At 43.1% G+C, this 72,089-nt stretch overlaps 2 protein-coding genes across 9 annotated transcripts in view; both read right to left on the bottom strand.

Annotated features, from left to right (window-relative positions):
• Nucleotides 1–6,256: 6,256 nt before the first annotated feature.
• Nucleotides 6,257–57,822, bottom strand: flncb (filamin C, gamma b (actin binding protein 280)). Of its 8 annotated transcripts, XM_041963497.1 has the most exons (49): nt 57,395–57,822; nt 44,929–45,177; nt 43,500–43,597; nt 40,965–41,115; nt 40,534–40,652; nt 40,374–40,451; nt 39,785–39,947; nt 39,222–39,422; nt 37,838–37,960; nt 35,231–35,368; nt 35,020–35,146; nt 34,251–34,387; nt 33,876–34,069; nt 33,681–33,794; nt 33,112–33,255; nt 32,629–32,752; nt 32,349–32,509; nt 32,175–32,265; nt 31,763–31,932; nt 31,557–31,674; nt 30,863–31,125; nt 30,079–30,676; nt 28,807–28,980; nt 26,880–27,042; nt 26,577–26,737; nt 26,287–26,454; nt 25,887–26,010; nt 25,647–25,803; nt 21,526–21,715; nt 21,408–21,431; nt 20,235–20,482; nt 19,073–19,165; nt 18,343–18,442; nt 17,511–17,651; nt 17,187–17,315; nt 16,170–16,343; nt 15,091–15,252; nt 14,595–14,798; nt 13,960–14,112; nt 13,447–13,569; nt 13,066–13,323; nt 11,626–11,895; nt 11,193–11,330; nt 10,609–10,724; nt 9,868–10,000; nt 9,233–9,409; nt 8,911–9,129; nt 7,904–8,110; nt 6,257–7,793 (listed from the first exon to the last, which is right to left on the bottom strand). In XM_041963497.1, exons 1-49 carry the CDS (start codon nt 57,774–57,776, stop codon nt 7,606–7,608), a joined length of 8,337 nt encoding a protein of 2,778 aa, XP_041819431.1. In that variant the 5' UTR covers nt 57,777–57,822; the 3' UTR covers nt 6,257–7,605. The 8 variants fall into 8 exon arrangements, with proteins under 8 accessions (XP_041819431.1, XP_041819433.1, XP_041819432.1 ...); XM_041963499.1 differs by lacking the exon at nt 37,838–37,960; XM_041963498.1 differs by lacking the exon at nt 19,073–19,165.
• A 9,443-nt stretch (nt 57,823–67,265) lies between these two features.
• Nucleotides 67,266–72,089, bottom strand: part of LOC121626110 (coiled-coil domain-containing protein 136-like) — a 16,699-nt gene continuing 11,875 nt past the window's right edge. Inside the window, exons 7-10 of the mRNA XM_041964469.1 lie at nt 71,627–71,741; nt 71,166–71,400; nt 70,023–70,157; nt 67,266–67,370 (exon numbers count right to left, since the gene is read on the bottom strand). Of these exons, the coding sequence (XP_041820403.1) occupies nt 67,266–67,370; nt 70,023–70,157; nt 71,166–71,400; nt 71,627–71,741 (590 nt within the window). The remainder of the gene's footprint in view (nt 67,371–70,022; nt 70,158–71,165; nt 71,401–71,626; nt 71,742–72,089) is intronic.

Genomic DNA, 72,089 nt, shown 5'->3' on the forward strand with positions numbered 1-72,089 from the left:
CATCTGTTTCATTTAGACAGAAACATCAAGAATCAGAAACTCTGAAAGTAAAATAGAAAGGAGGTGCATTAGGCTAGACTTTACATCTTTTTATATTGATGCTAATTCAACAACAAAACGAGTGGTAACCTAGGCTAAAAGCTAGCTTAGCATCATCTATGTAGCTACATTGTTTTGTGGTTTACAGTTTACATTAGAAAAAGACTTGTTCAGCATGGGCCATGCACTGTATATCAGAATTCAGGCTAACGTTAGCGGCTCTGTCCTGCTCTTTATGGGAAAGTTTAGTGAAGAAACTCTCAGTAAATTTTTTTGTGTGCTTTTAGCTATGCTAGTAACGCTGAAATATCTCAACAGCTGTTGGATGATTGTGATCAAATGTGGTTCGGACACTCACGTTCCCCTCAGGATGAACTGTCACAACTTCATTGATCTTTAAACTTTTCATTTCACGCCATCATCAGGTATCATGATCTGTTAGCTTTAACCTCAGTCTGTTAGCATGATAGCATGAAGTGGGCCCTGTTAGCTTTAGCCTCAGTCTGTTAGCATGCTAGCATGAAATGGGGCCTGTTAGCTTTAGCCTCAGTCTGTTAGCATGATAATTGGGATTATTTATCTTAAGCCAAGGTCTTTTTGTGCAATAACATGACCTGGAATCTGTTGGCTTTAGCCTCAGTCTGTTAGCATGTGTAGTCATTACATTATATCCATATATGTATGTGGATATTTGTTTATTAATTTGGATCCGTGAAACAGCTCCTCCTCCTGGAGTCCATAAATTACACAAAGACCCTTTCAGGAAGTTTTCATTTTAGCTGCAAAGAATAAAAAGTCACCTGGAGATTTGTGGAACTAATGTTAGCTCACTTAGCTAGCTAGCTACAGCTGATACAGTTCTGGTGACAGTTGTCATTTTAACAAAAGCAACGTTCATCAAACTCCTTCTGTCTACTTTCCAGCTAACGCGAGAGGCTTGTCAGTACTTCCTGTTTCCTGCTGCGAGCTGTCAGTGTGTTTTCTTTATGTTCCTTCAGTCTTCAGGTGACGGCACCTGTTTAATTTCTTTACTCAATATAACAACGTCTGTGATTTGGTTGAGTTTGAGGCGTTTCAGCTGCTGTCAGATCAGTTCTCCTGACATCATACACACACACACACGCACAGCTAATGTGTTTCTGTGATCTCAGAGGAAATTAAAGTGTTTACCTGATCACAGCGTCCAATCAAAGCTCGACAGGCTGCGTAATTAACAATTACTTCATCTCTGTCTGATTACTGAGACGTTAATTGGACTGAGGTCCTCGACTGATGAGAACAAAGACGTTAATTGGTAACAGGCGGCAGTGAAAGGACCCGAAGTGACTGTCAGCAGATAACAGGGTGTGTGAGTGTGTGTCAGCTGACTGGATATCAGCTTTAAAAATATGATTAAATCGGGAAACCATGAGACTGAAACCTCCCGTCTGGTGTGTCACACCTTAAAGTGAATGTGTGTGCTTGTTTTTCTATATATGTGGGGTCCCAACAGCAGAAGGCCACTCACAGTTTAACAGCTTTATGGGGACCAAAATGATGGACCTCATAACATACATTGTTAAACTTTAGGGTGAAGACTTGAATGAATGTAAGTTTATGTAATAACTCCAAAAAACATAAAAAATGTGTGTGTGTGTGTGTGTGTGTGCGCTTGTTGCTGTGAGAGAAAACAGTTTTCATAAAAGCAAAACAAACCTTTTCCTCTTCTTTCAGCAGCAGTTCACCTGGCCTCAGCCTGTCAGGTGTGCACAGGTACGTACTGAGCGCGTGCAGATAACAGAATGGTGAGGTCACGACCTGCCGTCGGACACACTGATTGGTTCAGAAACACCCCACTGCTATCACCACTAAAACCACACACACACACACACACACACACACAATATTCTGCTCCTTCTTTCACCCCAATTTTCCAGCTCTCAGTCAGGAGCCATGTGATTGGCCGAGGGAGGGGGGAGGGGAGGGGCCTGAGGGACCCTACATCGCAGACTGAACATGGCTGACTGGTTCTCTCCTCGTCTCAGCTCCCAGAATCCACTGGGAGCTGTGTTAATGGATAATGAAATGATAATCAACTCGTTTGCTCCTGTTGTGGCCGTTTAAATGTTTTAATTCAAAGTAAATCTGACACAGTGGAATGTAACTAAGTACATTTACTTAAATATCCCACTTTTGTACAAATGTGAGGTACTTGTACTTTATTTCAGTCTTTTGTTTTCATGCCAGTCTCTACTTCCAGTCCTCTAACTCTCAGAAGGAAACACTGAAAGAGGACTGCAGGTAACAAACATTACCTGATGAAAATGAAGTAATCAATTACAAACTGATGTGACTGATTTAAAGCTGATTTGATTAAAACTGTCATGTTTTATCATCTTCACCATCTTACCTTCATCATTTATCACTCACAACTGATCGTTTACAGGAAGCAGTTTCTGTTACTTCCTCCCGAACTGTCAATCAAAAACTCTGTGAGTCGTCACCAGTTCAACAAATTTAACCTCTCAATAACTGATCAAATGATCAATATTTCACCAAAGATCAAAGATTGGATTAAAGTCCAGAAACTGAAAAAGGGTTTGTGTTTCAGAACTTTGTTTTTTCTTCTTCAAACATCTGACAACCCCTCAGATGTATCAGGTGACCCTTCAGAGGGGCCCAGCCCCCAGGTTGAGCCCCACTGGACTAAACTAGCTAACGGTGTGGGCTACCACATGTGATCTATCTAACTATCCATGCACTTGCACTTTAACAACTGGCACTTTACACCCGGCACTTTATGTTTGTGGGTATTTTAATGTGAACTCCTTGTGTACTGTTATTATTATCTTCCCTCTTTTCTTTTCTCGTCTACCTCCTGTGTGTCTGTCTTACCTCCTGTGTGTCTGTCTGTCTGTTACCTGCCGAGGGACTACGGATGTAAATTAGCAGGCTTGCTAACTCCGACACATGTACACATGTACTCACATACTGATGTTCGTTAATGTGCACTGTCCCTTTCAAATGAATAAATAAAAACGGTATGTGACGTAGGGTAGAAGACATTTTACTGCACAGCCAGTACTTTTACTACATGTCCTTGTGTCCTCGTATTCATGTAGGTTTTGAATAGGTTCTCATAATGGAGTATTTTTATATTGTGGTAGTGGTACTTTTAGCCCAATACAGGATCTGAGTACTTCATCCTGTGTTGTTTCCTCCCTCTGACGCAACAGTGATGAGAATAAAAGAGGAGGAGGAGGGACTCAGCGTCTCCTGGATTAGAAATCCGGCTGGTTAAATTAGGAGGAGGTATTTTTAGCTTCAGCTGCCCCGTCAACCCCCCCCCACCACCACCCCTCCAGAGGCATTAATTACAGCCGTCCGCTCAGACTAATAATACCCTCACTAATGCTGCTGGAGGAGGAGGAGGAGGAGGAGGAGGAGGAGGGGGCATCCTGAGACAACATGAACACGTATCATCGTCATCATCATCATCTTCACTACCATCATCATCATCATCATATCATTGTTACCATCATCATCTTCACTACCATCATCATCAGTATTGGAATGTGACTAAGTACATTTTCTCAAGTATTGTGCTTAAGTACAAATTAGAGGTACTTGTGCTTAACTTGAGTATTTCCATTTTATTTAAATACTAAGTGTTTTACTCCACAACATTTATCTTCAGTTTTAGTTACTCTTCAGATTCCTTCCTGTCCAGTGAAAAGCTCGTATCTCCAGATGTGTTGCTGTTGAATGTTTGTGATAAACTGAAGGATGAAGTTTTCCTTCACGTCTTCTTCGGCTAAATAAACTGTTTAAAAGCCTCTTGGATCAGCTGAAAACAGGCTGTTTTTCTGAGATACGAGGTTCTCACAGGACAAACATATGATGATCTAATAGAATGTGATGCATTGCTGCAACATGAGGACTTGTACTTGAAGTACTTTGATAACACTTACATACTTTTACTTCAGTGAGGTTTTTTTGTCAGACCTGTTTTTGGTTCTCGGTTTCTCGGGAAGAGATAAAAACAGGAAACTAGAAAACCAAGAAGCAGATAAAGAAAAGTCTCAGGTGATAAAACCTCTGTCCATCAGTCCGAACAGGTGTTTAAATCTGAGACTCACCTGAAGTTCAGCGTTTCTCTCTCTGTTGTTTTCATCGCTCAGCTGTTCGTTCGTCCTGCTGATGGTTTTCATTCAGTCTCTTTTTTCTTCGTCTGCTCTCAGAACCTGTTTTCATCTTCTGTGATGTTTTCATGGTAAATTCTGGTGGTGTTTTCTGATTCTGAACTCTTCATCATGTTGTGCCGCTGAGCTTCAGCCTGTCAGTTTGATGAATCTCTGCTGCCACCTGCTGGTCTCCTGCAGCACCTCACAGCTTCACACAGTCAGGAAAATGTTTCGTTTCAGCTGAAGCATCTCTGTCTTCTGAGTTTGATTCGTCTTATTTTGTTTAATAAATGAAGATCATGTGATCCTTATACAACACGCTGCTTCCTCCATAAAACATCAGTTTATCATTTCACAGCTGCTCTTTCATTGAATTATTTTAATAGAAAACTTTATTCTTTTTTCTAAACTATTTTTTACGGTCTTGAACTTTCATGATTTCACACTGTTTAAATCTGTTTTGCCAATTTGAAAAAAAAAAAAAGCCATCTAACATGTTTGATATTAGATTAAATCTGTTCTCTGTACTGGATCTACTTTCTGTTATTGTGGCAGATTATGTTCATTAGACTAAAACTAAACTATATCAGTGTTTTGTTTGATGTGAAATTAGGTTTTGTATTTTGTTTTTTAGTTTCCCTCGTCTGTTTGTCATATCTTATGAGGGATGTTACCTTTTTGTGAATTTTCTCATTTTAACAAGCTGACCTCCTTTTTAAACTTTTTGTTAAGTCCAAACTTGAGCGGAGCTGCAGTTTTTACTGCCTTCTAGCTGTTGTTTCGATGAAACTTTAAAGATCCCTGTGGGGGAAAACTCAGACTGAGACTCAAACACATCTGAGAAAAACAGACAAATCCAGAGAGAGAAGCTGCCGCTGAGTCGGTCCGGCCTTTAAGAACCTGCAGACGATGAAATTTTAATCAGTGAAGTCCACTTCCTGTTGGAGCCTGAAGCTGAGAGGGTTGGTATCAAAAGATGCTCTCACTTTGTCTGAGTGCCTCTATGATCTGCTTCATTCTGACTTCACCTCACGGATGAGAGCAAAATATTACTAGAAAACCAGAAAAATAACAGAACAAAGACCAAAAATCTGAGACACGTAGTAAAAACGTTGACTAATTTTGAATAAAAAAGAACAATCAACAGATGTGTTGACAGCTACGTCTACCAGCAAGCTGAAACAACTGCTGAAATAATTGTAATGTGTTAAAGACTCAAGACAGGGATGAAGAGTTTGACCCTGATCATGAAGTTTACTGTTAGGAACCACATGCACATGTGATTATTGCAGATATCTATGTACAGATGTAAATGTAACAAAAAGAGTGAATATATCCCAAATGTCCACACATATATAAGATGGACATATATAAGATTTTCGCAACGTTACGTAAAAACAGAAACGCAACGCATGAAGAGTGTAAATAACATGTAAAAAATGTTTTTAACTTTGTGTATATAATTTTACATGCGTACGTAGCTGCAGCTAAAAGAAAGCATAAATCACCATTTTAGATGCTGTAAATTTCTATTCATACGTAACCACAACTCAAAGCCTGCAGCTCAAACTGGAGTCCATCAAGAATGAATACTGTAAATTTAAACACGTAGCTGACACTAAAGGACAGCATATAGAACAAACTTCACAAATCTACATCATTCATCACTGATCTGCAAACCAACAGTCACGTAATCATTAAACGTCCTGATCTCATTTCTGCTCACCAGAAGACGACTCCATGACCTTTCCTGCAGCGCCACCGTGAGGACAAATTGTACATATTCTTATATACCAATCGTCTGGCCTTCACTGCTCTCTGCAGGCGGACGGTGGAGGCATTTGAGGTGTGGATGGTTGGTCGGTTCCTCTCAGATCACATCTTTGTGACCCAGGAACCGACACTGTGTGGACCGGCAGCAGGTCACGGGCCGGTCATTGAGAATCCCTGCTCTGGAGAACGATAACTGTTTCATTAAAATCAGTGAAACAAACATCAGACAATCAGCAGCCGTTCTTTGTGGCAAGTTAGCGAATAAACTTTTATTATGCCTGCACAATCTTGCCAGAATGAAGGTTAACATATCAGACAGTTAAATTTGTGTCATTCATTCATTTTTGATACATACAAAATCACTATAAAATATCACTCTGTAGTATTGTGTCATTGCAACATCACTGTGTGTTTCCACCATTCACAAAATAAAAGGATTGTTTAACTGCGCTTTTTCCTGTGGTAAAAAAAAAATCATCACATCTGAACTAATCATTCAGGCCAGAACGTCAACCTCATCACCTGCTCTCTCAACAATAAGACCATTTTCTGTCAAAGAAAATCAAAACGAGGGAAAAAAGAGAATAAATAAAACTAATAAAGTCAGAGCACAGCTTGTCCTGAACCTCCATTATAGCCTCAGCTCTGTGAGAAAACACCATCACAACACACGTTTGACCAGTTCTAGATGTCATATAAAACAAGTTGCTTCTGTTCCAGGTTGAACAATCCTAAACCTGTTTTTCCAAAACCCTGAAACACCCTGAAGAATCTCAAGAGTGAAAAGCTGCTGAGTGGTTTTGTCCAAATGATTGAATTCATCACGATCATCATCATTGTGAAGGGAAGATTGTCTTTCACTTAATCTGAATCTGAATCAGTGAAACTAGTCCAAGGTTTGGATTTCATGTGTTGAGTTCATTTCAGCTAGTCCCTGAAGTCCTCCAGGTGATTTATTTTTATCCTCGGCTCTGATGTCTGCAAAGTAGTTTAACTTTGGTTGGACGAGATTCTGACTTCAGTTAGATATTGTTCAAACAAGATCCAACTTAGATTTTATATTTTGTGCAGGAGTTAATATCTGGTTTGCATTCAGCAGCTAATGTGCTAACAGGACAATATCATGCTAATATCTTCTGGTATTGACACATGTTTGGCTAGCACTGTCAAGGCTGTTGGCAATTGATCAACAGCACAAATTTGCACAGTTCAAAGTTGACCTGTTATAAAAGCCGGTGTGATGTGACTCTTACATCATGCTAACTAGTTTAGAAACAGGCTACGTAGATTGTGTTCATGTTCAACATGTTAGCACTTTATATTTCAAACTGCTTCTTCTCAAAGCGTCGTCTGCACCATTATTCTGACGAACACCAGAGAAACTCGGTGTCCCGTCTACGACTGAAGCTATGCTGTAATTTTCAGAAATGGCAACAAATATACTGCTGGTGATGCGGGCGGCGAGTGTCTCCAAGACACACAAAGAAGAGAATGAAATGAAAGAAAAATTTGGTGCAGACGGTGAAACACTTGAACAGGAAGTGAAGAGTCTCTGTGCCTTCAGTGCATGAGGATGGGGAGGACGAGGAGCTTCAGCGGAGAAACAGACATAGAGATGAAGTGTTCAGTTTTAAGGGACGGTGACGTGGAAGGGACTCCCGGGGACGTTCTCGTCCCCCCATTTGACAATAAGGATGTAGCTGCCTTGTTCTTTGACAGTGTATGTGACGTTGTACATCCTGTTGCCCATGTGTTTGACGTACACCTCCTCGCAGGGCGTCTTCGGCCCGTGAACACCCACCATCAACATGTTGGTGCCTGCAGAGTCATGAACAAAGACATCAGTCCACGGTGAACAATGATCCATTTTTATGTTGCAGATAGAGAACAAATCATTCCTGTCTGTGATCTGAAGTGTTCTTCCTCACCTGCTTTGCTGCAGTCGACTGTGAACGTGTTCTTCTGACCTACGAAGGCCTTCGACAGGCCGGCGCCTCTGGAGATGACTTTACTAGCATCTGAGGAGAATTTGGGTAAGGAGGCAAAAGCCCCTCCCATCGCTGATGACTTGCTGACAGTTTCCACGAGAACAGACGATGTCTCATGCAGACTGTGGCCACCAGAAAGACGAGGTCCTGTACAGAGATCCAAAGACACATTAGCTAAGCTAATTCACGTACACTGTATCTCTGAAGGGGCATGGACATCCCTTCAAATGACTGGGTTCAGATCTGGAGCTCCATTAGCCTGAATGAACTGTCACATCTTCTATTGCTCAGGGCATCCGGTTGTCATGACGCCGGAGTATAAAATCCATGAGCCGTCTCTATTGACAAACATATGCAACAGAATGGATGCTAAAGAACTTTCAATGCGGTACCATCAGCATTTCCATTTGTCAGCTCGTCGTCACTTTTCTGTTCTGTCCGACGAGAAACCGAAAGGTTCTTAGGTGTGTGTTGAATATGCACAGACTGGCATTAGAGGAATGCAGTGCGATTCGGCTGCAATGTGGATTAAAGCCGTATGATGCGAATTCGCGACAATAGGCGTTAAGGGGTTAATGTAAAGTTGAGGTGTCGAGGAGAAACAACATAAAATGGTCAGCCACACTACAGCCAAACACTGAAGTCGCTATCCAGATCCAAACTGCCTCGTGGGGCAACTTTGGCATTTGCCTTTGGACTCTGAAGGGAGCAGAGGAAACAGGCTGTCTGGACTGGTAAACCATGCTTCATTATCTGGATTAGGTGGGTGCCAGGAGAAGACTTTCTGCCTGAGGCAAAGTGAGAAGGAATAATGGTCTGGGTCTTTTTTTCCCAGTCTGGGTTATCCCCTTTAGGGCCAATGAAGGGAAACTCCAGAGAACGCCAGTGAGTACTGGCCTAATTCAAACACTGAGCACAAAAATAGGCTCTGTGATCCACTGACCCACCTGAGACTTTGGCCTTGAAGGGGCTACCTACGATGTGCTGGGGTCCCCCATACTTGATTGAGATCAGGTAGTTTCCAGGAGCCATGGGTGTGTAAGAAACCTTGTAGCCCTCAGGACAGTCCTGACAGTCCATCTTCACCTTCGACGGTCCATCAATGGTCACAGACAAAGCTCCTGAGCCAGCATTACACGTGTTCACAATAAACTCTGACGCCACACCTGAAGGAGGACACAGACACAACAAATGGCCATTAAAATCAGCTTAATTCATTCATTAGGGGCTGTGAAATCAAGCTGTTTTTAAGGACTTTTTTATGTATACCGGTGGTTCCGCCCTCCAGTCCTGGTCCAAAGGCAGAAACCATGCCAGGATCTCCGACCTGTCCGGGTTCCCCCACTCGGATCTTGAAGGGACTGCCAGGAACGTGACTTCCATTGAAACGAACATCGATAGAATGAACTCCATTTTCCCTCGGGATGAATCTGATAGCATGTTGGTCTGTCGAAACACATGGATGAAAAATGATATGACTCATCATGGGTTCTGACTTTCTATGACTGTTGATCTGTGATGGCAGATTTTCTGAAGCAGTGTAATGTGTAGTGTTGAGTGTGCAGGCGCAGTATAAGTAGATACAGTTACTCTTACTCTTTGTTTTGTCTTGATTTAGTTGAAGGGTCACATGGAGTTTTTAATTTTCACACCAGTACATAATGCTTTGATCATTACAATCAACTCTACAAGTTGAGTTCCATCTGCCTAAAGATGCACATTCTTAATGATGACATAGAAACATAGTGAACCCGGACTCAAACCTTGTGGTACTCCATGTGAAATGTTGACACTCATTTATTATTAAGTCCATCTTTTTATTGCAGTTGGTATTACTGCTGTGTTTTACAATAAATCCTTCCACTAGACAGGTTTAACACCCATTGATAAAACAAGGGTCTTACCGCTGTCCAGCTCAGTGATGTAACACTCCTCTATGGCTCCTGATGGTGTGTGGATCTTAGCATCTATCAGCCCTCTGGCTCCATTCAGCTGTACAGCAAAGGAAGCCTCCTGCCCAACTTTCAGACCCATTTCCTGATAAAGAACAGATGAAGAAAGAGGGGTTTTCTCTTTTAGTGTTACTGTCTGCTGTAAATGTCACTAATAAAGAAATGTTTAGATCATGTTCAGTGAACTCAAAAAACTGTGACTGGGTGAGTGTAAAATAGGCATTTGATCAATGGTTAACCACAGCTAACAGTACATTATTTATCAAATTGCTATTTTTGTTTTTGTCTGGAAGCACGAACATAAATATTGCAAATACAATGAATAAATAAAATAAATAATACGAAAATAAATAATATAAGAGCATTTCTGACCATCTGTTTTCACAGGTGTAAAATACAGGCTCAGATGGAAATGTTACATGAGGTGATGAGAGTTAAGCTTCACTCTTATCCACAAAGGTCAGAGGCCAAATATATTGAGCTATAGTTAAAAGAAGAACATAGCAGAGATACATTTCTACTCATATGAACCCAGAAATAAACTCTATCAGTATAGAGCACTTAGTCAGATACTAATAATAAGTGTGTTCATAGCGAATCAAAATGTCACCTGTGAGATGAGACTTTATATATCAGTGACCTCAGGTGGCTCCATAGAACTGTTTTATGAATATTTTGATGCAGTGTTCTCACCTGCAGGCTGGTGATAGTGAGGCGGCGAGCATCATCAGACAGAGTGGCGATGGGCACGATGAACGGAGAGTCTGGGATGTGCTCATCATTGAACTTAATGGAAACCTCATAGTCACCTAGACAGAAGGAATATGATGAGAATATTATGGATTGTATATCGTTATTCTGCCGTGTTTGTAGTCTCCTGTTCCTCTGTATGCGTCCCTATGTCTTCTACCATAACATGATAATGTTTTATTCACTAATTTCATTTTTAAGTGCTGTGAAAAATGCAAAAATCTAGCTAGATATCAGTTTCAGTTTTCAGGGCTATAGCAGGATTAAATCATCAGGCTCAGCTGCTACATACAGTTGAGTGTCATCGGCATATTGACGAACAGTAGTTTTGTGGTAACAGTACATAATAATGATGAGCATGGGTTCCAGAGTTAAGCCTTGTGGTACCCCGCTTGCAATGTTCAGTGGGACACTTTTGTCTTGTGGAGGTCCAGCTTGTGACTAGTTTTACATAAACTGTGGACTTTGGCCACTCATTATGTCTATTAGGGATCAAATCTGATCTAGAGTCTGTATTAGAGGCTCACCAGGCTCCTGAACCACATAGGCGACTCCACAGGATCCATCCTTCCTGTCTTCAAAAGTGATCTCGGCCTTGCTCGGTCCCTCCACAGCAATGGACAGACCTCCAGCACCGGCCTCTCGGGTCCAGATACTGAACTCAGCTGAAAACCAAAAACACTTGTCACGTTTATCACCATCAGTTCTGCCAACATGTGGCGGATGAGTAGCATCAACAAATAACATGCTGCTTTTGATTTTAACAAACATAAGTATAAAATTGAAAGAAAGGAAGGAAAGAAGAAAATGAGGAAGAGGAGAAGGAAGCAGCAAGAAGTAGGAAGAAAAGGGAGAAGGGAACGAGGACATAGAAAAAGAAGAGGAAGGAATACAGAGGAACAAAAGGAGAGAGGAAGAGGGAGGAAAGAAGGAAAAGAAAGAAATCATTTTCTAGCCCACCTGGGATGCCTGCCACCCCTCGGTCCAGGCCGGTTCCTCCCGCTCGGACCTTGTGGGCCCCTCCTTCTCCCAGGGGCCCCACAGTGAACTGGAAGGGGCTCCCGGGGACATGTTGGCCCCGATATTTAACGTTAACTGTGTGAGCTCCCATCTCCTGAGGGATGAAGCGGACGCTGTAGGTGCTGTCCTCTCCTTTAATGATCTCTGCGTCCTCTGTCTTTCCTCCAGGACTCGTCACCTGAGCGGTCATCTCCTGGTTACCTGCCTCACCTGAGAGGGAGGAGGAGGATGGAGGGAAAGATGGACATGATCAGATGATTTCTCCTGCTGGTTCTACTGACAGAGTCAAGAGTCTGTGAGTGTTTTCAGAGTAGTTTGTGATCAGTTAAGATTTTATCTGATTGTAGTGAGTTTGGTACAACATGCTTCTCGACTCAGTTTTTAAGGTGTCTGATGCTTCAGAAACCCAAAGACATGAGCTAAAATTCTCTTTTCAAATTAAAAAATATCTGCTGTGGATAAGATGTATGCCGGTATCAAACCATAAAAAAGGTCTTTGTAAGATCCTACCAGACGTTTAGGCTTTAACTAAAATATAAAACTAAAAACTAATAATAAAGTGTATAAATACAAAAATAGAATATAGTAAAAATATAATCTATATAAATATATACAAATCTGATTCATATGAGCAGGAAATAAATCATATTTGGACCACTTTTACAATGTGAACATAAACAAGCTAAAATAAACATCAGTGTAACATGCCCTAAACTCCGAAAGCTAAACCCACCATTACCCAAGATAGCTCAACTGACAATAAAAAAAGGAAGTTGAAACCAATTACTAATTAATGAAAATCCTTGTTATTGAGATGGAAAATGCTTCGTCACAAAGCTGAAAACAGGCTGTTTTTCTGAGATACGAGGTTCTCACAGGACAGCCAGGCTACAAACACATGATGATCTTATAGAATATGATGCATCGCTGCAGATTAAACCAGCCGACAGGATATAAAGTAGTTCAGATGAGCTCAACCTGAAACATCTGCAGCAGGAATATTAATCCACAAACATCAGAGATGATGAGAAACACTGACAGCAACATTTACTGCTACTGTCCAGCACACTTTGAAGCAGAGCTTTGACTTGTTGTGCAGTACTTTCACAGTGTGGTAATAGTAGTTTTACTGAAGTAAAAGATCTAAGTACTTCTTCCACCACTGCTGAAATGTAGAGATTTAAATTCAAGCATGTTTTGAGCCTGCAGGAACCTTCAGTGCATCATAACCACAGTGCTAACATGCAGAATCAGGTTAGAAGTAACAGACACTGCAGTCTGTCACAGCACACAGTTTATTAGCAGTCACACACACACACTGAAAACGCGCCTCAGTATCAATAAAGTTAGACACTAGAACACACGCTCGTCCACACACACCGTCCTGCAGCGGCGGCCGGCTACCGGCCGGCATGCCGTTGAATCCGCTCAGGCTCTCTCGTCCCAGGAAGTCTCCGAAGACGTCTCTGAAGGGCTCTCCTCCCACCTGCGTGCTCTCCTCCACACGGACCTCCCTCTTCGTCTCTCCTGCTCGAGTCTTGCTGATCTCCGTCCGCTCGGTCCGGGTGTAGGTGTGACTGCTGCGCGTGAAGGTCCGGGTCAGACGCTCCTGAGCCGAAACCATGTGAAACCAGTTCCCTGAAAGCAGCACAGAGGAACAGGGAGGAAGGAGGAAAAGGGGGCACAAAGACAAGGAGGTGAAGAGGAGGAAGCAGAGAAGCAGAGAGGGAAGGCGGAGGAGACAGTGATGGCACAGCTCACCTGGTATCTTGAGGTTGAGGTCACAGGTGCTGCCCACAGTGGCGATGGAGGGAGCCTGACGCTTCCTGGTGATGCTCTCCTTCATCCTGCCCTCTCCGAACACCTTCACTGTGAACGGACTTCCTGTTCAGACGGAAATATCATGATGTTAAAGAAACATGAATGCAGAACCAGTATGAGAGCAGTGCTGTTATCGAAGAGGGGGGGCGCAAACCCCTAACACTTTAAAACACAATGTGGCCTCCCTGGATCTGCATTTCTTGTGTTAAATCTTTGGTCCATTGTTGCTCTCCAGTAGCTTCACTAATGTTTTTCTTTAACGTCTAAGGACACGAAGGTCAGAGATGAACATGCAGCAGAAAGTCGAGTCCGTTTGTCATCTGTTAGTTTTCACTGTTTTATGATATTAATTGATCAACTGAAGAAGCAGGAAGTCAAAAGGTCTAGTTGCTTTTCAGAAATCATCCATCAAACCAAACATAATCGTCACTAATCAGAGCCGATGGTTCGTACCCGGGACGTGTTGGTCTGCGAACTTGATGTTGATTATGTAGTTTCCAGGTTCAGTTGGACAGTAGGTGACTTTACACGTCCCGTCCTCCACGTCCTCACAGTTAATGTCCACTTTACTGGGACCCTCGATGGACAGACCAAGTCCTCCGTAACCTGAGAGCAGAGAGGAAGATGAGGAGGTGGCCGGTTCACATAAAAATCAACAGCAACACAAACAGCTGCTGTTTCAGTGGAAAAAACCATCCAATCAAAAAGGTGTTTTATTTACTGTTAAATGACACTAATGAGTGTTTTATTCTGACTTATTGCCATAAATACTCAAACTAATGTTCCAGTATTTTTCCTCATTGGGAAAAGTCAAGAGTCTCATTCTAGTCTCCAAGAACTAACTTCATCTGGAGGAATCTGAATAAATTATCCACTGCGTGTGGTGATCATCTATCACGTTTTTTCAGTCTCAATTGAGGCCAAACGTTCTCGTCAGTTTGTGATTGATTTGCCAGCTGCCGTTTCTAAAAATAAAAACTCAAGAGGCGAGCTCAAAATGGACAAAATGTCCTTAAAGTGCAATTTGAACATCTCCAACATATGAACAAGTACTGAACTTCTTGTTGAAATGAAGATGTTAATCTTACCTGCGTTCCTCGTGTCAACAATGAACTCTGCCACCTCGAAGGTCTGCCCCTCCACCAGCCCCTGGCCATAAACCTTCACCTTACTGGCGTCTCCAATCTCCGACTGACCCACCATGATCTTAAATGGACTGTTGGTCACATGTTTACCATTCTTCTTCACGCTCACCACGTGTTCGCCTACTTCCTTTGGTGTGAACGAGATCCCTGCAGGCAGGAGGAACCATTTCAGAAACATGAACTGGAACTTATTTTGCTGTTACACTGATGCTTGAAGGCTTTACTCCAAAATGTACTTAAGATTACCTTTAATGACGCAGAGCAGCCAGTAGTAGGATTAAGTCATTGTTTTACAAGTCACAAGTCAGTCTCAAGTCAAGTCTATGTCCCGTTTCTATATTTTTTATCTGGTGTCAGTATGTCATACAGTATCTACCTCCTACAAACTCCTACAAATAAAATGTTTTAAAAGAAGAATTTATGAGCCGTAGAAACCGACCGATGTGTCTGTTGGGCAGCCTCTTCAGCAGACACGGCTCCTCGTTTCCAGACGGCGCTCTGATGCTCGCAGTCAGGCTGCTCAGGTCCGTCTCCGTGATCTTTAAGGAAACATCTGTTGCTGTGCCGACATTAAGCTGAGACGTCCTCATGGAGTCGTCACCTGAAGATCAGATTACATTATAAAATTATAAAGTAATATAATGACATTACAAAACAGGAAACCGATTAAACCGTTGGGAATAGAGAGAACCAAAACATGCAAAAATGAGTGAAAATAAGTAGAGTGAAAGTCAAGATTAAATTTTCTCAAATCTAAAATGATGCTTTCACAGTTTAATTTAAGCAGCAACACAGTCGGCTCAATGAATGAAGGAAAATGGTGCACTTCCTTTTTAGGCATCACAGGAAGATGTGGGGTGTGGGGTATCGTCTACATAACGTGAAACTTAATGTCGTGACCGTGTACAAACTGACGGAGGAGATGCTCTTATTAAGAAAACAAAAGTGGCCCCTCCTACTAAAGTATGGATGCTGTAATCCAGTAGTGACCGAACTGAACCAATCAGGTATTGGCCCAACGTGATCAATTCCCATCATACCAGCTTTCTGGTATGTGGTACCTTTCATTTCCTGCAGTAAATTTATTTATTGCGCTGAGCTAAAACCGACTTTCATCATTTTCACAGTCAATGTGTTTCAATGTGAAGGCAGTGGGGGCTTTTACTGTAAAGTGCTAACAATGACATATGCGGTTAGCTCACGTTTACGCCAAGTACAGTAGTCTTCCTAAACTGTACAGAGCACTTTTTGTCCCGTGGTTGTTTTGAAACTTTACATGGATAAAATAAAGTTTGATTTTTATGTTTTTAGAAAGTTTGTAAAAGAGAAAAAAAAATGTTTTTAGCAGGTCAGCTTATAGAAAATAAGGAATGAAGAGCTGGATTTTTTGTAATTAAGCTGAATGACAAAAAGGTTATGGATAGGGGTTGGCTAACCACTGAAACAAAGACCTCTACAAGTTTGTAGAGGTACTGAAATTCCTATCTGACCTTCCATACACACACAGAGTTTTAGTACCAGTGATCTTGGCAGTGAAGGGGCTGCCGGGGATGTGTTTGTCATCAAACTTCACAATGATGTTGTAATCTCCAGGTGCGGTAGGCAGGTAGGACACAGTACAAGTCCCATCTTTGTTGTCTTTACAGCTGATCTCTGCTTTAGAGGGACCCTCAACAGCCAGAGAGAGACCACCTGTAGACAGAGACAAACAAATAAAGGCCTGTCTCTGATAAGGAGGAGCTATGGGCAGGGGCTACATGACCTGTGCTATATCTCACACAGGAAATTCAGTATAATGTCACAGCACTAATTCAATCAGTGCATGTCTGCTTGAAACACTTTAACACTTATTCACAATTACCTTTCAATCACTTTTCACATTTTTAACACTGTAATCACTTCATGAAATTTGAAACATGCCATTTTTTTTTTTACCATTTAATCAACTATTAATTATAAACTGCTAATTATGTCAAAATGAATCTGCCCGGCAGGAAAAGGCGTCACTGAGATACTTTGCCTCTAAATCTAGAAAATGGATGATATGATGCTGACAAACAGGTTCAACTCTGAGAGAACAAAACAGAAAATAAAATGTACTTTGGTCTGACCAAAAAAATGATGCGGTCTTCCAACACAAGTTTTCGGTTTGCCTAAACCTTTAGTTGGAAGACTCAAAATAATGAAAAACACATCTTACTTTCATTTTGTTTGTGAACATGTGGAGTTTGTGGTTTGCAGCCATGATTTGTTTTTCTTTGGAAAATGAATGTCAGCTGTTCAAAGTCTTTCCTTACAACTGAAAACAGGGAGCCAGATATGTGCAAATATAAATTAATAGTAATAGGAATGGAGTCCTGTTTTAAATCAAGACCTGGTTCTCGCTGCAGTTAAATAATATGTAATGTGTATAAACCTGAATACGCTTTTATCAAAAACATCATTCTAATAAAGCTTCACTGAACGGAGCTGAGGAGAAACAAAACTCCCATCACTTAGAAACCTTTAACATTTGATATGTTGTGGTACTCATACCTTCTCCAGCATCTTTAGTAACAATAGTGAAGGTGGCCGGTCTGTTCACCGTGCCGTGACTCAGACCAGGACCGTACGCTGTCACATGACCACTGTTAATGGCATCAACGTAGAACTGGAGCGGACTTCCTGTAACACAAAACGCATAAAAGTGCAGCCAGAGTTTAGGACATGGTCTGATTCATCCTAAAGTCAAGATGCTTGTTGATGATACTCTACTAATTGTTTCCAAAGAGTGAGGCCTCTGATTGAATTAATCGTTGCTGCTCCAGCCTGAAAAACAAAAAGTATATGAAGTAAATAAAGCACATGCTGGGGTGTTACCTGGGATATGGTTTCCATCATACTTGATGTCCATCTCGTGCAGGCCTCGTTCTGTCGGGGAGTATTTCACGGTGACGGTGCCGTCCTTGTTGTCGGTGATATGAGGACAGGCGGTTCGACCAGACGGCATCCGTACTTCACCTGGAGTAAAAATACAAAAACAATATGGCTCCCACTGTTTCGATCGATTCTGACACTTCATAAATAAGAGATTTTGTAGTTTATTTGAGTCTCACAAACACCATCCTGCTGCCTCAAATACTCACTGAGGCTTTTAGGACAGAAGATGGTGAATGTTGAACAGATTCTAAAGCCCCTTTGGGCAAATTAGTGATACTGATACTAAATAATTGTGATACTAAATAAATTAAACTGACTTGACTGTAATCCTCACAATTCAATGCTGTCATGACATTACAGTCAGTATAAATATGAAGGCAAATAAAGCTTCAAAACTCAGATATGAACTGGTGAACTTTTGCTGCACAAAATGCAAAATATGTCTGATTGCTGATGAACCACAAACTTTATTTTAAAACACAAAGAAAGCTTTAAATTACCAACAAAGTATTTTTCAGTTTGCTTCATGCTCTGCTTTGTCCAGCTGATTCCACCATGTGTGCACAGTCACATGAACTATTGTCTACAAGCCATTCATCATTAGGAATAAACACGCATGCTCACCTCCTCTCAGCAAACAAGAAATTCTGCATCGGTGTAAATGCTGAGCAGCTCCCACTGACACATGATAAGATTTTAAATGCCTTCTCTCTTTTCTCAGAAAACTGAAATTTGCCTCTCAAAGAGCAACAAGTAAACAGAGCAGCCTCACCTGTGATCTCTCCTTTCTGCACAGTGAAGGGAATGACCAGACTGAAGGGGCGGAGCATGGGCTCCATCCCATCCACAGGGCTGATGGGATCATCGGTGGCCTAAACCAGAGCCAGAGGGGAGGGCTGTTAGTGTCACCATACTGGGAACTCTGGGATGTCATCCAGAGAGAGGAAGAGGAGGAGGAGGAGGAGGAGGAGGAGGAGGAAGCACAGCAGGATGATAGAGAGGCTGAGAGAGCATCAGGGACTGGGTGCACCAAGATTTAGACTGATCCAAAAGCAGCTAGACAAGACAACCTTTTTTCTACAGTATGTGTCTCAGGTGAAGAGCGACACAAACAGATGTTTTATACTGTACCAGGTCCCTAATGAAATAAAACACATGAGCTGATCGATGTCTTCACTTTAAAGACATCACACGAGTCGTACTGCAGCTTCTCTGCTGCGATGAACTTCAGCACAATCTGGAATCTGCCTGATAGCTGACGGAGGTCAGTCTGTGTGAAACCAGCCCCCCAGCAGACAACAGATGATCATGCAGATGAAACATGCGGCACCATGCTGAGCCAACACAAAATCTATGAGTGAATCTGGGTTGTTATTGACTCTGTGGGTCTCGAACAGCTGCAGGGATCCAACAGAGACTGTAAAGAGGACAGTTTGTATGACAGGGGGTCTGAAGAGCAGTTTTCTGCAGGTGAACAGCAGGTAGGTAAGAACACTGAGTACCCATTGGGGGGAGAAGCCCACAAAGGGAGTGAAGGGCTGCTGTAACTGAAGCTTGTCACATGGTTCCTCTATTATTGGGATGGAATCACTCGCCTAACAGGGAACAAGGTAGAACCTTTAGAGAACACACACACACACACTCATACACGCACACACACACACACACACACACACACACACACACACACACACACACACACACACACACACACACACACACACACCTCCATGCACAGACAGAAATGTCTCAGTATTGCTGTATTAAAGTTTTTCAGGTCTAACAGAAGGAACAACATCATGATGTGTTCCAGGACACTTTTACACTGCAGGACTTTTGTCGTATCATCATGCTAACATTTAGCATGTTAGCATTGTAGTAAAAAGTATGTTTCTTCAAATCTCTTCAAATATACCCACCATCATCCCAACCTCCTAATTAAACAATCAAACGTCCTGTTCTGTAAGCCAGCCTCTGTTCCTGGCTTTCCATCCAAATGTACCTCAAATTTTACACAGATTTCAGGAAAACTGTCAAAAGAAACCGTGAATACTTCCATCCAGTACGGTTATATGATTATTAGGAGTTCATCCAGATGAGCAGTAGATGGGGCCAATTCTTCAGTCAGAAACCGTTTTAATGTTGAAAAAGTTTTTGGGAATTTTCCATCAACCTTTTTTAATGTGATACTTCAGAAAAACACATCGATGGAAACACAACTACTACGAGTTTCTTTCATACTGAGAAATGTTCCTGGTGTTTTTCTGTCCATATTCTGAGACAAATCTTCTCCTGTACGAGTCGACGTGAGCTCCATTATGACCACTTCTTTTAACAGTAATTCATTGTTTACTCTTCTACAAACTGAGCTGCCAGTGAACACATCACAAACAGAGAATCGTGTCATGTCTGTACTTTGTACTGCAGACTGCTTGTTGAGACTCACAACTGGCAAACGAGAACACACTTTGTTAAACAACAGACACAACATGCAACACAGCATCTGTGTAAAAACTCTGATGTTGGTGCATATTTGTGGTGGTTCTGCTCGTTCCTCCCTTGCAGACCTGTGACCTTTGAACATGACACAGCGTTTTCTCGTGAACCATCGTCACCATTGACAGGTCGACCCAAAGCTCTCAGGTCTGCAGTGGGGTTACTCACCACCACGTGGAAGGGGCTGTTGGGAATGTTCTCCCCTCCAAACCGGATGGTGATGACGTACTTCCCGGGCTCCGGAGCCGTGTAGTAAATATCAAAGGTTCCGTCGGCGTTCTCCACCACGTCCACGTCCAACTCCGCTCCATCAGGAGTCGACACCTTACAAGTGACTTTACCTTTCCCAGCAGCCTTTGCGTCCACCGTGATGACCGTCTCCTCTCCGATCTGGATGGTTGGGCCGATACCTGATCCTGACAAGTTGGATGACCAATCAGCAGTCAGTTGGGGTGAATCATCTTAACTGTATCTCTTTATTAATTGACAAACAGAAGGAAACTGTTGCAGATCTAAACTGATCTGATCACAGTTAGAAACCTCTGCGGTAACGTTTCCACCGTTTGATGAACCTGGAGACGTGAACTTTATGAACTGTGTGAGGTTATGAGGTTCTTCTTGTGCTCCTTCTGTATGTTTCAGACATATGTCACCATATGTAGGAGAGTCAAGTCACCAGTTCTGGGACAGACAACAATGTAGAAGAAGTAAAGCTGACATCGTTGTTGATTGATAAAGTTATTGATTGATAGACTGATTGTTGGGTCCAGATGTTGTTCGATGTGGGTAGAGAAACAGATTTTCTACAGGTTCATAATTTCCCAATAAACTGTGTAGTTTCATACCAATTATGGGAAAAATGTGAAACAACTTCAGGTTCTGCTAGTTTAACAAGTAATTCACTGGAAGTGAAGTCTATCAAACGAACACTGTCTCCATCTGCCACATGATTCGTACAATATTACATAGTCCTTTCCAGAAAACCCACATTTGATATCATATTGATATATACACTGCTGCACTCATCGTCAGTGAATGTTTGAGCGCCAACAAACATGGTTCCTTCCTCGCTAAACATCTACAAAGACGTTTTTTTGAACATTTTAAATCCTGCATTGATTGCATCCAAGTTCACTAATAGTCTTCTTACTCTCTACCTTTGTTGCTGCGTATCAGCGTATTACTGCCACCTGTGGATCAGTGGAACAGTGTGACACCAGTGGGGGACTGTGTGTCATGACACAAACAAAACGACTCTACAAAAACTTCTCCATCGCTTCACTAGACATCTAAAACTCGGTGAAACACCCAGTTAATATCATCAGGCTACAGTTTACTCACCCAGTCCGTGTCCCCCGATTGACACTGTAGGAAAGCAACGACAAGATCAGTGACGCTGTGACACATTCAGGTGATGAAATCTGATTGGTTCACAGATCAGTGATGGGCGGAGTCTGACCTGTGACCAGACACTTGCTAGCGTCTCCGGTGGGCAGCGCGTGGATGCGGTACGGAGAATACGGGATCTCGTCTCCTCCGTATTTGATGGTGATGGTGTAGCGTCCCGTCATGTCCGGTACGTAGGACACCGTGTACGTCCCGTCTCGGTTGTCTCGGATGTTCGCCTTTTTGGGTTTTCCCTCCGGATCCTGGAGGCACACGGACAGGAAGTCAGTGTCGTGTAAATACACTTAAAGTTCTTTGCTGTGTAAAAGTACTGGCCATCAGTGGTCTCCTGCAGTACCATGTGCCACTGATAGTAACAGCTACGATCCACTGAATCGTGACTCGTTTGGTTGAATGATCTGATTCCAGATCAGTCTTTGGATCAGTGCCTTTTGTCTGCTGTGGTTACTCACAGTTCAGGGGGTTCAGGGGGGACAAATTTTCAAAGCAACAAGATTTAAACAGTGCTGTTTGACATGTGGAATAAAACCAAATTTAAGTTCATAGCATCAATTCAAACAGCGTTCTGGTCCCACCACATGCCGCTGGTGCCCTTTGTGTTCTCCAAACCCCTCAGAGTCCAGCACTGTATGAAGTCATGGCTTCCAGGAGGCAGGACTGTGACATGGCTTCAGCCTGACTGTGAATGTGCAGGACCAGCAGACAGCAGGCACGAGACTGAAGCTCTGTCAAACCTCCAGTTTCAGTCAAACCAAACTCACATCCAGAGGTCGGTTAGAATAAAGACTCTGGATGGCTCCTGATGGTTTGAGACCAGTGGTGTTCACAGTACTCACATGTACTGTTTACTGTTCAACATCACACAGGAGCTACTTCTACTGAATGCAGCAGGAAGGGTGCATGGATGGATGGATGGAGGCAGGTTTACGAAGCACTCCGGTTAGTGGAGAACTGAACACCGCATGTGTCTGTTAGATCATTAGACAAACTGTATGGAGGTCAGTTCACAGGTAGACCACAGAGGGGGGAGGGGGGGCGGGGGCATTATCTATGGACAGATTTATAAACTAAACTAAATGTACATAGTTACTTTCCACCAGCATTTATTGACAGCATAAAAAACACGTTTGTTTTTCCAGAGATTATTTTGGCCATGCACCGTGAACATTCAGCTACCAACACATTTAAAGCCTGAAAAAAGCAGGTTTTATTTATTTTAATGTGTTTAACTGAAGACTTCATGTACTTTTCTTTAAAGATTATAGAGACAAATTGACTGTGATTCTTCGTCCGTATTTCTTTACTGCTTTTTGTCTCCTCACCACTTAAAACAAAGATATATTCGCAGATATATCAGTTATTGTAAATTTAAATTCTGCTTCAGCAGTAAATATAAGTACTGCTGTAAAGATCACACATGTCAGATGTTCTACATCTTTAATTTCCTGCAGATCCGGTTCAGCTGAGTCTCTGTCTGCAGTGTCCAGTCAGCAGTAACACTTCATCTCACAGGTTGGTCAACAGGGCAGTTTAAAACTAAATATTTGATCATTTTTCATGAGTTACTGAAATTAATATCCTTCTTAATTTATGCTGAGTTGTAGAGTTGCTCCAGATAAAACTCACATGTTCATCTGATTTGCTGTGCAGTGACTAAAAGACCCCCCAGACAGGAGCTAATTAACTGTACGAGTACTGAACACACTGTTCTCTGTTTGCCCCTAATTAGTTCCAAATGACAGCAGTCTACACAGGAAACTGCTCTCCATTTAGCAGCTTTCATGGAGCTTTCAATCATATCACATCACCGTCATTATCCATCTGAAAGAAGTGCACTCCTGGATCGTATCAGATGAGAAGTCCGTCGGCTGATGAGGCTCAGGTAATACGATCAAAAGCTCCAGAAGTGAGACTGTTTCCAAGGTCGAAAATTAACTTAACAGAGGTTATGTTGATGTTTCCATTGGTCCTAATTAATGTGTGATATGGGTGAAAGCTGGACTGTTTTAGCTTGTTGGTTTTTAAATCTCTTATATTTACTTGCACAGAAAATATCCAGATGTCAAAATCTGTCTCTGACCAGTCTCTACTGGCCTGAGATCATTTATATCACATACATAAATATACATATGTTCATGTGTATTGCCTGTTTTAAGTGAAGAAGGAGGGAGGAAGGGAAGGAGGGGTGAGGGGAGACGAGGTGACAGAGGAGAGCGAAGGCCTTACACAGCCTCTCTTATGAATACTGAAGGGGATGGTTTTCTTTACTATATGTGTCTCCCACACCCTCCTGCCCCAGTCCTCCACAAACACAGAGGCCTCGCGCCTGCACCCATCCGGACCCTGCAGCACCAGCAACAAGCCCCCGACGGCGGACCAGGAAGTCACGAGGAGGGTTTGAATCAGGGGTTAAAAGAGAAAGATTATTAGAAGAGTCCTGGTCCAAGATCCATCAATCCTTACCTGATGAACCTGAAGCCTGTATGACTGCAAACAGTTTCCTGTTTTGAATGCAGGACCCAATCAAACCAAAGACCAGCAGCAGGTTGTACCTTCAAAGACTTTCTCATGACCTCACGGCTGTTCTGCCCACGTTTCAATTCAACGTTTCCACAGACTGTGGCAGCATCTGCTAAAGCCCGCACCACAGAAGAAGAGGAAGGTGGTGAAGAGCCGACTCTCAGCAGACGCTGGTTTTAAACCTTTAATCATTCGTGACAGGTAGTCGATACCTGAGATCACAAAAAACCTCTAAAGACACAACTTGTTTCTGGCTAACAGGTGAAATATCAGATTTTACTACCACTACACTGTTGCTGGTGTGCTAACCAGTATCATGCTAGCTAGCAAGTGACATACTGCTGTTGGCCTGTCAGCCACTAATCTTAATGGCTTGTTACCAATTCAGTAAATTAAAAGATCATTTCAAGGGAACATATTTGTATCTTAAAGTCATCCGATAGGCGACTGCGGAACATCTGTTTGTGGAGCAGTTTATATTTAACATCTGGTTTATACTGTCCTCAGTCATTTGCTCACCTGCCCAGCCACACCCACCTGTCCACTCACCTGATCCTCATTTGCGATCAGGCCAGTATTTAAGCTGCTCTCCCACACTCACTCAGTGTCACATTGTTCTTTGTTTCCATGCAAGTCTCTTCAGCTTTCTACTTTGGACTGATCTCTTGTTCCTGAACCTTGTCTTGTGTTCCCCAGTAAACACATCAGAGTTCTGTCTCTGACCACGAGTTTTGTCCTGCGCTGTGCTTGTTTGGTGTCAAAGAGACTCAGAAATTTGGTGCTTTGCAGCATCAAGTATATATAAAGACATCACTTCCTGACTGTGGTTTAAACAGTGTTTGTCTGTCTCTGCCAACTGAAATTAAAATTGTACTAGATGGTGACAAACAGCTTATATATGATTGCGTACTGTGTTTGGGACTCTCAGGATCTTTCTTTCAGTTGACATTCAATCCAAATAGCATTCCACCACATGAAGACTTGCGTATGTTTCTTATATGACGAGGTCTAAGCTGTGACAGTGTAATAACTTTCAGTGCAGGGTCGATTTACTAGAATACAGATACATTTATTTTTTCAGGTGAAACAAAACGTAGCCTAGATTATCACAAGCCACCAAACAGTTTTTTTTTTTATCAGCACAGTTAAATAAAACATTGTCCAGTTTGGTGCAAAATCTGCCAACACTGCTTCTTGTTCTGTCCCCTCAACAGTTCCTGTGATCCTGTGATTGAAGTACAATGACTTCATTGTACTGATGCTGGGGGGCAGTTATTCAAACAACAGAGCAACCGCACACTGTTTGCTACGTTTTGATATTTTTTTTCTTTATATCTGTGATCAATTCATCACATTAAAGAAAATAAAGTAGATACTCTGGATTAGCTCCCCTCGTGTTGTCTGCCTATAAGAAGTATTATTTAAGGTCCTGGTTAACTGACTTATTTACAAAATCAGAGTTCATATTTGACCTTTAAATTTTAGTTGGTCCATCGCTTGTCTGCAGTTTTCACAATGGAAATGAATTAAGACGTTACATACTGTACATTGAAGGAAGGTCCTGAGCTGGTTTACAAGTACCCTTTTAGGTGTAATCCTACTCCCTCAGCCAGCAGAACCTGGTCTCAGTGTGGACAGGAATCTGTCACTCACCAGTATCTGAACAGTGAGCAGTCCCTCTCCGGCATCTCTGGCATCGATGGTGAACTCAACCGGCAGACTGGCCGGCACTCCGGATGCATTCAGACCTGGACCGCTGGCCCGAACTTTACTGGCATCATGAGCCGGTAACGTTTTGATCTTAAAAGGACTGAGAGGAGACAGTTTGAAAGGTAAAACCTGACCAAGTAAAAGATCATTCCTTCTTTATGTTCAAATCTCTTCGGTACTGACCTGCGAGGGACCTCCTGGTCAGCGTACTTCACGCACACCGTGTACGGACCGTCGTTGGCAGGTGTGTAGTTGACTGTGTGAGTACCATCACCATTGTCGGTGATGCTGATCGGCTCAGCGACACCTGAAGCGCAACCAGAGTCTCAAAATAAATTCGATATAGAGTCCTAACAGCCTCCCATATCATGATGTGTGTTTAGCCGGCTAGCAGCTTTACAAAAAATACTAATATGCATCCGGATTCATGTTTGGAAGAAGCCAAACTTTCAGGTGAACCACTGATGGACTAAACTACCAGCGTGAAAGAATCTGTAATAAATCCAACCCTGAACACCTTAAGTTGTCATGAGTTCAACGAATGAAGAGGGAGAAGTCAAATCAGGGTTGTGTGGGGTCTTACCAGTGGGCCCATACAGCTGGACCTCTAGGGGGGCCACACCAGCCTTGCTGCTGTCTACAGTGAAGGTCTGAGGCACGTGTGCTCGGACTCCACTTCCAAGTCCAGGACCAGAACACCTCACTTTACTGGGATCCACCAGCTCTCGCACTGGAACCCGAAATGGACTCCCTGCAACACATACAGAGGCCAGGAATGAGTAATTTCTGCACCTGAAATACACAAAGAATCTATAAAGTGTGAACCACACCCAACCCTACAACAGGCTAGTTGAAACAGTTCAGATGTATCACCTGGGATAGGAAGACCTCCAAAGGTGATGTTGACATCGTACTCTCCGGGGGTGAAGGGTATGTACTCCACGCTGCAGCTGCCATCTTTGTTGTCCTTACATGACATCTTGGCCTCAGATGGACCCTCAATGGCCAGGCCAAGACCTCCAGTGCCAGCACCTCTGAGGAACAGGAGAGAGTGGAAATGAGGAGAAAGTTTGGATGGAGTGAATTAAAGGCAAATCAGTCTGAAACATTTAGATGTGACTGATTGTTCCAAAATGTAATTCAAGCATGTTATATGAAGAAATACAGTAAACTCACCTGGTCTCAACGGTGAAGCGGTTTGGTTTGTTAACAAGTCCTTCCTCCAGGCCTGGACCATAGGCTCGGACTCGACTGGGATCACAACCCTCGGTCACAGACACCCTGAATGGACTCTTAGGCACCGAGACCTCATCAAACAACACTTCAATCAGATGCAAGCCTGCAGACGGGGACAAAGCATTGAGGTACTTTAGCATGTAACACTTAGCATGTTAGCTGACATGACCGACAGCAGTCGTTTTCCAACTGATGGCTAAAGCACAAGAAGTCATGCTATGGTGGCTGGGATGTGCCAATCCTGCGAATTATTGATGTGTGTGGAGTTTCCCAACGAGCAAAACCACCAAAATGCATCCTGCTCGTGAATTTTCTTCACTCGGTTTTCCAGGTAGTGCAGAGTTTTGAACCAGCAAACTTTTAGCTACAAACCTGAAAGCGCATGTATCTTTAAGAGAGAATCAACTTTTGAAATCTCAGTCTGACTGAAGCCTCCACAGGGGAGAGTATTTCTGTCCCACAATGCAATGGGCTCCAACATGTCACACATTACTATCAGTGGAAAACCATCTGCTGCGAACAGACACTCCAGCTATTAATACCAGCCGCTCATCCCTCCCACCCCTCACGCTGTTTTTCCTCTTTCTCTGAGCAGTTCAAGGTCTAACATATTCATTATTTCTATCTTCTGTACATGTTTCTACCTTTTTTATACTGTTTATCTGCACTTTTTCAGCTTCACTGTTGCATTACTGTATTCTCAACACCACATCTGTTTCTTTTGCCTGCATATTACTAGAAGACAGGTGTACAGTAGGACTACAGAGTCATGATTAAAAATACTACAGTATAAATACTATAACTACACTGCAGAACAATAGCTATTACATTTGGGTTTAATTACCTGGCAGGTATAGAGGCAGATTAGAGCTCCAAGGTTCTTCACTGAGAATGAATCCTCTTTTTGAGCACAAGTATCTTGTGTTTAAATTAACCCTTGACCAATGAACTTTGGCTGGCATTAATTTGGCTTTCAGGCACTTCCATAAGGACCAAGATAGATGTTTCGTTCCATTGTTAACCTTGTGTGGAGTCAGCAGGGCTTTGAGCAATACATTGGCGTGCTAGCTACGAAATTTACCCAGTATGCTACATTTAGTATGTTTAACAGTTACCATGCATGTTAACAATCAGAATATCCTGGTAACTAATGAGTATTATTTATGATGCAAGCATACTTAATGATGAAACACTTAAAGCACGTTAGCATGTTAGCACATTAATTAGAAGAAAATAAGCCCCTTTTTACTCCAGTGTTGACCGAGTTTATTCAGCTGAGCTTTGAAGCTAACTGCTAAAGTTAGCCTATTAGTGCCCTGCTGTTAGAATGATAACTTGTGTAAATTATGTACCTGTAATAGTTAATATGTTAGCATGTTATTGTAATTAAAAACATGCTTCACATCATGTTTGCTGGAATCACTGATGTAAACAAACATTAACAGCATCAGGAGAATTTCAGAGCATCTTGTGGGATTTAAATTAGGATTAGAAATAAAATGCTAACATGTTTTGTTTTGAATTTTGATAGCGGGGTCACATTAGGATACTGCCTAAACACCACTAAAAGGACCCATCAGATTACCACATTAAGAGTGTAAAACATGATGAAATCATTCTGCAGCAACAGCTTTAATTGTTGCTGGGCTCTTTCCCTTTACTGAGGCTGAGGGAAAACAGAAGCTTTATGAAAGCCACAAGGCACTTCATTTCAACATGAGAATGTGCTGCTGTGGAAAAACAGCCATAAAACAGCAGCAAACCCCCCCCCCCCCCCCGCTGCCTGCCCTCTGCTGAAGAACGTTCAGCTCAAAGACAGAGCCTGCTTCCAAGCACACACATTAGCACGTGGAATAAAAAGTCTCACCATCCTCATAGGGAGTGTACTCCACTCGGTACATCCCGTCGCCCTTGTCCGTGATGTAGGCGTCCGTGTTGCCGCCTGATGGGTTGGAGATGCAGGCCTTGATGTGGCTGCCGCCACTCTTGTAGTGAGCCCGAGCGTCCACTGTGAAATGGGTGGTCACTTCCCTCAGGATGCCTACGGAAACAAACATGAAAATCCAGAAAATGAAGAAAGCAACAATATAATGAATTAAGATCAGTATGTTTTTATGTAATAAGAGAATTGTGTCGTTTTCTACGTATCAAAACACAGTGACTTCTACTACTCAAATCTAACCAGAATCTGACTTTCTGACATCAGTTTTACTGTCTGAAAATTATTTCTTACAAGTCATATAATATCTGAGAAAACTGCACAGTGCTGGTGTCAGTTTGGCTTTTTAATTTTTAGATGTGAACCATGTTTTGTTCATTTTACACTGAAAAGTTCTTATTCACAATTTCAAACATTTAACACATTAAAGAAGTTTGGCTGATTTTATCAATTGAGGAAAAAATATTTCTGAAAGATAAACCTCAGGTGCTATGAGTTCAACTCTTATATGCTGATGATTCCTACATATTTCTGTGTGATCCATTCATTGTCCACTTTTAGCTAAATGTAACTTGTGCATCTACAATCAAGTTGGTCCAAAAGAGAAAATAAAACATGAAGAAAAGTTCAGCACACGAAACTGCAAATGTACTCCTGTGAGTTTCACTGTCATGAGTGACTCTGGAGAAGTCCAGTAAATAAAGGAGCTGACTCACACCGAGGAGACTCCAGACCAGATCAGACACTCCCACTTTCATTAAAACAGACCTCAGAACAGCAGAGAGTTTGGAAAGAAAACCAGACTGTAGAGTTTCTTCACATCAGCCATGTTTTTCTGTAAAATCTACAATCTGAGAGGTGCCACATTTGCACTGCATGGTTTTAATAAGAGGGTCCATTATAGATGAATCAGGTAATTAACTTAAGAAATTCAGTAAAGGTGAAAGGTTGTGCACCTACAATTCTAATTAATTCATTAATTAAGGGTTTTTTTTTCAAAGTGCAAAAAATGATCTCCAGCTACCAAACCAAACACCCTGATTTAGAGTTTTAAGGTGTTTTCAGGAGTAAATTACAGTTTAATGGTATTTTAAGGGTCTGTTGTTTTACAGTGAGCTGTGTAACGTACAGTATGTGAGGTTTGGTAACATATAAACCCCAGCCCTACCACCTTGTAACTGGGTAGAATTAGTCTTTCACCTCTGGGTTCCACTCCTGGTCCATAGACCTTAACCCCACTGGTGTCGACTGCCGGGTCCACCTGTAGCCGGGCAGGGAACTTCGGCACAGCGTGTCCTCCGTATTTGATGGTGATGGTGTACATGCCGTGGAACTGTGGGATGTAGGTGATGGAGTAGGTCCCGTCGCTGTTGTTCTGGACGTGAACTTCAGCTTTGGCCCCAGAGTCAGAGATGATCTCGATGGTGAGCTCGGCCTCTCCGGCTTTAGAGCAGTCCACCGTGAAGGATCCGTCCTCGTTGACTTTCCCTCGCTCCAGGCCAGGGCCGCTGGCCGTTACCTTGCTTGGGTCAAACACCGACTGAACCGCGGCCTTAAAGGGGGACCCAGGAATGTGCTGGTCCGCAAACAGGATGTTGATGGCGTACTCACCGGGCTCGGTGGGCAGGTAAGACACGGAGCAGGATCCATCACCATTGTCCTGGCATTCGATCTTGGCCTCACAGGGTCCCTCGACTGTCAGGCCCAGACCACCAGTACCAGCTCCCTTTGTGTCAATGGCAAAGGGGGCTGGTTTACCTACAACACCACCCTGAAGACCTGGGCCATAGGCTCGAACCTGGAAGGTAGACAGGCAAAAGAAATGAGGCACAAGATCATTGAAAAGGTTGGGTGATAAAAGGAGTTTGCACATGGTCACATGAGGTTTATTCAGACCAATAACGGTTTACTGGGACTCAGACTGAAGTAAAATGTCTGAAAGTTTAATAGAAACTTTAAGGAAAATGTCTTTACAGTAACTCACCTTTGACGGGTCGGGGGGCATGACACCCTCCACAGTGAATGGACTTCCTGGTACAGGGTTGCTATCATAGCTGATGTCCACTCTGTATGGTCCTTCCTCAGGGGGAATGTATTTCACTGTGTGCACTTCATTGGCTACACCCGACTCCAGCTTGCAGGGGATTGGTCGACGTGACGGTGAAGTGATCTTGACGTCCAGTTTGCCCTGACCTCCGGCACCCTGAGTATTGACCAAGAACTCCTCATCTTTCCCAACGTCCACCTCTTTGATTCGCACACAAACACAGATACACAGGCAGGATGTTCAGGGTTTATTATATTTATTCAGATTTTGTAGCATTTTTGTTAAAATAAGCTGCATTTTGCCACAACTTCCCTTGAAAAACCTTTTTGAAAAATTGCAAGCTTAGGCAGCAGGCAACTTTCTTCATCCCCCCAAGGTCACTAATTGGTGGATTGTGTGCGTCTATTTTAACCAACACAGCATTTGTAGCCTTTGCAGGGCCGGTTAAGGGGCCCAGGAAAGTCACTGACCCGTTGAATGTGTTGTAATTCATCATATGTGATGCTACTTAGCCAATCAAACTAATTGCCTGGTGAAGCAGAAATACAAAGTTTCCAGACTGGACGTCAAAGTTCAAGCAAGGCTTCATTTATGTGAAGTCCCTTTAAAATAAAACTCAGATAAGACTCACTGTTGTTCAAACCCTGAACTTTGACCTTGTTGAGGTCCAGCGGGGGGGCTACAGTGATGTTAAATGGACTTTTAGGGATGGGGTCTCCTCCGTGGCACACAGTGATGGACATGTTCCCCTGGTGAAGACACAAAGTACAGCTACCATCAGTTCATCAGTCAGCTCCCACATGATGAGTCCAATAAACCAAAGCGTCGACCTCTGACCTGCTGCACCGCCGTGTAGCGGACGGTGTACGAGTAGTCATGGTTGTCGATGATCTCGAAGTCTCTGACTGCTTCACCTTTAGCTGCTGCGCTGAACTGAACCTCGGGTTGGGCCTTACCGGCTCCCTTTGTGTAAATGGTGAAGTGAGTCGGTTTTCCCACTTCGACACCTGCAGAGAGTTCAATAGAAATAAAACACACATTCACACAAATCCGACCAATCTGAAGGTGAGCGTCAGTGTTCAGACGGGAAGTGGCGAGGATTTTCACAGGAAACTCATCTGTTAACTTTAAAACTTCAATGTAAAACAGGAACATCTCAAGAGTGAGTCCTTCAGGTGTGACTTCACCTGAAGGACTCACAGTAACTCATTCAACCAGTACCTCCACCTGTTTGTCACGTCCTCATCACCTGTTCTGTTGAGTCCAGGTCCTTCTGCTCGCACTTTAGCTGCATCATGGGAAGGATCCACCTTTATTCTGAAGGGGCTGATGGGAATTTCCTGTTCAACATTAAAGGTGAGAGGTTTCTTTAACGCCTGGTTTTAACTGGGAACAGATCCAGTTTACCTGTCTGCGCTCTCACCTGATCTGCGAACAGCACCATGATGGTGTACTGACCGGCACCTGGAGGCGTGTACTTCACCGTGAACGTGTCATTGTCATTCTTGATGATGTCAAAGTCGATGTCGGCCTCTGCCGGACCGACCACACCTGGAGCACATTTGATCCCGATGCTGACATCACCTGCAGGTGATAGTAAACCTTCATGTCATCCTTCAGCAGCATCCACAAAATCAAGAAAGAAGAAAAAACAACAAAACTAATGTAACATCAAACAGAACAGGATAGAAGACGTGACCCACCCTGTCCGGCCTCGCTGCAGTCCACAGTGAAGTACGTGGGCTCGTTAGCCTTCAGCCCCGCCTTCTCCACACCTGGACCGTAAACCCTCACGTTCTCTGGATGGCTGCCTTCGCCTATGGTCACCTGGTCAAAACATGGAGTACTTATACTTTTACTTTGAACTATCTTTTATCTCAAGTATTGGCCCTCACTGTGTGCAGCAGTTTGTGAACTGTTCAACAATGCAAGAATGATGAAGAATGATGTGATGAAGGTTAGCATCACTGGACTCGCCGCCGTTGTTGTCATGTTGGTTTAGTTTTCAGGGTTTTCATAACTGATAAACTGAACAAGGTGACAAAGGAATAATGTTGGTGTCCATGTTGACACGTGAATACACTTTATTTTGTAGCCTGAATGTTTTTGTTCTGAACGTAGAGCCACCCTGCAGGATTCAGAGGTCAGGCTCTGTGACGGGTCTCTGTTGTGGTGTGGTGTTTTACCCTGAAGGGGCTGTTGGGAACGTTGACGTCTCCCCAGGTGATGATGATGGTGTGTTTGATGGGTTTAGTGGGAATGTAGACACAGAAGTAGGTGCTGTCTCCGTTATCTGTGATCTGTATGTCGATGGGGAAACCTTCTGCATCCTGGAATCACAAACACAGATTTCACGTATCTCCAACCGAAGCATCGCCGTTAGTGCTGCAACGTAACTAAACACAGTAAAGTCCTCCACTTTATGTCAGAGTACTGTTCTTTTTACTCCACTACTTTTGTCTGATAGTTTTAGTTACTAGTTACTCTTCAGATTCTTCCCTGTCCAGTGAAAAGCTCGTATCTCCAGATGTGTTGAATGTCTGTGATAAACTGAAGGATGAAGTTTTCCTTCGTGTCTTGAGAAAATTCTCGTCCCTCTATAGTGAAATAAACTGTTTAAAAAGCCTCATGGATCAGCTGAAAATGCATCGTCACAAGAGCTCAAGCTGAAACGTCTACAGCAGTAAAATGCAGCAGGAATATTAATCCACAAACATCAGATAGAAGAACATTTCCTGTGGTCATTATTTGTCACCTGAGCGTAGAGCTTCAGCTCTCCTCGGCCGGCTCCGTGGGTATCAATGGTGAAGTCAGCAGGTTTGTTGACGATGCAGCCCAGCGGCTCCAGACCTGGACCGTAGCATTTCACCTGAGGGGGAGAGAACCTTCAACACACCATGTTCAACAATAAAACATCTGAAATGGCTGTAAAACCAGGTCCTGGTCTCACGTTTTCTGGGAAGACGTCATTGGCAGCAGGCAGGATGTGAGCCATGAAGGGACTGTCCTTGATATCCTCGTCGTCACAGATGACGTGCACAGCGTAGTCGCCCGGTTCAGTCGGCCAGTACCGAACGTCACATGACCCGTCGCCTTTATCGTCACACTCGATCTTGGCCTGAGAGGGACCCTCAATGGAGAAACCTGCAGACGATCCACACGTCACCACACACTCTGTAACATAACGCTGTTTTTAACCCTCACGGTTGCTGAGACATTTTATTTCTCTGGGCAAAGAGTCTCAGACAACCAGGTGCCATCTTCAAGCCCCGCCCCCGGCCACCTGTCAATCATTCAGAGCAGCAGGTGACTTGTTGTGACGTACCGAGTGTTCCCACCTCCGTGCCGATGGCCTCCACGACAAAGTCCGCACTCTTTCCCACCATACCGGTCTCGAGACCTGGACCCCAGGCCCTCACCTTCTGAGGCCCCGCCTCCTCACTCACCTGAACCTCGAATGGACTGAAAACACACACACACACACACACACACACAATGATGCCACATTAGAAGTACTTAAATATAAATATATGTATTTTTGACTGAAAGGCCCAACAGATGATATTTTGTCCTAAATATAAGAAAGTTTCAGATTTTAATGATTTAATGAGAAATAAATCAAGTGTTTAGCCTGAAATTTTGCTCTGGACTGACAAGTTTCTACAAATATCGTACGATCAGAGCTGATGATGATGTTTGATGACGTCACACCTGGATAGAAAAAAACTATTCATAACGAAGTAATCTGCAGATGATAATGACAATAACCATTAACAGCAGCTGCAGAAATCATTAGATGTAATCATGTTTTATTTGTTTAGCTTTTTAAAGCGAGCCTCGTATTTTTACATCGATACACACGGACACAGATCGGAGCCTCTGGAGTCCCTCAGAGCTCTGTAGTTAAATGGCAGCGAGTGGCCCAATAACACAAATATTCAGTTAATGAACATGATGCTTCATATGACAAACACACACATTCTGAATGCAGCTCTAACTTGAACGAATAGTATGATGAATATGAGTTATCAGATATATTTACATACACGGTGTATCTTAAAAAGGAGAAAAATGAGACCAGCTGAATGTCTCACCTGCGTGGGATGCTGTGTCCTCCCCAGGTGATGGTTACCTGGTATTTCCCTGTCACGATGGGGTAATAATTACACTCGTAAATCCCGTTTTCCATCTCAAGAACCTTCACTGGCTCCTCCAGGCCCTCTGGATTCAGAATAAAAACATCAGCCACAGTCAGTGAAGTAAAAGCTGAGGTGTGAAATGTATTCTGGAGTCACGGCGTCTTACTTGGTCCCCTCACGGTAACTTTGAGCTCTCCGCTGCCGGCTCCTTTACTGTAAACTTTGAAATCGGCCACTTCTTTCACCCGCAGGCCTTTCGGCTGCAGGCCTCTGCCCGACGCCCTGCAGGCGTTCGGGTTACAGGCTGTGAGGACCAATCAGAGGATGCTGGTTAGACTGGGAGATGATAATGGAACTGGCAGAAACATTCACACCGACACACACTCCAGTTTTTCTACTTCCTCCTGCGCTGACTCGTCTGTCCGGTCCACAATGAGTCTGACTCTGTTTTCAGCTCAAACATGGACTTTCTGCCCAATCAGAGGCTGAATTTAAAGAATTAAAACTTAAATTCTGTCCTAATCTAAGATCTCTAATTCATTATTCATTTGTCTTCTCTAACGAACAATTCATCTGATCTGTGTTCTTTAATTGTTCAGTAATTAAGCACAAAACGCTGAGTTGTCATCTTCAATGAATTGATGCTCTCTAATCAATAATTTGTGTCACATGTTCTGAATGTGTGTATTCAAATTAATTAATGCACACAAACAGAGCTAACAGAGTGAGTTTTATTGACTTCTAGAGACAGAAATAAGTGAACAGCTGATAGCATATTAGCTCTTTATTAGCTTTACAAAGCACTTATTAATTCTTTAGTCTGAGGTTAGAAGGTTGAGGGTCATTAAGATCATGTACAACAACTTCCTTATTCACTATCAATTAGTAGTGATTAGGAGGTTATTGAGGGAAAACTCTTAGTTAAGTTAAGTGTAGAATAAGACATTAAAAAATGCCCCATAATGATCAATAAAGAGAAAATATGCTGCTAATATACACGCTAACAATGTGACGATGTGTCCATTAGTATAATCCTAAACTAACCCTCAAGGTAAAAGTGAGGATTCAACATCATCATGTAAAACTAAAGCTATCACACACACACACACACACACTCTCGGCTGCAGGTTTATCTCTGTTAGTCAGCTGATTGGTGCTGAGAGAAGCAGTTTGAGGCTGAAAGGAAGAAGCAGAACCAGGATCAGTGAGACGAGCTGCAGCTTCACGGCTTCAACAAGTGAAGAAGAACCAAACAAACAGTTTACGACAAAATGTTCACAAACAGACTGAAGAATCGTTCACAAGCTCAACACACAAAGCTGAAATCAAAAGAGTGAGAAGGAAGAAACGTTATTAATGTTGGCTACGAGGAAAAGGAAGTGAGGCAGGTGACAACTGTGATGAGGATGATAGTGATGAAGGTCCATGTGTTTAAAAACATGATGTCAATGCTCACATTCACTCCATGAGAGGGTCGACTTATAGACTGAGTGTGTGTGTGTGTGTGTGTGTGTGTGTGTGTGTGCTGTTCATTTTCATTTTCATCATTTTCAAGGCTGGTTTGAGTGTTTCTAGAGACGAGCGTCCAAACCAAGCAGTGAGCCAACACACACACACACACACTCGCTCACACATACACACACTCGCACACACACAAACTCTCACACACACACAGTCACACACACACACTCGCTTACACATACACAGACAGACACACACAAACTCTCTCACACACACACACTCACACACACACACACACACACACAGTCACACACACACTCACACACACACACACACACAGTCACACACACACACACATACACACACACAGTCACACACACACACACACACATACACACACACAGTCACACACACATACACACACACACAGTCACACACACACTCGCTCACACATACACACACACAGTCACACACACACACACACACACACACACACACACACACACACACACACACACACACAGTCACACACACACAGGCCAGTTTTCCTTCAAACATCGTTTGGCGAGTTCGGCTTCTTTTGTTCAATCAGAGATTTTTGTAATAAAACGTGTTCATGTTTCTCAAAGTCAGGCTAAGACAATCAAATAAATCCTAGTTCAGGAAGTATCGGATTAATTTCAATAGTTTTTTTTGTCTGTACAGTCAGTACCACAAACACACTGAGGTACAATCCTCAGCCTTATATGTTATTTAGGAAGGTCCTGAAGGAACTCACCAGGATCAGACGTGAGCTCAGATCGCAGCATTTAACTCGTTCTGTTAATCAGATGTTATCAGTTTTTACAAGAATAAAAATATATGAGGCCAGTGTTCATAGAACACATTCAGAGATTCCTTCATTGAGTTGAAAACTTATAGAAGTCACGTATGTCAGACCCTAATTCACACAACCAATGAGAATCTTGGACCCTAAAAACTCAGGACAAAACCAGGACTGTCCTGGGACAGAACTAACTGGGATGTCTGTAATTTTTTCAGCTGTAGATGAAAGAAAAGAACTGACGGGATGAAAAGTACAGTTGGCCTGAGGTGATCATTAATCCTGAGGCTCGACACATCCACATTCACTCGGTTTCTGGGTCGTAGAAGAAGCTAAAGCTGCTCAGAACGAAGCGGGTGCTGCAAATGCTGGAAAGCTGGAAAACCCCTCCAGAGGTCAGAGGCAGGGATGGTTTTGAGTTGAGGTGGAAGGAAACCAGGCTAGCGCAGGCAGGCTCCAGTCACACCCCCACCCCCAGCCTATACTAACTTGGTCGCCTGGGTTTGGGTGGTGTTGGAGGGGGGCCTCTCTTTGTCTTGTCTGAGGGTGGGGTGCGTATGGACTGAGGTCCAATCTGCACCGGAGAACCGGGAGGCGGGACGGTCTGTGAAACTGAGGGAGGGAACAACAGTGATGACACATTTGCACACAGGCAGAGACCTCCAGACCAGCAAATACCTGGACCAGCAGGTTGCTAGGCTGCCAGACCAGCAGGCAGAGGTGTGACAAAGTCGGGTTCCTCAAATGAAATGTCCAGTCCCAAATAAAGGCAGTCAAGTCAGTCAAATCTTGGGTCAAGTTCCAAACTGAGGCAGGCAAGTCTCCAATCTAGACAGCAAGTCTCAAGTCACAAGACAAGTCAAGCCTGATCAAGTCAAAACAGGCAAGTCCAGGGCCATGCCCCAACTTGAGACAGGCAAGACATGAACAATGACAAAAGTCCAAAGTTAATCTTGGAAATCCTCAAATCAAGTTCCAAGTCAGAAACAGACAAGTCCCGAGTCAAGTCCTAACTCAAGTCCAAGTGAAAACAGGCAAGTTCCATTTCAGAAAGAGTCTCAAGTCAAACATACGTCCAGTTAAACAAGATCCCTATTCAAAGAAAAAAATCTATTCTGTGATGGTACCAGGCTACACATGTTAGCCCAGACTTCCCAAGTCATAGATGGACAAGTCCCAAGTTCTCAGTCAAGTCAAAACAGCAACAGGCAAGTCCCAGATCTAGGAAGTTCCAAGTCAAGAATGGTAATTCAGACTTGATCGGCACAGTCAAGACAAACAAGTCTCAAGTCGAGTCTTAAATCATGTCCGAGTCAAGACAGGCAAGTCAGACACAAGTCCTATTAAACATCCATCCATTATATCCTGTCTGTCAAACCATTCAACTCCCATTGAAGTCACAGTCCACATCTCTGCCAGCAGTCCAATGGAGCACCACACCACAGCCCAAAACCATGAGAGCGCACAGCTTCAGCCAATAAAACCCAGTACTGAGGAGCAAGCACTGACTGTCCCATCAGACCTGGACCCAGACTGAACTGCAGATTTTATACTGTTCTGGAAATCAGAAACTTTCTGTTCTTTAATCAGTCAGTCTGGACATCAGATGTCAATGTGACACTCACTCGGATTAGAAGTAGCAGATGGTCGTTACAAGAGGGGGGGTCAAAAGGTTCATTATGCGTTTCATATTAGATGATGGACCAGATGAAGTCAAAATATCTGCAGGCTTCAGGTTCTTGTTAATGTTACACAGAAATTCATCTTTAACAGAAATATGGTTTCCATTTAAATTTCAAACATTTCAGGAACCACAGATGCCGTCTAGAACTGACAACATCGAGTGAGGCAGATACGAGTGTGTAAAACCTACCCTCTGAGATGTGGACAGTAAAAGGGCTTCTGGGAATCTGCTGCCCAGCAAAGGTCACATAGACCGTGTGAGGTCCCTCCAGGACGGGAACATAGGTGCACCGGAAAATACTGTCACCTTTGTTCTCCAAGACAATCTCCACTGTATCCCTCCGACCATTTGAATCAACAATGATGACGCCTACGTCTCCAGCCCCCGCCCCTGGTGGACAGACAGAGGACAAGAAGACTGTCAAACACTGAAAGAAGAAGGTGACAGACTCAGACTCTGCTTTGCTTTGAGAATATATATCTTATAACTGAAGTGGAACTCTGGTGAGAGTCTGGAAGTAAAATCTTAAATTTAGATTTCCTGGAAAATATCACTGAGATAAAACAGATTCTGTAAAAACAAAGGAAGGCTTGTACATATAAAGACTGCCTGTGCTGCCTACAGGCTGCAGTGTGACTGCTGCAAATTTATCTTTGCAGCATTAAAGCCTCTTTTACCTAAATCTGAGTTATACACAAATTACAAATGTACTGTTGCGACTTATCATATAGTTCAGTATTCAGGGTGATTACCTGCAGTGTAAATGTCAAAGTATGTCGGTTTGTTGGCCATGTTTCCCATCTGCTGCAGTCCTGGTCCGCGGGCCTGAACTCTGGTCGGGTCGCCCATGGCCTTCGAAATGTTCACCATGAAGGGACTTCTGTCGATGTCCTGGCCGGCAAACAGCACCTTCACCTGGGAGAAGCAGTAACACACAGGCCTGTCTGAGGGGTCACTCCCATCACTAATAACCTAATCAGTAATCACAAACATTTAACCGGGAACTACACCAGGTACTAAACCAGGAACTAAACTAGGAACTAAACCAGGAACTAAACCAGGAACTAAACCAGTTACTAAACCAGGAACTAAACCAGTTACTAAACCAGGAACTAAACTAGGAACTAAACCAGGAACTAAACCATGTGCTAAACCGGGATTGTCTTTGCATTCCTGTTGGTCAAATTAAATCTAAAGAGGTGTCACATGACCAGATTTCCATGCTGAAGTCTCGTGATGCCACCTGAGCCAGCTAAACGTAGCTGATAGCTCTGTATGCTAACAAGCAGACATGCGAGCTTTCTGATTGGCGCAGTTTTCTTCCATCGTGATTTTTCTTACTTTGTGAAGCCCCTCCACTTTGGGCAGGTAGACCACAGAGTAGCTTCTGTTCTTGTCGTTGTTGGGGATCACTCTGGCCTGATGGACACAGACAATAAACGTCACTTTTTTCAGCTTTGTTGTGTTTGATTGAATAGAAAATAAGAGTGTGTGTTCCCACCTCCTCCGTGTGTCCCTCTGGATCTTCCACATAAACTAGAACTTCACCAAGTCCAGCCTCCACCGTTTCCACCAGAAACTCTGCTGGTTTCAGAACCACGTTCCCTCGAGGCTCAATACCTGAGGACGCAGAGAGAATAGCAACAGAATCAATGACTGAAAATGATCTGGAGTCTTTTAGATCTCAGCAAAACATTTCTGTCACAGAAACAGTGAATGATGTGCAGGAAAAATGAAGCCAACTGTAACTTAGAACGTATTCACTATGCTTCGATAGTTGAGGGGTATTCACTAAAATATTCAATAAATATGTAATATTCTGGACGGTTTGATGGTTCAGGCTGTTCCTGCCGGTACCGTCACACTGTTGGTTGCTTTTAAAAACGTGAAAAGGTCGATCAGGTTTTGGATGGACGTTGGTTTTTTCCTCACCTGGTCCGTAGGCTTTGGCTCTCTTTGGGTGCAGCGTCTTTGCCCTCAGGGGGGCGCCGGGCTTCAGTTTAGATTTGGGGAACTGAGACAGGTAGGTCATCACAGAGTGCTCGTCCACATTAGGATCGACAATCTCCTCTGGAGCGATCACCTGAAGAAACCGAGGGGATGAACACGTGATGAGCACATTCAGATAATCCTCGTCACAAAGAACTGGTTCAGTAAGTCCCTTTCTGCCAGAAACATATCAGAAACTCAGTAAATGGAGGCATACATGAAGCAACATGAAACTGTTCCGTTCATATCAGTTCTGATTGTATTGAGTCCAAAATCATTCATGGAAGAAAAACTGGAGACGGACTAAAGAGAGAAAATCGTTTTCTGGGACTAATGAGGCTAAATAATGGAGGAATGAGTGTCGAGCAGCTGGTGAACACATGAGAGGTCTGTCACATGTTAAACAGCTGCTCCTGTGATGAATTCTGTTGTTCAATCGCAGAGCAGGAAGACATTTTTAAATCCTCTGCTAAGTAAAAGCATCAATAACACAACGTTCAAATAGTTCAGACGTAGATTTATTCATGCAGCACCTTTCAATGTGTGTCACATTAGACTCACGAAGGCATTGAGATGACTAAAACAAACTCAAAGTAATGTTAAAACTCACTAAACATAAGAGGAAATAATATGATTTCCAGATCCAGAAGCAACCACCACACCTCAACTTTCCTTCCTGACCACTGCAGTCATCCATGCAACCACAGATTTCTTTCTGCCCACATGCGTTGATCAAACAGCAGCCCAGAGGGGGGTCAAATCAGTGTAATTAAGGTTCTATGAATAAAAATGTGCCTCACTAAATTGAACTGAAATAAAATTATATTCAATAGAAACAAAACAACCAAAAGTTGACATCAGTGATGAAGGTGAGCTCTGACTTTTCATTGTTCTTCAATCATTTCAGCGTTTTCTTTGTTAAACTGCAGGAATTCTGGGATCAGTGGGGCTTTCATGATCATTTTCATTAGAACAGAAGGGGACCGAGAACAGAGCCTTGAGGAACCCTGTGTGTCATTTTTGTTGTTTCCTCAGATTCATATCTGTGAAACCAAAAAAAGTGTCATACATAGCTGCTTTAAAATCCAGCTGCACATAAAAAGCTACAAGCTGTTGGACATTACTGTGGGTAGCGGTGAGCTAAAGATTAGCAGCACAGCCTTTGGACTGAAATTTGATTGATTCAATTAAAACAGTGTTTTTGGAGTCAGGATGTTTTAAATGGACTGCTTTTAGGCCAACTAAATAATAATACATTAATGATTTAACATTTATTCTTCACTCTGCTGCCACATGGTTTACAGAGAGCATGAATCAACAGTTAACTGAAAGTATAATTTTATAAAAACACTAAACTGATTAAAAGCCAAAAACACTCGTTAATGAAACAGAGTCCAAATAATCTGCTGAATGAACCCTTTGTGTGGTTTCCTCACATTCACTCTGTCTACCTGGCTTCTGATTGGTTAGTTTAATCACATGTGTCATGTAGAAGAACACAGCAGAGCAAACTTCTCAGAAACAAGTCAAAGTTTGGTGACTCGGGTCTCCGCTGCTCTCATTCACCATTGAAACATCTGCTTCACTCGTAGCTTTGAGAACATCATCAGTGACTCTCAGATCTGAAAACATGGAAACTATGACTTTATTTCTTTCACTAACGAGGCCGCGATTGTTCCTCGTCTGATTCTGCACTTGGTGTTTGTCTCCTCCACTCTGTTGCTAATTTAAACTGCTGGCTGCAGGATCACTCTGCAGTCTGGAAATAGACCAGATCGGCATTTAGCACATGTGAAAAGAAAGTTCCTGATGCTGCCCGTTGGATCGCAGCACAGCTACGACTCTGTTACTGTCGTGGAAAGACTGATTACACACCGAAACTTACATCATATCATGATCATAAAAGCTGTTCACTTCAAATTCTGCAATTACAAACTCACTTTCAGTGGATGTTTTACAGACACATTCAAATATTACTGTGGTTTAAAATGATTAACTGGTGTTGAACTGTTGAAGGCGTCACGGGTTACGATTAACCGGATGAAGAGAAAGTAAAGGGTGAGAATGAACTGAAGGAGGAGCAAACTAAATCCTTCATAGTAGAGAAAAATGCATCTGAAATAAAGGCCTTCATGCTGGGAAACAGTGTCGTTGAACAGGTAACTGAATAAATAAATCTTCAGTTTTGTTGTCAAGATTTTTGGGGGTTGGGAGACGACTTCAGTATTTCTGCAATTCTGTTCACAAAATGATCCTGAATAACCAGTTAGGCAAGTTTTTTTTAACACGAGAAAGAGTTATTTTTCTTATTTTGGAAAATTTTCAGTCAACTCTCGATGTAAAAAACTGTAATATTCCCTCATGTTTTGTTTTAGTGGTCGAATTCTTGTAGCAGCAGTTAAATAAATAATAAATCCACCATGTTTTTGTACTGCAGTGAAGGTAAAGGACAAACGTTAAGGAACAGGTAAATGTCACCTGTGGCACTCCGAGCCAGTCGTCAGCCTGCTGCATGGCCTCTCTGGCGTTCTCCACCGGCTGACTGGGATCCCATGTTTCCCAGTCTGGACACAGACCTGAAGGCAGCACAGAGAAAAGCTGAACCACAAACCTGTGATATGTGAGCTGCACGTCTGCAGCATGAGACGAGACTTTCAGGCCTTCGTTATGGGCAGAAATGATTCAGTGAGAAGAGTTTAGGTACCAAACAGCTAAAAAAGACTCAGCTATAAATGTAAACACCGTCAGGATGAAACCATGGATCAATATGTTCAAATGTTTTCTCATAATTACTGCTGCAGACAACATAATACACTTCTTCTATATCTTATATATTTTTTCACAACTTCAAAACCTTCAATTTCAAAAGGCAGCACTTCTTAAATGCATCATAAAGCCATCTGAACACAAACACAAGCACAATAATTCTGCCTGAATGAAACAGAATCATGAATGAAACTAGAAAACATCTGACAGCTCTGTCGTCACAAATGACCGAACACCGATCAAACACGCAGCCGCGATAATAAAGCTGATCATAAGAGCTGATTAGGAACGCGCCTCATCACCTCAGAGCAGGAAACAGTCTGATCACCAGCTGACAGTCCGAACTACCATTCATAAACTGCAGGTTTCAGTTTTACCTGCCCAGGAAGCAGTGAAGCAGTGAAGCAGTGAAGCGTTTCCTGTTAACACATGAAACACAAACACTGACACACGCAGTCTGTCATAAAGCTGCTAAGAGGATTTAACTCAGCCGACACACTGAGCACAGCTGTGTCTTCATGAGGACCAGTGAGGGTTGGATGAGGCTGTGAGCTGACACTTCCTGCAGCACTGACACTTCAACTCCTTTCAGCACTTTCACATCAGTTCCTTTTACTGCTCGACTTTAACTCTTCAGTTAATTCTGCGTCATTTCAGCTAACACATGAACTTATTTCAGTGCTTGGCATCAAGTGACTCTTCAGCTCCTTTCAGCACGTTCACTGCCACCGACGCTCTTGAATGTTAACTCAAATTTAAACTCCGGACATACACTCACATTTCTGAAAGCGCTTGAACTTCAAGTAACTCTTCAACTACTTCAACACTTTCACTTCAACTGACACTTTAACTCCTTCCAGTGCTTAAATGTCAACTGACTCTTCAACTGCTTCCATTTCAACTCTGATTGACACCCACACATAAACTGAACTTCATTCAGTGCTAACAGACTGAAAACTCAACTGTCTTCTGCATCTTCCACTTCATTGTCTTTCAGTTTCATGTATCACTGCCACACAAAGACATTTCAGAAGCTCTGAAGAATCCGTCAAACCATTGCTAGTTTCTAATTCAGTTGATTACTCATTTCATTGATCAATAATTAAAATCTGGGGTATCAAAGTTCTAACTGTGGACCTACCAGGGGCACAGTTGTCCACCAGTGCTCCCAGTGCCTTGCCGTCCCTCCAGTCTCGGTGAAAGTTGGTGATGGGAAGCTGGGGCACCTTGTTCTGGATCCAGCCCAGCAGACGCTGTTTGGGGGTCAGTTTCTTGGCGTCTTCGTCATCCTCGTCCTCCCACATGGGCATGGAGATGGAGTAATGTAGGATCAGGGTCCAGATCAGACCCAGGATCAGCTTCAGGTTCCCATCCACAATGGCTTTAGAGTCTGAGGGACAGACGGGGAAATAGTTTAAATAAGGACGTGTTGATTGCTGGAAGGACAGCAAGAACCGGATTTTCTCCCATTAATTAAACTGGGGAGTGCTGATGCACTATTCCAAGATGGCTGCCCCCACGGTTAGCCTTGTAGTCGCATCACGTTAGCTAAATTAGCTGCATGTTTTAATAAAATTTTCATCGCATTGAAGAAGTGAAACCAGATGCAAACTGCACAGCTAATTAATTTAATGAATTTATCTTAGTGTTATTATTTGGCACCATGTCTGTAGTTCTTCTCAGTGGGAGATACCGGAGCTGAAATTCTTTCACACCTTTGCAGGTATTTGGACCAGACGATGGTGCCAGCCGATAAGTCAGACGACCACCAAAGTCATTGGGATTAATATTTCTGGGAACCTTTCATGTCTGAACCAAATGTCATGACAATCCGTCCAATGGTTGTTGAGACAGTTCAGTCTGTTTTTATTAGCTGCTAGTTTCAGCGCTCAGTTCACCAGTATCATGGTGTGAATCATGGCTCGATTGATTACCAGCAATTTGATGTGCTCCAAGCACTGAGAACATTTTTGACCGAAGGGTTAGAGCCGTAAACTGTCAGCCAATTGGAAGCCAGTAAATGTTTGTGGTTTAATTATGTCTCAACTGCTGGTCAAAACATTTGTTTTCTAACATTCTGTAATCAGCTCATGTGACCCAGTTTCCTGTTCTGTTCACGAACTTTCGACCTGCTCGCCAAAATAAAAGTTCATGGCTTCACGTTGTTTATCTTTGAGCTGTCAGGAGACTCGTTTTAATGTGAAAGTTTCATCCATCGACAGCAGAGAGATCTGCTGCAGAATGATGTCATTGAAGGCCTGGTCTGAGGAATGAGGTCAGTTTAAATAGGAACCACATGGACACACACACACACACACACACACACACACACACACACACAGGCAGGCAGGAATGTGAGGGAGGACTGTGATTTGTTCCTAAACTGAAAACTAGTTTGTTTTTATTCTGATGAGTCTTTCTGCTTTAAATAAACACTCATAAAAAACACACACACACACGCACACACACATACATACACACACACACACCTACACGTTTATTTAAAGCGATGCAACAAATGATGGACAGAGGTCATCGTGTCATCTCTAAACAGACCAATGAGAACCTCATGTTCCCCAGTGAGACGCGTTACATGAACACAGGTAAAGTTTCTGATGGATTGTCCAATCAGGTAACAGCGTCAGAGACAAAAAAAAAGTTGTTCATAAATCATCCGAGTTTCTGGCGGGCTGTCGGTCGCACGATAAAAACACTGTTTTGCTGTAACAGTTCAGACACCTGAGCGCCTGAACCTCAGCTCACTCTTCAACTGCTTTCACTTCACTGACAAACTCCTTTCAGAGTTTGCCTGAATATTGATCCTGCTGCCGTTCACACAGGACGCCATGCAGGAAATGTTCCAGGACATTTCAGGGACACACTGTGTGTCTGAAGGGAGGAGTCCGCTGATGTTTGAACTCCTTTTAGCGTTGTCATTTAAACTGACGATGAACTGCTAACGTGGCTAAACTGCAGCAATGTGAAGTGTGTTTACAGTGTGTGTGTGTGTGTGTGTGTGTGTGTGTGTGTGTGTGTGTTGAGGAACAGACATTTGAGCTCAGAGAAGGAAAATATGATATCATGATTGTGTCCACAAGACAATGGAAAACACACACACACACACACACGCACACACACACACACGCACACACACACACACGCACACACACACACACACTCAGGAAGCTCAGTGTCCAGAGATTAGTCAGGTCCGGTGTTCACAGAGGAAATGTCATGTTGGGAGCGTCGCTGTAATCTTTCCCCAGGAAACAGGAGCTGCTGCACGGTGTTCTTGTGTTTTCAGCTCAGATTTACTGAAACTTCACACATGATGTTTTTCATCCAGATTTACCAGCTGCAACATTAAAGTGATGAACACATGAATACATCAATAACTATGATCCGGTAATATGAATGCGTACTTTTACTTTGGGTACTGTACATATAATTTGATGCTGGACTTGTTACAGAGTATCTCTACACAAGGTGTTACTACCATAACTAGAGTAAAAGGCTGAGGGATAAGGCCCTCCTGGCCTCATACTCTCCACATGCAACACCTTCAGGACAGACGGAGAGTCAGACCTGATCACCATCATGAGAACTGGACCTGATAGATCAAAGCTCCCACATCTGCTGCCAGACTGAAACCAGGACTGGAGGCTGTTCTAGCTGCAGATGAGTGAACACAGCGCCATCTGTGCTCAGCTGTCCACATACTTTTGGACATGTACGGTCAATCAATGTATTTATCTGGCACCATATAAAAAGTGATCATGGTGGTAATCAATGAGGAGAAATGTGTGATGATCTGCTGTGAAAGTCAGGGAGCTACATTTATCACTTCCTGTGTGTCTGATGTGCCCCTGAGCGAGGCCCTGAACACCTGAGGCCAGGTGCACCTGGAGAGACACCAAACTGATCACATCATGCTGAGGTCATATGTTCACTTCATGATGGATAAAACACATCAGTGGTTGAAAGAGTCACAGTAATCAGCCGCATTGACTGAAACGCACCAATAAAAGCGAAGCGTCCTTCAGTGAGGAGGTCAGCTGACTTTGTTCAGATGAAAAGCTGCTGATGCCTCACGGCTTTTTGTCCCAGCAGAGACGCCGTACTGTGCAGCAGAGGAGTGTAAAGCAGGAATGAACTCTGGTGTTCTGCCAAACACCTCCTGAGCTGCTGTGTGGAACACAGCCCGTCCTGTTCGCTGACGTCCGACAGTCACGGCAGCGAGCGGCAACGCTCGCCGTCGCCAATGGTTACCAAACAAACAACATAAAGTCGCCCTGCTGCAGAGAAACAATGGAGTCCTGATAGGAGGACTGTGTGAGGAGGCCGGAGGGGGGTGGAGAAACTGTGTAATGTGACATTTAGAAAGAAAGACTTTGCGGGGGGAGAGAGGAAGTGATGGAGGGAGAGTGGAAAGAGGAAAAAGAAGTGATGACGATGGAGGGAAAGAATTAAGAACAGCGTGAACTCGTGTATTACAGCCACAAACAGGGAAGAGCTGCGCTCTGGCTTCACGGGTGACTGTGAGGCCTGCTGCCTCCTGCTCAGACAGGTGAGCAGACACACCTGTACCGAAAACAAACACATCAGCAGGTATCAACCAATCAGTTCATCAGTCAAAAGAAGCTTCATGAAAACGCTCGCTGACGCTAACCCTGAACATGACGTCACACGTCTGCGTCAGGTTGACGTCCTGCGGTCGCCGTCTGAGCCCGAGCCGTAGTCTGAATGTCTGCAGTTAGCTGTTAGCATCTGTTAGCCGCAGATAGCCTCTCTGTCTCTTTAAAAGAACTCATTGTTCTTAAATAATAATAATAATAATCGATAACATTTATTTTTACTAAAGTCCTGGTTTTTGGAAGCAAGTTGAAACAATGAGCAACAAGTGTTGTTGTGAGCTGTGTTTTTATCCAATGAGACTCTTTCTCCCTGAAGTCTGTGAATGAATGAGTGTGTGAACTGTTTGTGACACACACACACACACACACACACAGCAGGTGGACAGCAGCTGTATAAATGTGTGTGTTGTTGTTTATCCTGAGTAACCCCGAGAGTGTTCAACATCACAAAGACTATTTAAAGACACACACACACACACACACACACACACACACACACACACACCTGTGACATATAAAAACATTGAGTGTGCATTTCCAGCCAACAGCTGGAGGGTCGAAATCCTCGAGAGACACACAATAACACACACACACACACACACACACACACAGAGTCTGCTTTGCATCATTTCTGGGGATATTACATTCTTACTTACCAACTTACCATAACCACTACTTGCCCAACCCTAACCAAACCCTAACCTAACCCAACCCTAACGTAACCAAACCCAAGTGTTCATCGTAAAATGTAATGATTTACATTATGGGGACCTGCATTTTGTCCCCAAAAGGAAGGTGAGTCCCCACAATGTGACTGTAAACAGATTTATGTCCCCACAACATGAGGAATACATGGTGCAGAGAAACACACACACACACACACACACACACACACACACACACACACACACACACACACACACACACATACAGCATTGAACTGGACAGAATGTGTTTGAGCCCCTCAGAGTCTCTTACTACTGTCAGACATGACAGGAAGTGTGGACTTAAAACAGCCTCATAACCAATAAAAACGCTCTTTAAAGTCTCCTCCCCCCGTTACAAACTGAGGTGCGTTTGTCCGATCGTCACGACAACAAACAGGCGTGACTCATAGTGATCACAGAGACCAGTGGTCGGAGTATCAGTAATAAATAAAGTCCCATCACAGCATACTCAGAGTACCATCACGGTGTTAAAGGACCACAGAAAGCAGAGCGGTCCATTTCACCAGCTGGTGGAGATCATCGTCATGACTTCATAAACTGCTGAGTCTGACTTCCTGAGGCTCAGCCAAGTCTTCCTCATATTAAAAGTTCTGAATCCGCAAAGTACCTAAAGGTATCAAATACATGTGCAAAAAAGTCTAATATGAAGAAGTATAGTGAAGTAGAAGTACAAGGTAGCAGATTCAAGTAAAGTACAAGTACCTCAAAACTGAAGTACATGATTAAATGTAGTGAATTACTTTCCACCACTGGTGTGTCGGCCTGTCGAGGATCTGTTGACCCCCCAGCTGTTGGCTGAATGCTTCAGACCAACTGTGACGACAGCTGACACACACACACACACACACACACACACACACACACACACACACACAGGCAGCATTCATCACCCTCCTCCCCCCGGCTGGGACAGACCACATGACGTGGGGGGGCTGACAGGAACAAGACTGAACCTTTGTTGTTCAGAGTCAAACTGAACATGGATGAAGCAGCAGAGTACAGTCTGCAGATCGCTGTGTCTCCTGACTGTCCAGGTTTATATCAGAAGTCCATAAAGAAAACTGATGATTAAAGGATAACTGCACATAAAGTTCGACATGTACAGTTCTCAACTTGATAAGACAATGTCTCATGACATGATGTCATAGTGATGTCATGGTGATTGTGGCTAGTGGAGGCTACAAATGTCTGACATTTAGTCATCTGACTTTTTCTAGAGTCAGGAACAAACTTTTATTCTTGTCAGTTTCTCTTCAATATAGACCAATCAGTCAGCTGACAGAAAATAAATGAGCAACAATTTTGATGACAATTAATATTTCAGTAATAAAGTGAATATTGAAACTATGAATAAAAGTGAAAGCCTCTGGAGGAACTACATACCATCATACTTGTACTGTTTTTCCCTGCAGACGACTGTCGCCATGTTAAACCTCACTTCATCTCTTGTTGGAGCCACCGTGAACCTGACCTTTGACCTCTGACCTGCTGCCACACACTGGCTCAGAGTGAGGCTCAGTCCCCCCTCCACAGGTGGAGGTCCATCGTGTGGAATGCACTAATCACAGAAGACAAAGTCACATTAAAGCTAGCTTGCATAAAATCGTTGTATTAAAAATGAAACGACCTGCAGCTCTGTGATGCACCTGTGACAGATTCAGGTGAGCAGAGATCAGAATCCTGTCAGTACTCTGAGCACGTGATTAAAGGGCAGAGAAAGAGTCACTGAGTATTTCCTGACATTGTTTGACATCAGTTTACTTCATCTCAGCAGGATAATTCAGTATCAGTCCAGCCGAACGAGTGCAGAGCTACATGTTTGTCTGTATGCAGACGACGCGGTTCTTTACGCAGACGACAGATGAACGTCTGCGGGCTCTAACTGATCGTGTACAAAGAGCTGATGGTTGTTCAGGGTTTCAGAGTAACCTTGTTCATTAGGGCTCATGTGTTCCAGCAGACGGTCTCTCTCCTAAAAGTTTTAAAATTGGCTGTTTTTAGTTGATTCAACGCTGCGTCACATGACAGGTTTTCATGCTTCCTTTTCCTGATTGCTCTTACTCGAAAATCCGTCTCAAACAGAAGACATCCTCTCCTCCTCCTGGTCAATAACCCTCAGAGCCACATGCCTTCTGCTGCTGGAAACATGAGCTCATCATGTGTCGGGGCTCAGGGGGGTCGGGGTCTGATCTGCAAACCCTCCTGCTGATCTGCAGACTGCAGTTATACAGACATGCTTCAGACAGAGGGACCAGCTAATTGGTCTCAGTTAAAAACAGCCTCACATCATTAAACAGAAACCAGAGAGCAACAAACCCTCCATGAGTTACTTCTGCAATCCCCACACGGTCAGGGTTCAGGTTTCTGGTTCTGATGGTGTTTTGTGGTTTTGCTGGTAATTTAGTGGTTTTTACAGGCACACAGTCCTGTTGTTGGACCTGAACTCTTTCACATCCACAGTCTGAACAAAGTCCAGGTCTGATACCCGTCAACACGACAACCCAAAATCACAAATTAGTTGTTCCTCAAAAGGCTTTATGGCATTTTCGAGCCGATCGCTGCCCCCCCCCCCCCCCCCCCCCTTGCTTTCTAAACGTTTTAGGACAGTAAACTGAATGAATCCAAACATTTTAATATGCTAAACTTGTGATTCGGTATTTTTCACTATTTTCTGACGTTTTCAGGCATTGTATATTATAATCCTACAGATTTTTAGTGACACCCGGGGTTGAATTTTCTTGCCAGAATGGCAGAGTCCGCCACTTCTGCAATCCAAAGAGGACCCTGACAGCCATTAAACAGTCGGGTTGATCCTCTGGAGAGCAGGAATACACTCTTCATCATACGGTGGTCAGTAGGAGCTGAGATCCAAAGATCTCACAGTTTGTTTTTAATGAGCATTTTTACAATTGTATAACTTTATTAGACAGCGACAGTAGAACGATGACAGGAGACGTTAGTCTTATCTAACCACACCCCCACAACTACTTTTTAATAAAGAAATAGTCCCAATGAAAAGTGGGGGTCTTCCGCTGTAACCATGGAAACAGTCATCACAGTGCATCATCATCAGTGGATTACTGTTCACGGAGTAGTTGTCTCTGTTATTTCTTGGCTATGATGCTTTAGTGAAATATTCACATTGTAGTTGTTGACCTTTGACCCCACAAAGTCAGAATGAATGATGATTGTTAGAGTTCATTTTGTTGTTTCATTATTATTTATCAATGCTCATCTGTTCTATTGATTGATTATGAGTCTCACATCACTGATTGGTTCCTGTTGTGTGCTCAGACTTCATGTCTGACACCTTCAGAATTGTAATAAAAGAAAACTGTAATTCTGCATGTTTCTGTTATCGGACTGAAACTGTTCACCTCAAATTAACGTTCAGCTTCACACAGAAGAAGACGAGTAAGACGTCTGTCTGAGGCTGAGGACTGAAAGGGTTAATAAAAAGTCCCACACACATACACACACACACGGCTGTCAGATAGAGTGTGTGTAGTGCATTAGTGTGTGTGTGTGGGGGGGGGGTGTGCTGGCTGGCTTCAGATGGACATTCCTGCGTGCTGACTGCTACAACACATGGAAACCATTACAGACTGGGCGAGAGACATAGAGAGTGAATGGAGAGAGCGAGTGTGACAGCAGTTTAACTACGAAGCAGAACATTTGTGTTCATTGACACACATTTCTCTGAGACGACATGTGACTCATACTGAGCCGATAATTCACTGCTGCTGCTTCTGTCTTTGCTGCCGCTCAGTCTTTGTTTGGTGTCCTTACTGAGGACGCTGCAGGTCTGCGGGGACAGTTCCTCTGAACGCTAACCCCCAGAGACGCGAACCATCCAAATCGAAACCTTCTTAAAGCTCCAGAAAGACTTGAGAGCAGCTGACGCTGAACAGTGGACGACAGGTCGTGTCCGTCACAGCTCAAACCTGCCGGAGACAAAATGTCTTCTGCGACGTGTCAAACAGAAACAAACATCCACCAGAAACCGCTGGAAAAAACAAAGAAACGGACGAAAACAACACTAATGTGGCTGAACTTCAGACGTCATGAGACAGATTATTAGAATTTGTGTAAATAGATGTCAGATTTTAAAATCAGACAAACCAGGGCTGTTTATGATTTCTAATCACATGTGAGACTCGATCTTTTTCAAAATAATTTGAGAACACAATCTCTGAATCCTTCAACATCAGGACCAGTGCTGTGCATGAAGGCGCTAAAAGATGCCTCTGATTGTCTTACGCTGATATTCTGACCCCAACCTGACCAATCTCAGTGCTCAAACTGAACAACCCAACTAACGAAGGCAGCGAGTACCGGCCAATCAGAGACAGAGCAGGGCGGGTCGTCTGCCAGCGCGACTGCCGGTTCAGATGCAGCTGAAGGAGTCCAACAGAGAAAAATCTCACATCTTTGTACAAACTGTGCTCGACAGATCTGAAGAAATAAGTCCGAACATCAGCCAACAAATCTGAAACAACACATCGAACTGAAGCATCGAACCAGTGCAGCGAAACACCTGCGACTGAACGACGATCAGAAGAAATTAACACATGAAACGTTTGCTGAACGACCAGCGACGACTCAGTAAGAGACCGGACGACCCCGCTGAACGACCCCGCTGAACGACCCCGCTGGACGAGCCTGCTGGACGACCCCGCCGGACGAGCCCGCCGGACGAGCCCGCCGGACGACCCCGCTGGACGACCCTGAAGGAGGCCTGCAGCCTCTGCAGCTCATTAAACAGAAGACATGAATAGGAACTAGTTCATCTTCATCTGAGTCAACTTTCACGACACTGACCACAACTGTGTCATTCTATCTCCTGTCTGTCAGGAAACTGAACCGGACTGAGCCAGACCGGATCAGATGCGCTCCAACAGGATCCCTGTCATGATGCACGACTCAGACCTGAGATCAGCCCACCATCTTTCTGTGAGTCTTGTTTTCCATCTGGCAGATCTGAGGTGTTTCTTCCATGAATAAAAACACCGTCGTACATTCTGGTGCTGTGAAGTCACGTCTGTGCTGATGACGGTTTCTCCGTCAGTCTGATGTGACGCAGACGCTCAAATCAGCTCCTCGCTCCGAAAACTACAAAACCCACAACCCTCAGCTGCTGTGAGCAAAGCCTGCTGCCATGGTTACAGAGTTCATCCAAAACTGATGCAGAATCAGTTAAATGTAAAAGTCAATTCAAAGTCAGTTTTCTCATCAGCGTGATGTTTAGTTCAGATCACTGTTAATTTGAAGCTCTGTGATTGGACGGCCCCACTGGGACTGTGTGACATCACCACTGACGATGAACTGTTTTCCAGGAAGTTAAAGTGTCAGAATCATGTGATCAATAATCAGTTCAACAGAACCTGTCCTCAGTCAGAAACTGAAAACTGATTCTGAGTCACATTAAATTCAGATTAATAATCTTGTTGATTTAAATAATCTGACCCGACCCCCCAACCCAGAATCAGGAAACTTTTCAAACTTTCTTTTCTGGATTTATTGATCTTTGAGCATTTTGACCTCATGTGTTCCAAAAGGAAAGATGAATATGTTTGTTTGTGTCAGTGTGATCTGAAACACAGCTCTCTGGGATCTGCTGGGATCCACTTTGTGTTCCCGTCACAGACGATCTGGACTGAAGTGGATCTCGCTTCACGGTTTCCTCTCTGTGTGTCTCAGGTCTATTTTCAGCAGCTGTCGGTGGAGGGAGAGCAGAGCTCAGCTGTCCTGCCATCAATCACCTCATACTCGTACCCCCCACCCAGCCCCCACCCCCCCACGAGACCCTGCCCCCTCCAGGCCTCGCAGACCCCCGACCCTCCTGCGGCTGAAGAGTCCCGACGTGAACAAACCAGCGGCTCAGAGACAGATCGCCTCACAGACCTTTTCTATTGTTAAGATCTGATCTCGACCGGCCAGATCAATGAACGCCGACGTTTTACAGGCTGAGAGGAAATCAGATTCACTCACAATGTAAAACTCTGCGATGAGTCCTGTGATTCTAAACATGGAGAGACGCTGTTTAAACCATCAATCAAACAGTATGTGATCACCTGCTGATCCTCTCTGACAGAAACTCACCTGAAATCAGCACAAAGTCAATATATTTACTGTCTGACTGATCAGATTCATTGATTTTTAAATATCTGCTGATTCTGGATCTGATGCAGCAACACGTTTCAAACATGTTGTGACAGGAGCAACTAAAGACTGGGAAAGATGTGGAACGCTCCAAAAACACCTGTTTGGATCATTCCACAGGTAAACAGGTTGATTGGTAACAGGTGATAGCATCATGATTGAAAGACTCAGTGGTGGTCAGTGGTGGCACAGCGAGGATGGAGTGAGGGTCAACACTTTAAGAACACGTGATTGGATGAAGAGATTAACACCTGGACTCAGGTAAAATAAATCTAATACATAAAATAAAAAATGCACCAACACAACCACATCAGAGACAAACATTCCCAATATAAATCCAGTATGAACCCAGTATAAACCGAGTATAAACCCAGTATAAACCCAGTATAAACCCAGTATAAAGCCAGTATAAACCCAGTATTAACCCAATATAAACCCAGTATAAACCCAGTATAAACCCAGTATTAACCCAGTATAAACCCAGTATAAAGCCAGTATAAACCCAGTATAAACCCAGTATAAACCCAGTATAAACCCAGTATAAAGCCAGTATTAACCCAATATAAACCCAGTATAAACCCAGTATAAAGCCAGTATTAACCCAATATAAACCCAGTATAAACCCAGTATAAAGCCAGTATAAACCCAGTATTAACCCAATATAAACCCAGTATAAACCCAGTATAAAGCCAGTATAAACCCAGTATTAACCCAATATAAAGCCAGTATAAACCCAATATAAACCCAGTATAAATCCAGTATGAACCCAGTATAAACCCAGCATAAACCCAGTATAAAGCCAGTATAAACCCAGTATTAACCCAATATAAATCCAGTATGAACCCAATATAAACCCAGTATAAACCCGGTCTGCAGGGAGTCAGTGGAGGTGACTTTGACTTGTAACAGAGTACTTTTGTACTGTTTTGTTGGTACTTTTACTACAGTACATGATTGTATTGCTGCTGTGGGGGAGTCACAGGTTTGTGGTCAGATCCACATCAACACCACCTGAGACAGATTCAGTCTCAGCCTCCATCAGCTCAAACTTTCTTTTATTGTTTTAGGTTTTTAAAGATAAAAACTTGCTGAGAAGAAGCTCCTGCTGGATCTGGATCTGCAGATTTATCAACAAACTGACTGCAGATCAGCTGATCACTGTCTGTAGAAACTCACCTCCAACAGGTGGCTTCACATGTGATAAAACCCTTTTCAGTTTCCTCAGACAGGAGGAGAAACACGCCTCCATCTGCACCTTTAAGGACGATCACTTCTCAGGTTAAAGCAGGTACAAGCAGGTGAAAGCAACCACCTACCAGGGGTTAATTAAAGGTTAATTAAAGGGGGGTTTCTGGATGGTTTAAGGCTTTTTAAGAGATAAACATTGAGCAAACAGCCTTAAAGCCAACAATAGGCCCATCAGGTACATTTAAAGGCTTTTAAGCAGTAAATTAAGGTACTAAAGTTTGTTTAGCTTCAAGGAGAATATTAATAGATTAATTGATTCATTATTTCAACTTCATGGTGGTTTAAAAAGTACATTTATGAAGAAAAACAGCTTTGTTTTTCTATTAAGGTGAAAATTTCTGTCCGTTTAAAACGCATATAATAAAATCCAGTAAATATATATTCTATGATTTCTCCATTATTGATCCTCATTCAGTTTAAACTCACCTGAGAACAACAACAAGCTGCAACAACGTACCCACCTGATCACTGAACAGGTGAGACAAATCAGTGTTTCATTTCTTTACACGCGCCTCGACACAGGTCACATGACCCAATCAAACTTTATTTCTAACAAGCTCTCAGCTGTTTTCCTCTGTTATCAATCTGTCATGATTGATCGTTTATTGATTCATATTGATCCAGTTTGAATAATCAATGACATTTATGACACTTTGGCGCATTTCGGTCTGTCTCTTCTTAAACACTCAGTTCTGGTGTCTCGTGAGCTCATGACAACGCTATCACCTTCACCATCATCTTCATCACTGAACTCTCAGCTCGCGCGCTTTGCTCTACTTTTGCGTAAATTTTGCGTAAAAACTCTCCAAAGTCGGACCGCGCGCGTGTCACTCACCGATAGAAACCAGCTTGATGTGTTCTCTCTCCAGGAACTCCAGAGCCACGGACACGTTCTCCAGCTTCATCTGTCTGAAGTTCGGTCTGGAGTGATACTTCCTGTACATCTTCTTCTGGCTCAGCACCTCCAGCAGCCCGATCAGCTTCAGCCCGTCGCTCAGGTCCTTCTGCAGGTCGCTGATCCGCTTGTTGATGCACTTGAGGTGCTCGTTGCACCACCTGGTGAAAGTGTTCTGCTGGATCTTCTTCCACGGAGCGTCCTCGGCCAGGTCCTTCTCGGTGGCCGGCATCTCCTCCTCCTCCTCGCCGATGTCCGCGGTGCTCTGGTAGAACTGCGGCGGCAGCTGCTGCGGCTCGAAGTAGCTGCTGTTGCTCATCATGGTGGCCTCCTTTTATAGCACAAAGCGCAGTGGGAAGAGAGGAAAAGGCAGAAAAAAGAGAAAAAATAAGAAGTGGAGCTCAGGGGCAGTGCCGAGCGTGCTGGGAGTGACACGCTTCACCAAAGTCTGCGTAAAAGCGTGACAGCGTGCGCTCCGGTCACAGAGCAGATCCCGGGTCCGTTAGTCCAGGCCGGGAGGTGTCATGGGCTCCTGCGGGACTACAGTGTGAGAGGAAAGTAAGAGAAGGGAGAAAGAGAGGAGAACAGAAGTTTTTTTCTTTCTTCCTCCGGACAGACTCGCTCCTGTGTCCGGGTGCTGACGCGCAGAAGGCGGCGTGGCGGCCGGGAGAGAGTCGGGACTGAAGTGGATCTGAGGTTTAAAAAGCTCGGCGTCACTCAGCTGGACTCCCAGGAATGTCCCTGCCATGACCATATACAACTCCAGCCCGGGCATCCTCTAATCCGACAGAGATACGGAGGCTGCAGCTCATTGGGCGGCGGCGGGGCAGCGGGGCGGGGTCAGGCCGGACCCCCTCGCCCAGGACCCCCACCACTAGCACAGGACCCGGCGCTCCGCAGCCGCGGTGACACCTCCCGGTATTTTTAGACCCCGGGCCGTTTGTAAAAAGATGCTCATAAACCGGTGTGAAGAAAACATGACGTCACCTGTGGCAGCCAATCAGATTACTGTGTCTGTCCGACCCGTTGAACTTTTTTTACTTTTGGTTTGTCATCTCTTTTTGTCTCCAGAAATTCTAATTCTGATTAATCTGGGCTGAAGAGATTAATTGATTCATGGATTAGTCGATCCAGCTTCAGTTGGATCATTTGATCTGATCAGGTTGGACTTCAGGAAACTGTGACAGATGTTTTTATGATCAATCAGTTAATTAGGAAATGATCAATGACTATCTGCATGATTTAAGGGCTTTTTAAGAGAAGTGAAAGAACAACTGAAGGAAAAGGAAAAGTTCTACATTTTTATGAAGCTCTCACAGTGTGAAAGCTTAAATCGGGGACATGTGACAAATAATAACAGCATCATCATCATCATCATCTTCGTTACAGCTGACACTCACTGACGTTCTGACGTCAGCTTCTCTTTGTTCTCAACTGACTCTGGATGTTCAGGACCCCTGAAATCTTTTCAGGGCAGAAAAACAAGAGAAGGTGGAAGCAGCAGGTCAGAGGTCAGAGGTCAGAGGTCACAGTCACACACAGCAGAAACAGAGATTCACCTACAACTAAACAAGAGAGAGAGAGTTCTGACCTAAAGTGGTGGAACATAACATGAAATATAACTTAATGTTGTAACATATCACATGTAAAATGATGCAAAACATAACGCATCATAACAGATAACAAAACATCAAGTGTTTATGTGGAAGAACATAACAAGGTGTGACATGAGAGGGGGTACAGAACTACAGAACATAGCCCCTCACTGGAGTGAGAGACTGTGAGAACTGTGAACACTGCACTCTGCACTTTACACCTACACCTACACCTCCACCTGCACCTTCTGTCTGTTTATTCTGCTTGTATATTTTACTCTGTTGGCACATTTCACTTCCATATTTTATTGTTTATTGTTAAGTATATTTTATTGCCTTAGTATATTTTCATTCTGTTATATTTTTAATTGCTTTACAAATATTTTTATTGCATGTTGGTTTATTTAATTTTATTGTAGTTATCTTAATTTTATTCTTTCTAATCTTCTTATTTTTCTTACTATCTGTTCCTAACATGGGGTTGCAATGAAAATTTCATTGACATGTTCAATGACAATAAAGACTCTTGAATCTTGAATTGAATCTTGAATCTTGAACATGAAATCATGTCCATAAAAAGAAATTCCAATCTTTCCTGTGTAATAATAATAATCATAATAATAATCTCCCCTCCTTTAAAGTCTCGTCCATCATTTCTATCTCCACAGCTTCTGTCACTGCTGCAGTGTAATACCACAACAATTCATGAAGGTTAGAAATGTCACATAAATCCTGTTTATGCATTTTATGATCAAATCAAAAGTCAGCATTTACATTCAACAGTCGACAGACAACAATAACCAATAATAATAATTAACGTGTCAGGCTAAATGTTCATCAGGTTGTAATATTTAATCAAAATTCATTCAAATATGAAATAAAAACATGCATAACATGCACCTCCAGGGACATTAAAGACCAGGATAAACAAGATTTTTATTTTTTGGTTTATTTACAAAATTGTACAGACCCTTTAACTAAATCATCACAAATAAGTAAAAAGCCAAACACACATTAAAGTTGTGCAGAAACGTCACTAATGCAATGAAGGTTCAGTCCTTTCCAGGAGACAGCAGCCAGGTGACGACATGCCGCTTTACCTGACAGGGTCAGAGTTCATACAGCACACCTGATACCTGACAGTGACCAACAGGGTCAAAGCCAACAGACAAATGAAATGCAGCCGTTTCACAAACAAGCAGAGCAGTAATCTGAAAGGATGTCTGAGGAGGCATTTTATCATCATCGTCACTTTCTCTGATGTTCTGAGGCATCACATGGACCAGGTTCATTTCTGTCCATCCGGTTCAGAGATCGGCCTAGTGTGTGGTTAGCCTAGCTTAGCACAAACACTGAAAACAGGGGGGAAAGTGCTAGCCTAGGTGTTGGAAGGTGGATCTTTTTTCTCTTTTGCTCGGTCTAGGTTAGCAGTTTCCCCTTTTTCCAGTTGTGTTTTAGAAGCTAAATACATTGTGTAAAGTTATCCCGAGCTACAAACAGCTACCATGACATATGCTAGATATTATGTCAAACTACTATAAACAGCCAGCTGTAGCTACCATAACGTCAACTAGCTAAAAAACATCAAAAAAGATGATTGCGATAGCTGTTTTGTGCATCATTGGCTTGCAGTTTCCTGCTGTTTCCAGTATTTGTGCTAAGCTAAAGGCTAAACATATCCTGGTATAACACAGGTAACATTAAAACAGCTTGAATATTAGCTATTTGTACAGCTTGCATAATGTGAGATATATTAATTGTGTGTCACCAGCTACAAATTACTAGCATAGCATTACCTAACTTCGTAGCGATCAATGTCTATATAAACATCTAACATAATATTGATTGACTGATTTTGGTGCTAACTTTTTTGAGGCTATGCTGGCTAGCAGTATCCCTGTTCAGTCTTTGTGCTAAGAAACGCTAACACTTTCTTTGTGTTTCACCAGTTACAGAATACTACCATAACATCACTACTATGCTCACTACTTTGTAGCTAATGGAAATCATGTAGCTATAAACAGCTAGCATAACGGTGAATGTGCTGTTTGTAGCTACCATCAGTGCACAAAAATACAGTTAAAACACTGATTATGCTTACATTGGCACATATGGTAGCAATTTCCTTATGCTTCCAGTCTTTGTGCTAAGCTAAAGCTGTCCTGGTTAACACTGGTTATAAACAGCTACCATAAACTAGCTAACATTATGAACACCAAATTGTTCTTGTTTGATTGAATTAGCCTAGCATTTTAGCCCTGCTTTCACTCTTTGTGCTAAGACTAGCTAAACATGTCCTATCTCTGTACGGGACACGGATGAAACTGATCCTTCTCAGGCCTCAGGCTATGAGGAAAAAGATTTTAAAACATCAGACTTTTTTGACTTTTTACTACAAAAATAGTAATCAAACAGTTGAAAGTAACTACTGGAAGAATTGGATTAGCCTACAGCGCTCATGCTACCACTGACATGTTCAGTGAGCGCTGTCTAACTCTACAGCTGCTACAGCGTCTGAATCTACTCGTCTATTTTCATGCAAATTACCTCAATAAATCTAACATGCAACAGTGAGCTGTGGACAGCTAGCTAACGTTTGTCCGGACGCCGCTGAGGATGGACTGATCCAGGGTTCTGGTGGCAGGATGGAGTATTCAGACCTGATAACCAGATCATCTGCCTATTCTCTTCCTTTTTCCTTTCTCACATCATGAAGAAAGAACAAGAAGGAACAAAAACGAGGCTGGAATCAACAGCAGACATTTGCTTTGAGGGAACATCACGTCTTTTGATCTTAGAACGTTTCCGTCTATGGAACATCTGGTGGTCTTTCAACAGACCAACAGAGTGTCACGTAGAGACCTTCTGGTCTCTACTATGGTGACTTGTAGACATAATTCAAACGTATACACACAAGAAACATCAGGAGATGCTTCGTGACAGTATTTCCAACAAATGTTAGAAGATTTTTGAATATTTGCTTATTAAGGTATTTCTACACCAAGTCAGACTTTCATGTGGAGGTTTCCTACGAAACCAATCAGGAAGTTAAATCGTTGTGTTCCTTTTGCTTCTTGAAATCAAACAGCATTTTTTATGGGATAAAAGTTGAGAATTGTGCTGTTTCCTGTCACAATTTGATTAAAGGACACATGAAAACATGTCGTTTCAGTCGTGCTGCACATTGTTCATGTGGAACTTAAGGCACACACATTTTTCAGAATCACAATCTGCACTCTAACAATAAAAAACACAACTTTAATGCTGAAATGCATATTTGTGAGCAAAAATTCACACTTTTTTTTAAATTTTACAGAATTTGAGAAAATTGTAAAAATACATTTTGTTCATAAACATGCATTTCAGGAAGCCTCATCATCATCATCATCATCAAAACAAACACAAAAAGCTGGAACTGGATGTCAAATATCAGCTGAGATATCAGCAAACCAATGATCGGTCCATCCTCATACTAGATCTCTACTGCTACATTACACCACAGTCCAATCATCTGTATGAAAACAACCAACTCAGAATCAAACTGGAAACTATTCTATGTACAGTGCAAACCATTACGAAGAACTGGTAAAAGAAAGAAAGCTACATTAGAACCGGGTTTGTGCAGATGACGTTAACATGCAGCTTCCAGGAAGCTCTTATTCAGCCACACTTGCTGCAAAGCTCAGTTCAGACTTTTTGCACTAACGTTCACATTTTACAACATTTTACAGGCTGACACTGGAGCTTCCTGTCAGAAAAAAGTACTACGAGTTACAAATAAAATGCTAAATCACATTTTGACACATCGTTGACATCAAGACACAAGAGTCCAGAGTACAGAGACACAACAGCAAGGACAACAAAAACTGGAGAGTCAAATCTACGAAGCCCAGACACAAAAAAAGCTTCTTAGAAGGTAACGAGACAAAAGCAGGAGACATCATGTCCTTTTTTATTTACTTCATTAAAGCATCGAGATCATAAAGCAGAATTACCAGATGGTAGGTCAGAATTATCTTATTGTATCATAGTTTTGACTCAATATCTCAAAACTACGAATTTCATCCTAATTTCAACAAGTCTAATTTTAATTTCATATTTTTCATCATTCCTAATTATTTTCTCTTTTTTTCCACAATCTGCCTGTTTGTCCATTATAATATGATTAAAGAACACGTCTGTCATGCAAAAACTAAAAGCTCCTAATGACTCATGCTATTTATGAAGGTAGAACAACACAGGACCTGTTACAGCCCAATCAATGCCCTGCTATTAACCACAGTGTGTATATATATCACTTAATAATCAAATCCTAAATCAATAATAGTGATTACTGCCTTATTTTACTTTAAACTCCTACAGTTTGATAAAATCCTGCTTTTCATGTTCATGTCACTTCATCTGTCGTGTTCAGTCTGTTTCGATTCAGTACAGCGTTTCTGATATTTTGTCCACACCCTGCCATGTTCAGCAGAGCGAGCAGGGACGGTTTTGATGTTTCTCAACAGTGTCACATTGCTGGTGCTCGTATTTAAGCTGGAATGTCTCATTTTAAAGTTGTTCAGATTTGGTAAAGGTCACACAAAGTTAAACCTGATGCTAGCTACACAGGATCACAGTCATTTAAACATGTGATTAGATTTTCCATGATCATTTGGTCACCAGTTAAATGTAAACATGAATCAGGCTTCTGTTAGGATCCAGTTAAAAACTCAAACTTGTCTGTGTGTAAAAAGACAGTTGGGGGGTTTTATTCACCCCCAACATATAAAATATGAAGAAAAGAAAATGTGTTCATTCTGACCTGCCACAAAGATCGGAGACATCTTTGAGAGACGACTGTCGACCGACTCAAATAAAACAAACAGACGGAAGACAGATTTTTACTAGAATATTACAGCTTTCTCTGGAGATTCAGATCTCTGTACAGCTCCATTCGGACAGAATTTATTTCTTTTCATGGCTGTTTATGGTCTATTGAATGGTTTTATGAATATTTTTAAGGTAGAACTGAAGCAGCGGATGTTTAGTGGTTCCAAATCAAGACAGTACTAGTAAAGGAGTCCTGCAAGGCTCTATTCTTGGTCCTTCTCTATTCACTACTTCCATAAATACCTGTACACAGGTTGTTAAAGACTACAGGACTAATTTTAATTAATAACTATTTGGTCAACATCTGTACTTCCTAGTAAAACTCTAATGTCACTTTTTAAACTGATCTATTTCCACTCATTGCTCTGAGTCTCTGTTTTAAAGTTAGAGAAGCTAAAGGCTCTATTCTTGGTCCTCTTCTATTCACGATTAAAAACACAATATCATCGCTACAGGGGCATTTTTTCTTGGATGCGCATCAGGAACAACGACAATTTTTTGTTATGGGCAAATATTTTACATTGATCTTGTCCCAATGGGCTAATCGACACAAATAATCTCTCATCGTAATGATTCATCCAACAAATTCCTCTTTAAAAAGTGCTTTTTACCTGTGTACATGTGCTACTTGTTTGGTGCTACAAATACACAAATACAGATGTTTTAAACTGATCTGTAAAGGAACAGGTAGGTCGAATAAAGATGATTGAGTTCCGCTGTTTTTCTCATCCTACAAAACAAATCTGTGAAATAATCCACATGAACTGTTGTTGGACAAACGTATGATCATACAGGAAACAGCGTATGATCATACAGGAAACAGCGTATGATCATACAGGAAACAGGACTAATTCAGTTCATCAAAAACATGAAACAGCTTTTATCTGCTACCTCATCATCAGCTGATGTGGTCTGCCCTCCTTCAACGCAGTTTTAATTTTGAAGTACTTCGGCTCATTCTGGAGGTACTCGTACTTTACTTTTCTAGTCTGTGATGCTTCTACTCATTTCAAGGGAAGTATTACAGTTTACTCTGCTACATGTATTTCACAACTTCAGCTACTTGTAGCTTCAAATTTAAATTCAAAACATACGTCAACAAATATGACGCATCTTTTTCTGAACTACATTTATGTGGTAAAATCACCTCGAAACCAGTAACACCAGAGCGCTGCTGCTGATGGTTGTTCTGCGTTCTGAAGTTTATTCTGCTGATCAATAAAAGTAATAATACTTCTGTGCGGCTTCCAGTGAGACTCCTGGATCGTGACAGTGGATGTTTGAAAAGCTCACAGTCGATCAATAAATCAACCAGCTGACTGACACCTGCAGGAAGAGTGAAGAGGCTGCGTGGACGACAGTCTTCTTTCTTTCCCTCCAGATGTCACTGACTTCTGTGGCGTTCGGGTGAAAACGTCTCGGCGGCGCCGATGCGACAGGCGGACTTCAGGACAGCAACTTGGATGGGTGACGGCAATCCCACGATCCGAGACGTCCCGGCGAGGTCACTTCCTGTGTAGTCCTCAGGCCCTGGTGAAGCTGGGGACCACCAGAATTACAATGGCCGCCACGGCAACCGCTGCCACCGCCAGGTTCCAGCCTTCGGTGTCACTCTGCTGGAAAACAAATGAAAAGTCAGCGGAGAGACGGCGAGGTCCGTTTTTAAAAACTGCCGGAGGGTGACTCGAAAAAAAGACGATAAACAACAAGAGTTTTGAACTGAATCACATTCATTTTTATTTTTATTATTCTAAAGTCCTCATCTGTCTAATGCTGCTCCCTGACAGTGTCTGTGTGTGTGTCTCTGTGTGTGTGTGTGTGTCTTTGTGTCTGTGTGTGTGTGTGTGTGTCTTTGTGTCTGTGTGTGTGTGTCTGTGTGTGTGTGTGTGTCTTTGTGTCTGTGTGTGTGTGTGTGTCTTTGTGTCTGTGTGTGTGTGTCTGTGTGTGTGTGTGTCTGTGTGTGTCTGTGTGTGTCTCTGTGTGTGTGTGTGTGTCTGTGTGTGTGTGTGTGTGTGTGTGTGTCTGTGTGTGTGTCTCTGTGTGTGTGTCTCTGTGTGTGTGTCTGTGTGTGTCTCTGTGTGTGTGTCTGTGTGTGTGTGTCTGTGTGTGTCTTTGTGTCTGTGTGTGTCTCTCTGTGTCTGTGTGTGTCTCTGTGTGTGTGTCTTTGTGTGTCTCTCTGTGTGTGTGTGTCTCTCTGTATGTGTGTGTGTGTCTTTGTGTGTGTGTGTGTGTCTCTCTCTGTGTGTGTGTCTCTCTGTGTGTGTGTGTCTGTGTGTGTGTGTCTCTGTGTGTGTGTGTGTGTGTGTGTCTTTGTGTCTGTGTGTGTGTGTGTCTCTCTGTGTGTGTGTCTCTCTGTGTCTGTGTGTGTCTCTGTGTGTGTGTCTCTCTGTGTCTGTGTGTCTCTCTGTGTCTGTGTGTGTGTCTGTGTGTGTGTGTCCTGTTGGACCCTGTGGGTGGATCTCCTTAGTCCTTCAGCTTCAGTGATGGCTGCCAGCCTCTGGACCACATTCACAGGTTCTTCCTCGCCACAGAGACCTCCTGACCGAGTCAACTCGTCAGCGTCGGTTCTCACAACAACACTTAAACTAAAAGTTTTTCACATGCAGCAGTGAGCTGACCTCAGAGACGGGCCACGAAAAGAAAACATTAAATCAAGGTGGACTAGAACCACCGGAGGACCGTGGAGGACCTTGTGGGGATCAGGCTTTTATCAGCAGTGTCTCGTGTCTTTTAAAGGTACCTTGTGGAGTTTGTTTATAAGAGTTGGCCCCTGATTTGAAGCAGGTGTTTGCAGGTGATGCAACAAACAGTCCTGCTAATGATTTCGTGTTGTTCCACTGACCAAAAGATGGTGGAAGGAAACCACCGAGAAACCCAACAGCAAAGGTGACTCAACAGGTTTCTGAGGCCTCAGTGATACACACAGTGCTCTGTTCATAAAAACTCCACAGGGTACCTTTAATGAGTTTTCAGACCAAAACACAAAAATCAGCAGCAGGGAATCATTTCAAAGGAATGTGTTTCCATACTGAGAAGATACATGAAAGTCACCAGAGGCCTTAATATGACCCAGAGGAACAGGAACAGTTCCAGAGAGCAGCTGATTAACAGATCAGATTTTATCCAGGTTCAACTGTCCGAAACAATCTGACCAATCACAGCCACTTCGCTCTGTGATTGGTGGCACTTTTGCTTTCAGACGTGGTTGGACAACACATCGTATGAACCATTTCTTTTCAAGCACAGTTATCTCGAATGTAACCCCACGATTCAGCCACTCTCGGATGCTAAAAGAGGAAGAGCGTCTGGTAGAGAAAGAAGGGCGTGGCCATACCTGGTCCTCACTAGGACGCCAGCTCCTCCCACCAGCACCAAATCAAGGCCACTATTACAATCATTCCTATGAAGGGGATGGAGAGAACAGGGGGCTCTGACGGACGAGTGCAGTTCTGGGGAAAAGACAGAGGTAGGAGTGTAGGGGGCATGGAGAGAGGGGTGTGGTAAGAGAAAATAAAAGCATAAAATAATCAGAATAATAAAGTCAGAGGCGTGTCGGGAAGATAAGCGAGCGTGTAGCAAACAAAAACAGGAAAGAACAGATAAAATAATGGATAGAAAAAGAAAAGAGAAACAGGTTGATAGGCAGGCAGGTTGAGCATCAACATCCATCAAATTTACACAGAATTTGATTCAGTTCATCGTGTAAAGTTCATGTGAAACAAAGGCAGTCAGATAAAGCGTGACGATGGAGGAAAGGGAGGAAACAGAAAGAGCAGGCTGTTAGAGAATGATATCTGCGATGGTTAAAGACGAGATGGAGAGTTTTTGGTTGCAGTTTTTCACCTCCAGGGTTTAAAACATCGACATCTTTTCATTTATAGACCTGCCTGCACCCTGTGCTGCCTGTACTGACGGTAACAGTTAAAGGTTCAACCACGAGGTCAACTGCACCTACAGAGTACAAGAATGTAAGTGAATGATATGATGGAGAGGAGCAGAGGTGGGACCAAGTCATCGTTTACCATTCCCAAGTCAAGTCCCATGTCGGTTCTCAAACTATGACACTCGAGTCCAGAGTCAAGCTACAAGTCCCACCTCAAGGCCAGTCCCAAATCCCAAGTCAAACCTCGAGTGAAATCCCACATGAAGAAAGTGAAGCCCAGAGTCTCTCACATAAGCAAGTCCCTACCGAGTCTCGAATGTTGAGATTCAAGTACTAAATCACAACCAGTCTCAAGCCTTGATACCCAAATTACACAATCAAGTCCCAATTCAAGTCTCACACAGACAGGACCTATGTCCAGACTCAAGTGTTGACACTCAAGTACCAAGACGAGTCCTAAGTCACAGGCAAGTCTTAGGTCATGTCTCGAATCAGTATAATCAAGTAAAAAGTTCAGTCTGAGGCAGGCAGGTCCGTATGTAACCTCAAGTTCCAGGTCAAGTTCCAACCAAGATAGGTCAGCTTCATGTTTAGGCTCCAGTCTTGACATCCAAGTCCCAAGTCTAGTCTCAAGTTCCAAGTCAAGTCCCAAAAGTTCCAAAGTTTAGGTCAAAGTCAAGGCTGGCAAGTCTCAAGTTTAGTGTCAAGCTTTTACACTGAAGTCATAGGTCGAGTCTAAAGTTCCAATCACAAAGTCAAGTCTCAGACACTCGGGTCCCCAGTCTGGTCTGAGGTCTGGGGAGGGCATGTCATTGTTTATTCCATGGCTCTAGTCTGACTGAAGTCACAAGGTTTTAAAGTCAAAGCCAAGTTACAAGTCCTTTTAACACTGACCAGCACAGTCTGTCAATGAATTTGTGACTCTTGTCCACACCTGGAGAGGAGTGAAGTCAGGAAAACAGAATGCACCACCAGAACGCTTCACTGTGTTGAATAAACCTCTAGTTTAGACCGTCCCTGAAGGCTGTGTGGAGGAAGCGGTAAGTTGAGCAGAAGAAGAAACAAACAGATGACTGCTTGGACAAAAACAAACTGCCCAGAAGCGACAGATGTTCAGAAGAAGCTCACATCACGACGCTCAAACACCAGCAACATGAGCAGAGCTGCAGCTACTGCAAACCAGAAAGCACGATGACAGATGAGGCATCCAGGAAGTGTTTCAGCCGAGCCGGCATCGACCCACATGCAAACAGCACAGACGGAGTTCATGGTGAAAATCATGAATTTAAAGTGAAACAGGTTTCAGTGTGTGTCGAGTTTTTCATGTGAACACTGTGTTGCACTTACCTTAAATATTTTTCAAGAATTTACAGATACCTGTTAATCATTAATGATCGACTAAATGCTGTTAAGAATTTTAACCGGTTAAAAATGTATAAAACGACAGTGTTCTGTATACCAGTTCTCTGGAGAACACATGTATCAAGTTTTACACCACAAGAGGGCGTACTTCACCTTTGCAGTTCAGAGAAACTACTGGAGCAACAAAGAAAGAAGAGGTCAGTGGGAAAAGGTGAGACAAGATGAAGAGGACAATAATCGTCCAGCATGAGAGCATTACAGCTGCACTACAACGCCAGTGTTGCACCACCTGAACCCTCAGCAGCTGACAGTTGCTGTTGGATCATCGTCCCAACAAATTGTCAAATGTTGGCGTTAGCTAGACGAGCAAAAACACAGAGGCTTTGCTTTAAGGTAAGAAAAGGACTTGATGTCTACAAAAACCAGGCTATCGTGTTAACCACAAAGCAGGACAAAGAAGGACGAGCTGAAGGCGCGGTGACTCTCAGCTGACAAGGTGACTGTTGGCCTGTGTTACATCACAGTCACCACACGCCACTACGTCGACAAACCAATCAGAGGTCCTGCTCAATGAGGCCATGCAGGTCAGGCACACAGCAGACAACCGAGTAGATGGATAAATCGTCAATGATTATTTGATTATTGATCGTTAACATGTTCAACTATCAGTTAAGAAAAAATGCATGAAATTTGCAACTCTACTCCAGATGTTTTCATCCTGAACTGCGCTGTGCAGGTGCTGTTACATGATGACCAGATGTTTTCACCTGTACCAAATTCAGGAATCACATGCAGGTGACTAGAGCATACTCCCCATATGACAAAGCACCTGGGCCGTTGACCTTTGGCCTCTCACCTGTGACTTCCTGCCCGCCAGTTTCTGTAGCTCGGCCTTGCAGCGCTGCAGCTCCTCCTCCAGCGCCATTCGCTCCCGCTGGCTGCTGTCGTACAGCTGCTGCAGCTCCACCAGTTCACCCTTCAAACCATCACACTAACAGCAAGAAAGCGGGGTTAAAGAGGGGCTAAACTGATCAATGAGGCCAATATATCAATTAATGTTAGTCAGCTGTGATTGGACCTGTATTATAGACCAGCCAAAGCAACATTAGCGTGTAGAAATGTCAAATGTGTGTTTGCAGCAGTTTAGAAACGGTGTTGTTGTTCCATGCTTTGTCCAGCAGAGAGCTCTGACAACTTTATTGTTCTTCATGAAGCTTCCAGAAAATGTATTTGATCCAGATGTTTACTGCTACTGTTATCTGAAATGTACACAAACAGTTCCTCTTTCTGATTATCAGAAAAGACATTAAAAAAGAAAATTGTCTGACAAACCGACTGGATCATTAAAACTATTTCAGTTTCACACTTTGGTCTTTAGAAAACGTTCTTTTAAAGGTTGTCATACAGCTGTGGCCAACAACATCTCTGGCAGGTTGTGTTATTTTATCGACAACACTGCAGGAGCTCCAGAGTCATGTTAAACTGAGGTGAAGTAATTCAGACTCATTTGTGGGATTAATCATGTCATAAAATATTTTCTGTAATCGCTTCCGAGGTAGCGACCTTGCTAACTGGGATTGGCGACATTGTAATAGAATAATGACCATAATGTTTGTCACATGTGAAGCTGTTTATACTCCACAGCTAATGCTAGCTTTGGTTTGTTTATGTTAAAATGTTAAAGATCAATATATTGAGAATATGGTTTTACATGTGAATCTCATTTTTAGAATAAAGAGGAAAAGGTTGAAGATTATTTGCTGATCAAACCTGCAGTGGTTCTGAAATGATGTCTTTATAAAAGCCAGCGTGAGCTTTAATCTACATCCCTGCCAGCGCCCCCTGAAAGCTGAAATGTTCTCTTCAAACTGAACTTCATGATTATTCTCAAGGGAAATTTGGTGTGTAGCCACACAGAACTGAGAACAAACAGCCGTCAACAGTGAAACACATGAAATAAATCAGCTCTGAGCTCTGACGCTGTTGAAGGATCTGATACCTCTCTCTGTACTTCATGAGCCATCTCCTCAGCTTGTGTCAGTTGGACCTTCAGGACGCCCTGCTCCGAGCTGCAGAACTTCTCCTGGACTGATGAAGAGTCCGGATCCTTCAGGGCTTGGTCCTGGTGGTCTGGACAGGACTGAGACAGGGTGATGTAAGAGTCGGCCTTCACCTGGTCATCCCGCTCACGTTTAGTGTCGCCCTCCTCCCTGACTGCCAGGTACACATCACACCTGTTCACCAGGAAAGCCGCAGCAGTCAGAGGAAGTCAGGTGTCGATGCTCGTATTCACTCAGTGCGTTTTAACACATTAGTTTCTATCACCTGCTGTTATCTTGTGCTGATTAAAACCGGTCTTTGACCTTTAACAGTGATTGACACACACAGTGTTGATCTCTGATCTCTGGCTGTTTGTGTTCTGTTGCAGCAGACTGATTGACAGCTGGTTGGATGACTCACCTGTCTTGCTGCTGCAGTTGCTCCACTTTGTTGCTCAGCTCTTTGTTGTCGCTGGTCAGAGTCTGACGCTGTTCTGTCAGAGAGACAAAGTCCTCCTTCAGCTGACTCACATCACCTGAACACACAAAGACAACAGCAGATAATAATAATAATTCAGTCGGTTTACTTTGCTTTCCCCCACACAGGTGATGAACCAGATACCTGAGAGTCCCCGTGACCCTACGCTTTCATTTTTAGATCACTTTGAAACACTCAGTTCTGATCCTTTTCTGCAAAAAACAGGTTTCTGCCTTCCTGACCTAACTGCGGTGCTACCAGAGTGGACCCACTGGAGCATCACACTGACCACAGTTTGCAAACAGTAAACCGCACTAAAAGCACACAACCTCCTCGTGTGTATTAAATAAACAAACTTTCAGCAGGAAAGTTTGCTAACTAGCTATTTAGCCTGCAGACTGCTAAT

Source organism: Chelmon rostratus, chromosome 22 (genome assembly GCF_017976325.1).
Source record: "Chelmon rostratus isolate fCheRos1 chromosome 22, fCheRos1.pri, whole genome shotgun sequence".
NCBI lineage: Eukaryota > Metazoa > Chordata > Actinopteri > Chaetodontiformes > Chaetodontidae > Chelmon > Chelmon rostratus.

Excerpts from the sequence above, each read along its gene's own strand:
- flncb (XM_041963497.1), bottom strand. The coding sequence starts at position 57,776 with ATGATGAGCAACAGCAGCTACTTCGAGCCGCAGCAGCTGCCGCCGCAG. Across the intron at positions 33,795-33,875 it reads ATGACGTCTTCCCAGAAAAC|GTGAAATGCTACGGTCCAGG; the intron begins GTGAGACCAGGA and ends TCTCCCCCTCAG. Across the intron at positions 14,799-15,090 it reads GCTGCCCAACAGACACATCG|GGATCTCGTTCACACCAAAG; the intron begins GTCGGTTTCTAC and ends TCCTGCCTGCAG.